Here is a 71,775-nt window from a genome sequence, read left to right on the forward strand (position 1 = left end):
GCCTACTTTCTAGAGGTTTATCATAAATGGCTGTTTAATATTGTTGAAAGCATTTTCTGCATGTATTGAGATGATCATATGGTTTTTATCCTTCAGGTTTTTTAATATGGTGTATCACATTGATTTGCATGTATTGAAGAATCCTTGCATCACTGGGATAAACCCAGCTTGATTATGGTGTATGATCCTTTTAATGTGCTGTTGGATTCTTTTTGCTAGTATTTTGCTGAGAATTTTTGCATGTATGTTCATCAGTAATATTGGCCTGTAGTTTTCATTATTTGTGACATCTTTGTCTGGCTTTGGTATCAGGGAGATGGTGGTCTCATAGAATAAGTTTGGGAGTGTTCCTCCCTCTGCTATATTTTGGAAGAGTTTGAGAAGGTTAGGTGTTAACTCTTCTCTAAATATTTGATAGAATTTGCCTTTGAAGCCATCTGGTCCTGGGCTTTTGTTTGTTGGAAGATTTTAATGACAGTCTCAATTTCAGTGCTTCGGATTGGTTTGTTTATAGTTTCTATTTCTTCCTGGTTCAGTCTTGGAAGTTTGTGCTTTTCTAAGAATTTGTCCATTTCTTCCAGGTTGTCCATTTTACTGGCATATAGTTGCTTGCAGTAACCTCTCATAATCCTTTGTATTTCTGCTGTGTCAGTTGTTACTTCTCCTTTTTCATTTGTAATTTTATTGATTTGAGTCTTCTCCCTTTTTTTCTTGATGACTCTGGCTAATGGTTTTATCACTTTTGTTTATCTTCTCAAAGAATCAGCTTTTAGTTTTTTTGATCTTTGCTGTTTCCTTCATTTCTTTTTCATTTATTTCTGATCTGACCGTTATGATTTCTTTCCTCTGCTGACTTTGGGGTTTTTTTTTTTCTTTCTTTCTCTGATTGCTTTAGGTGTAAGTTTAGCTTGTTCATTTGAGATGTTTCTTGTTTCGTCAGGCAGGATTGTATTGCTATAAACTTGCCTCTTAGAACTGCTTTTGCTGCATCCCATAGGTTTGGGGTCGTCATGTTTTCATTGCCATTTGTTTCTAGGTATTTTTTAATTTCCTCTTTGATTTCTTCAGTGATCTCTTGGTTATAAAGTAGTGTATTGTTTAGTGTCCATGTGGTTGTATTCTTTTACAGATTTTTTCCTGTAATTGATATCTATTCTGATAGCGTTGTCGGAAAAGATACATGATACAATTTCAATTTTCTTAAATTTATCAATGCTTGATTTGTGACCCAAGATATGATCTATCCTGAAGAATGTTCCTCAAACACTTGAGAAAGAGTGTATTCTGTTGTTTTTGGATGGAATGTCCTATAAATATCAATTAAGTCCATCTTGTTTAATGTATCATTTAAAGCTTGTGTTTCCTTATTTATTTTCATTTTGGATGATCTGTTCATTGGTGAAAGAGGGGTGTTAAAGTCCCCTACTATGATTGTGTTACCTTCGATTTCCCCTTTTATGGCTGTTAGCCTTTTCCTTATGTATGGAGGTGCTCCTATATTGGGTGCATAAATATGTACAATTGTTATGTCTTCTTCTTAGGTTGATCCCTTGATGATTATGTAGTGTCCTTCTTTGTCTCCTGTAATAGTCTTTATTTTAAAGTCTCTTTTTTCTGATATGAAAATTGCTACTCTAGCTTTCTTCTGATTTCCATTTGCATGGAATATTTTATTCCATCCCCTCACTTTCAGTCTGTATGTGTCCCTAGGTCTGAAGTGGGTCTCTTGTAGACCGCATATATACCGGTCGTGTTTTCAGATCCATTCAGCCAGTCTATGTCTTTTGGTTGGAGCATTTAATCCATTTACATTTAAGGTAATTATTGATATGTATGTTCTTATTACCATTTTCTTAATTGTTTTGGGTTTGTTATTGTACGTCTTTTCCTTCTCTTGTGTTTCCTGCCTAGAGAAGTTCCTTTAGCATTTGTTGTAAAGCTGGTTTGGTGGTGCTGCATTCTCTTAGATTTTGCTTGTCTGTAAAGGTTTTAATTTCTCTGTTGCATCTGAATGAGATCCTTGCTGGGTAGAGTAATCTTGGTTGTAGCTTTTCCCCTTTCTTCACTTTAAATATGTCCTGCCTGTCCCTTCTGGCTTGCAGAGTTTCTGCTGAAAGATCAGCTGTTAACCTTATGGGGATTCCCTTGTATGTTATTTGTTGTTTTTCCCTTGCTGCTTTTAATATTATTTCTTTGCATTTAATTTTTGATAGTTTGATTAATATATGTTTTGGCATGTTTCTCCTTGGGTGTATCTTGTATGGGACTCTCTGCACTTCCTGGACTTGATTAACGATTTCCTTTCACATATTAGCGAAGTTTTCAACTATAATCTCTTCAAATATTTTCTCTGTCTCTTTCTTTTTCTCTTCTACTTCTGTGACCCCTATATTCGAATGTTGGTGTGTTTAACATTGTCCCAGAAGTGTCTCAGATTGTCCTCAATTCTTTTCATTCTTTTTTCTTTATTCTGCTCTGTGGTAGTTATCTCCACTATTTTATCTTCCAGGTCATTTATCCATTCTTCTGCCTCAGTTATTCTGCTATTGTTTCCTTCTAGAAAATTTTTAATTCCATTTACTGTGTTGTTCATCATTGTTTGTTTGCTCTTTAGTTCTTCTAGGTCCTTGTTAAACATGTCTTGTATATTCTCCATTCCAGTTCCAAGATTTGGGATCATATTTAGTATCATTACTCTGAATTCTTTTTCAGGTAGACTGCCTATTTCCTCTACATTTGTTTGGTCTGGTGGGTTTTTACCTTGTTCCTTCATCTGCTCTGTGTTTCTCTGTCTTCTCATTTGGCTTTGTGGACGGTGTTTGGGGTCTCCTTTGCGCAGGCTGAAGATTCGTAGTTCCTGTTGTTTTTGGTGTCTGCCCCCAGTGGCTAAGGTTGGTTCAGTGGGTTGTGTATGCTTTCTGGTGGAGAGGACTGGTGCCTGTGTTCTGGTGGGTTTGTCTGGATCTTGTCTTTCTGTTGGGCAGGTCCGCATCCGGTGTTGTGTTTTGGGGTGTCTGTGACCTATTATGATTTTAGGCAGCCTCTCTGATAATTGGTGGGCCTGCATTCCTGTCTTGCTAGTTGTTTGGCATTGGATGTCCAGCACGGGATCTTACTGGTCTTTGAGTGGAGCTGGGTCTTAGCATTGAGACGGATATCTCTTGGAGGCTTTCGCCGTTTTGATATTACAAGGTGCCCAAGGGCTCTGGTAGACCAATATTCTGAACCCTGCTCTCCCAACTCAGAGGCACAGGCCTGACACCTGGCTGGAGCACCAAGACCCTCTCAGCCACACAGCTGGGGGTGAGAGCAAGAGCTAGCTTTGGTACATCTCAAAGAACACCAATGAGATTCACTCACCATTTTCTCTCCATCAGTGAAGAAAACAAATTTCAGTGTTCGGTGAGTCAGCCACCTTGGTAGCCAGCCTCCAAGAAGGCCCTAATCATACCCTAATTATCTCCCAGTCATCATGCACCTGTGTGCCTCCTCACAGTTGAAAAGGGCTGATGTTTTAACTAATAAGACATTGCAGAAATGACAAAGTGCAACTTCCAAAGGTATAAAAGATATTGGAGCTTCTGCTTTGGTTTCTGCTAGATCACTCATCCTAGGGTAAGCCAGCTGCCATGTCATGAGGACACTCAAACAGCCCTAAGGAGAGATTCATGTGGCAAGGAGCTGAGGCCTCTTACTTACAGCCACATGAGTGAGTCATCTCACCAGTCACAATACTTAATTTTATTTATTTATGGTTGTGTTGGGTCTTCGATGCTGCACAGGGTTTCTCTAGTTGTGTTGAGCAGGGGCTACTCATCATTGTGGTGCATGGGTTTCTCCTTGCTGTGGTTTCTCTTCTTGTGGAGTATGGGCTCTAGGTGCATGGACTTCAGTAGTTGTGTCACGCAGGCTCAGTAGTTGTTGCTTGCAGGCTCTAGAATGCAGGCCAAGTAGTCGTGGCACACGGGCTTAGTTGCTCTACAGCCTGTGGGATCTTCCCAGACCAGGGATTGAACCCCTGTCCCCTGCATTGGCAGGCAAATTCTTACCCACTGAGCTACCAGGGAAGTCCAGTGTGCTCTTTTTTAAACCTAGTCTGTTTTCATTATTTTCTATCTTAACTGTTCTGTATTAAATAAAAAAAAATAATACTCCTTTCTACCCCTCCTCTTTGAGGATGATATATAAAGAAGTATGTCTTATTTATTAATCTGAAATTTTCACCTTACTTTTAAGAAGTAATCACAATGTCAAGTATTTAATACCTTTCACTTCCACCTTGAAAAGCATGGATATTAAAGTGCTAATATAATTACCTTCCCTAGTCTATCATTTTTACTTTTTGTTATGTATAAAAAACAACTAAAAATATGCATGGTTTGTAAGGAAATGACAAATTTCAGAAAATTCAGAATCTGCATACACTCTATACATAGCTTCTAGATACAGACACAGAAAATTGCCAGATACTCAGAGCCCCCCTTGTCCAATTCTAGTGACTCCCCTTAAGGTTTAATATTGTTCTGGTATCTAACAAAAAGATCACTTTACCTGTATTTTGTATTTTATATAAATGTAATGGCACAGTAAAATCACTTTCGGATTGGGCTTTTTTATTTTATGTTGTTTATGAATACGCCTATATGGTTGCCTGTTGTTGTTGTCATGCACTGACACTGTTGCATAGGATTCCATAGTGTAAATATTTAACTATTAATTAATTTTTTCCAAAATGTATTACAATATGAGTGATTTTCAGTTTGGGTCTATTGAGAATTGCACTGGTATATACATACTAGAACTTGAGCTTTGGTGGTATGTGTATAAATTATTGTTCAATATACATGTAGTAGTAAAATTTTTGACTCATAGCTTTCATCTGTTTATCTTTTTAGATATTTCTAAATATTTTCAAAACATTTGTATGATTTTTCATCCTCAGCAGCAGTGAATGAGATTCAAGGATTACACACATTCTTGTCAAACTTGATAATACCTGTCATTTTCATTTGAACTTTCTGGTTGGTGAGTGATAATTCCAGGTATGACTTTTTTGCATTTAATTGACTACTAAGAAGCCAAGCATCTTTTGATATGTTTACTTAACGTTCTGTGCTCTCTTTCTTGAAATATCTTTTGGTATATTTTTCCCATCTTTGCTATTACATTATCTTCTTATTGAAGACTTTTTTTTTAACATCTGAAGACTTCTTATTTAGGAGTTTTAAATATATACTTGATATAAGTTCTTCTCTCTTTCTGTCTCTCCTCTTTCTTTAGATGAGTGTCAGTTTTTAATGTTAATAACATCTAATTTGTTATTTTCCTCTATTTAGTCTTATTTCTATTTATGTAATCTTATCTGTTGCAGAACACATATATTCTAATCCACAAATATGTTTTCGTTTCTTCAATAAATCTAATTGATAAGCTTTAAATTTAAGTTAACTTTCTGAACTAAATATGTTGTATCATAGTGAGCATTAATTTGTCTATGACAGCTGAAAGGTTACATTTATTCAGAAAATGTTGTAGTCAGCTTTCTTTTCATTTGCTCCTACTTCTCATTGATTCACAGAGGTAAATATCACTTCATCCATGGATCTGACTTTTCTTGATTTCTCATGGTCATTCTCATTAATTCTTCTTGCCTCATGAAATCTTTAGGCATTGCATTATTCCACAAAAGCAAAAAGCTTCCTTGGGCCTTTTTCCTCAGAAGATTGATTATTCCCACATTTTAAATGGGAGATTGCAATAAGTTAGGAGAAAATGCCACAGGGGTCTCTCTCTTTTTTTTTTTTTCTTTCACATCTTGTATCAGCCTCTGCTTGCACTCTGTGTTCAAAGATTTTTGTACAACACATTGATAGAAGTGCCAGGTGTTTCTCTCCTTGGGGCAAAAGACAGATTAATTACCTGACAAATAAAATAAAGACAGTGTCTTTCTCTGTTCACATGTTGGAAAGGATTGCTTGCATCCTAATTTAAAAGTTTCAGGTGGGTGAAGCTTAAGATTCCAAAGCTTTAATCCATATTTGCACCACGCACAGCATCCAACAGGACTGCTTTACATAACCCCATGAGACTTTTGTGTGCAAGTGAAATAGATAAAAATATAAAACTATTGCTGTCTTTCTGGGTCATAAAAAAGATTTTTTGTCTCATTTAAAATATATTTTTTTCTAAAATCCAAAAACGTGTCAGGCTAAAATATTGGAATTTCAAACATGGTAAAACCCCTTTTGAACGATGCGAAGTGAGACTTCTTTGTAGTGCTGATTTGCATTGCCCACTTGCTTGGTTGGCCAAAAAGGGCCTACGCGTTTTTTCCTGAATATATTCAGGAAAAAAAAAACGTACGCCCTTTTTGGCCAACTGCATCATTGTCGAAGTTCTGCCGCTTTTCATGTGCTTTAAAGGCGACTCCGATCTACCTCTTGAAAACGGTTTCCTGCAATTCTGCCTTGTTTTCAAATCCTCTTCGTTGCCTTACCTCAATAAGGTACGAAAGTTATCATTTATTATCCTGCAGGTTTGTGAATTTTAGTGCCTCTGAGATCCATTTTTCAACTCGCCTTTTTGGGAGCTGGCCTCCAAACCGCAGGATTGCTTCAGGCCCTATTCTGGTTCCAGGGGGCAGGCAGAGCCTTTGGTTAATTCTTCTTCCTGATTGGAAATTAGAGTGACATGTGTCTGTCCAAACACCTAGAGCTGATCTCTCATTGGTTCCCCCTCTACCCGTTCAACCTCTGGACAAATTGCAAACTGTACGAAACAGGAGTTTAAGGTGCTGATTCTCCAAGTGGGGAGATTGTTGGTAAAGCAGCTGGAATGGCGAACCCGAGCACCACGAGATGAAAAATGAGGTGCGTTTTAGGGGCTTCCCTGGTGGCGCAGTGGTTGAGAGTCCGCCTGCCGATGCGGGGGACACGGGTTCGTGCCCCGATCCCGGAAGATCCCACATGCCGCGGAGCGGCTGGGCCCGCGAGCCATGGCCGCGGAGCCTGTGTGTCCGGAGCCTGTGCTCCGCAACGGGAGAGGCCACAGCAGTGAGAGGCCCGCGTACAGCAAAAAAAAAAAAAAAAAAAAAAAAAAAAAAAAATGAGGTGCGTTTTAGAAACGTTTCCCGATCATATGGTGTACCATCCTCTGGGTTTCCCATGCATGTTTTAGCTATAGGAAGATTCCCTTGAACCTGGAGATTTCTGACCCATGGAATGGGTAGCACGCAATATTACTTTAAAGGGTCTGCATTTGCTCACGCAACCTCACCAATCCGGTCGCCCCCAAGAGTGTCCAGCCTTATGTCTCTTCCAGCTGTGGGTCTAGATGTGGTCAATCCAGGTTGCATCACAGCCACTGAACGAATTTTGTAAGAATTTCTCTCTCTTTCACTATCTTTGCTTTTTTTTGTAATTTGTATTTATAATGGGATTTAGCTGATTTTCAATGCTGTGTTTGTGCCCCTTTACACCCACTATATTCACTTACCGAGAAATATCAATAAATACTTTTTAAGATTCTTACTATGCGGATATATTCTTCTGTGGTGAATAAGGTGTGTTGAGTCCAGTTCACTGAACAATGAATAGGTCTTCTCTATTACATATTTGGTTGATGGAACGGTATCTGTGCTAATTTCAAACTATTGTTTTATGCATCACCCCACCTCACCTTTCCCCTTAAGCAGCCATAAGTGAGTTTTCTAAATGTGTGACTCTGTTCTGTTTTGTAATTTAGTTCATGTAGTAATTTTTACATTCCGTCTATAACTGATATCTATGATAAGTTTCTTTATCTGTGTGACGTATTTCTTAGAATCATCGTACCTAAATCCACTCATTATGCTGCTACTAGCCTTAGGACATTGATTTCATGGCTGAGTGATATTCCATTGTACATAAGTACTACAACTTGTTTATCCATTTTACTCTTTCATGAGATACTTAAGGTGTACCCAAGTCGAGGATTTTGTGAACACAGCAGCCCTAAAATTTGGGGTGCCTGTGTCCTGTCGATTTTTGGTTTTCTCAAGATATAAGCCCATGAGTGGAAGTGCCCTGTGCTCTGTAGCTCTGTTTTTTAGATGTTTTAGGAAACACCATACACTTCTCCAGAGTGGCCATTGGCAATTTACATCCCGCCCATCAGCGTAAAAAAGCTCCCTTTTCTCCTTGACTTGTCCTGCGTTTCTGGTTTTTACACTTTTTCAGCATGGCCCTTTTGACCAATGCCTAGTGAGACTTCTTTGCAGTGTTGATTTGCATTGCCCGCTTGTTTGGTTGGCCAAAAAGGGCGCATGCGTTTTTTCCTGAATATATTCAGGTGCTCACCAGGGCATGTAGCAGGTGTGGGTGAGTGTCACGTAGCGCACACCCAGCGCATAGAAGGTACGCAGGATGGAGAGGCTACTGTCCAGTGAGTGGCTGCCCTCCACACCAGTGAGGCAAGCCAACATCCGGGTATTGTTGAGAGCTGGGGGCAGGTAGGTCAGATGATCATTTTCAGAGGCAGGGGTAGCTTACTGAAGTCCCTAACACCCACCACCACCAGTCTGTTTACCTCTTCTTTTGGCCATGCCGCGCAGCATGAGGGCTCTTAGTTTCCCCACCGGGGATCAAACCCGAGCCCCCTGCAGTGGAAGCGTGTTGTCTTAACCTCTAGAGTACCAGGGAAGTCCCCCGTCTACCTTTAACTGAGGTCACAAGCTCCAGCTCAGAATAGGAGGCACACATGAGGCGGATGAGGTCAATTTGTTCCATGGTGAGGTGCCCAGCATCCCGTTCATGGGTCTGGCATGGGACGTAGGCTGACCAGAACTGAGGGAAGCCAGGGCTTAGTTTGGGCTTTGGAACTCCTTGGGCTTCTCATAGCCTCCTCAGCTGGCACAGCACTCACTGTGCCCAGAAGTCACATGTAATGCGTTGCTTTTTCTGTGGTACTTGGCAGCCCGTCAGGTGGGCTCACTGTGACCCCTGTAGGCCCCAGCATCCATGGCATGGCACTTTCTAGGTCACTATGGTAACTTCGTTCCAATGTGAGTAACCTGTGGTCTCTGAGGCCCCCAAAGTGCCCCACATTCCCCAGCAGCCATGGTGGCACCTTGTGTGTCCCTTTGGTACCTGGCCACCCACGAGACTGTCTTTCAGCCTGTCCAAGCTGGTCTAGCCATGGCTGAAATTGCACAGATTAACATGCTGTAGCCCATTGTGGTAAAACTGCCTCAGGACCAGGGGCATGTTGGTGTGGCTGGAGGGAGGTCAAGGCAAATGGATGGGCTCCTTAGGTCTTGGGATCAGGCAGGACACATTGCCTGGCCTGGGCCAGCCTGGGGGTCCCCCACCTCACACTGTCACACAGACTATACTAGGAGCAGCTGAGGCCTGGGCTGAGGGGTTCTCGCCAGGGAGGGGATGATAGAGAAGGGGAAGGGCATCCATAGATGATGGAGAGGACATCCAGGGCTGGTGTGAGGGAGCCTCCCCACTAGCGCTGCATGCTCCAGACCTCCTCCCCTGCCCAGGGCCAGGCTAGGCCCCCACCGGCCCCCAGCAGCCCGCTCACACTGCAGCCACCCTTCCACAAGCGGGAAGTCCCGCATCAGGGCCCGCGTGCGCTCCCGCGGACTTGGGGTGCTGGAGGTGCCCAGCGTGGTCTGCACGAGGGTTACCGATCACAGCAGCAGACCCAGCAGGAGCAGCAGGCACAGCAGAGGCCGCTGGCTGCGTGCACGGGGACCTTCGAGGCCCCCGGGCCGCAAGCTGTGCAGGGCAAGGCAGGCGGGCAGAGGCGGGTCTGAGAGGGGCGGGCGATGGGGTTCTGCCCGTCGACACAGGCCACCCAGCGGCGCGGCCTCGCGAGGGGGCGGGGTGAGGGAGGGGATACAGAGTCACAGGACCCTGACCCGTGTGCGGAGACCCGCGATCCAGATCCAGGAAGCCCGGCAGCCACAGGGCGGCACTGCCCTCCCGCCCCCTGCTCAGAGGCAGCTCCCGCGGGCTAAGCTGGCCTCTGCTGAGAGCCCACTCTCCTCCCATCGCGGGTTCCCTCCACCCCCGCCCCTCTTCCCACTCCCACTGCTCCGAGGGGGCGCCCTAGGTTGCTCTCCCCCACCTCTAACCTTCCTGTCCAAGCTGGGGTGCTTCTCTCAGAAGGCCACCTGCAGCCCGCGGCCTCCCGGGAGCACACCTCGTCCCCATCTGCCTGCAGCCGGCCCCGCCCACCCCGAGGGCTGCGTGCAAGGGTCTCTGTGGCCACAAGTGCTCTGGGCTCCCGGTTTCCCGGGACTGGGCCATGGGGGCTGGTGTGGGGGAAGAGATAGTTTCTGGAAATGGGGGGGGGGTAACCTTGTGAGCTCTGGATTCAGGAGGGGGCCCTCTGCCCCCAACCTTCTCTCTCCTCCTACTTGACTCCCCAACCTGCATGACCATTCTCTGGGGACTTGAACCAGCACCTGGGAACTATCAGGAACCTCCCCCACTTCTGTCAGCCAGCCTCAGGAGAGCGCCCTCAGGAGTTGCTACACCTCCCCAGGGCCTGAATAGAGGGACTTTTGGGATGTGAACTGAACAACCTTCTGGGGAGAGTCAACGACCCTTTTACTCAACAGAGCAGGAACTCAGTCAGTAGGCTATTTGTGTGGAAGGAAATGAAGTCGCTTCCATGGCAGAAGAGCCCCCGCTGCAGCAACCTTCGTCCCAGAGCTGCTGGCTGACCTTCTGGCCAGGATCCCTCCTACCTCAGCGTGGAAGGCCCGGCCTCGTGGAGAAGTGTAGGTTCTGAAGAAAGACCTGGCACCTGGGTTCTGCTGCTACACTTGCCTTATCTCGTGGCCCTTGTGGCTCTAGCTTTCCCAGAAACCTCAAGGGCTAAGTGCCTGTGCTTGCTCAGAGGCCACACGCCATTCCCCATTTCCAGCCTCAGGCCCTCCCGCTAGCTGCCTCCTCTAGGGACCCCCTCCCCCCCAACACACACACACACACACACACTGGGGATGTGCCTTCTCACAGAAGCTCAACCACTGAGATGATTTAGGGACTGTGCCCAAACTCCTGCATCCCCAGCCTCTCAAGTTTTTGCTCTGATCCCTGGCACCCCCTGGCGCTGTTCCACCTTTGGAACCTTTCCCAGGTGGCAGGAGTGCCTAGCACAGGGCTAGTGACCTAAGTCTGAGCACTGGCGACCCTAGAAATCTGTTACAGAAAAACATTTTATTGAGCAGTAAGGGACCCCACTGGGGACAGAAAGGGCTGGCAATAAAGGAGCATGTGAACCTCGGGGCAAGGTGCTTGCTGCTTGACTCTCCATCCTGTTCTTGCTTCAGGGAGCAGGGCTTCCTGGGCCTCTCTATCCTGCCTCCTGAGGCCCCAGGCAGGAGGCTCTTTGGGAAGCCACAGATTGCTGCTTTCAGTTTCAAAAAGCCCAGCTCCCCCCTGGTTTGTGGTGGTGGCCGCTGACAATGGCTCAGGGCAGGAGCCCATGTGGTAGACTGCTAAGGCTTCTCTGCACCCTGTATCTGCTCCTGCATCCTCCTCGGCTCGCAGAGTGCAGACTTCACTTTCTTCAGCTCACAAAGGGGCCCGTGATGACTGAGCAGAGGAATGCCAGGTTTTCTTCCAGGCCAGCTTCCGCCCTGGGATGTTCAGGGCAGACTCTCATTTCAAACCTCACTTTCTGAGGCTCCTGGCTTATGGCCATTGAGTGTGCAAGGAGGCTCCTGGCTTATGGCCATTGAGTGTGCAAGGAGGCTCCTGGCTGAGGAAGGCTCAGACAGAACGACGCAGGTTCTAATCTGTGGTAGTGGGCAGTGGGGGGGGGGCGGGAGGGGTCACTGCAGGAAGAGGCATTCGCTGCCTTAGGCAGTTAAACCATTGCCCTGTCTTCAGAATGGTTCAGCCAGCAAGATTCTGTGGAGTCCACCTCCTGGCATCATGCTACAATCGCCGGATTTTGGGTCTGGAGCAACCGAGATCTTCGTCTGACTCTTCCGGAGTGTGCTTTCTCTCGGGAGCACATCTGGGGACTGGCTTCTTGGCTTCCACCTTTGCTGGCGTGGCCAAAGGAGCATCCCCGTAGGCCCGGTAGCCACCAACCAGGCAGTATGTCTCCCCATGCCAGCCCAACTGCGTTTCTCCACACCCTCAGTTGAGGATATGGTAGTGACCAGGTGTAGGAGGAGAAACGGGAGCCATAGCTGCTGCAAAGAAAAGCAGAGCTGATCAGTCACTTCTGCTGTACACAGTCTCCTGCCAGAATTTCCCTCTCTCATGTCTCTCCCAGTTTCTGGCTGAAGACCTTTAATCTACTTGACATCCAAAACACAGACTTGGCTCATAACCTCTATGAGTCCCTAGAGAAGGGACACTGGCTACAAAAGCAATTCCTAGAGCCTACAGTTGCATCAGGTGAGGTAGTCTCTTCACCGTTGCCAGGGAAAACAGTAGAACCCGAAAGAAATTGCAATCATGATCCTCTCCACCTCTCCCTTCCACAACAGAGAAAACATTTCTTGCAGTGTGTCACTTCTGAGGCTTTAATGGAAACGTCTTTCAAGTTTTGGAAAAAGATAATCTAATATAAATTGGTTAAGGACCCCTCCCACTTTGGCAACCCGTCTTGGGCCCCATTTATACTGCCCGTTACAACCACACTGAACTCTAGCCCTCTGATACTTTTATCTAGATTAGAACAAGGCCAAATACTGAGGCAGAGTGATCAGGAGACTCAGAACCGGGTTCTGGGTACCAAGTGTAGGCTCACATCCACCCAGCCTCCTGGGACACCATCTGCTCAGCCCTCCAGTCTCACTAGCACTTCATCACCCCCCTTGGTTCTTCCGGTCTTCCCATGAATATGGCACCACCCTCTCCCCTAGTACTCAGCAGCTCAGTATGGGATGTATCTGAGGGGACCGATATAGATGTGTACATGACAGCACAGAGGTGCCTGGGTTTGAAGGTGCGGTTCAAGAGTGGCCCTCTTCCTCAAACTGCTCCATTTACCATCTGCCAACAAAAATGCGCTTGTCTTTTGCTAAGAGGCCAATCAGGAAAAGGTCTGAATGGAAGCATCCTGTAGCCCAAAGCGGAAGGCTACATTTATAAAGTTCAGAAGCTTCCTGCACAGTACTTCAGGGATGACCTTTCACTTGTCCTCAGCAGTGAGCACTGTGGGACCCTGAAGGTGTCCCAGGTCACTGGTATTACTTACAGCTGGGAAAGTGCTGAGGTTTACGTAGTGGGCAAGCCCCACAGGAACATGTGGCAGCCAGGTGAGGTTGTGTGTACACCATGCCTCTTCTACAGATGCCCGGTCTCGGTGTACCTGCTGCACTGCCCAGCCAGGGAACAGAGCACAGGTTTGAGTAAATATAGACGATCCGGTCAGACATTCTCTCTCAGACAACCAAAGAGATTGGTATCTGGTGGAGAACTGGTAGGGAAGTTTCTCTGAGGGCAGCACATTTCCATAGTTATGCTGCCATGGAAACTGTGAGAAGGCCTGTGAGGTCATCACTACCCAGTGAGGTCATAATAAGGAACCTGTGACTTGCGGGTCAGGCTTCAGGAGGAGGGGCAGTTTTGTGGAGGAGAGCAGGGTGGAGGCAGAGGTACTCTGCCTGGTCCCTCACACCTGGGCTTCCCCACCCATGCCCTAGTCTAGTAGACACCCCACGTGGGGCGTGCAGGTGGGCTGGTACAGCCCCAGGGGCCCCAGGAGGGCAAGAGAGACCCACATTCTGAAATTGGCTTGAGAGGCAAGATTAACGTTAAGAGACAGCTAGGTTGTATGGCACTGACCCTAAGAAGCAGAGAATTGTGTGGACTGGGGAATCAGGGAAGGCTCCTTGGCAGTGGGCCTGAAGGACAAGTGAGATTTGGACCCATGGGGAAGAGAGAGAAGACATTCCAGTTTGGAAGAATAAAAGGAAAGACACACTCTTCTCGACCTTGTCCTGCCCCAAATATAAATTCATAGAACCCTCACATTTTTACACCTGAGGGCTTAGAAAAACCAAGATGTTAAGGAGCCTACCCAGTGTTACACAGGTAATGGAGAGGGGTTCTGCTCAATGGTTACGTTCATGTCGGGGCTCCGGATTTACAGCTGATAGGAATGTGAGGACAAGCTCATGTCGTTTCAAACATTTCCAAGTGATACTGAGAGAGATGTTAAAGGTGCAAAATGAGGGTGCTGAATGACCTCACAAAGTGGGAATGGTGGGCCCATTTTAATATGAAATTCAAAACAAATTCATGACAAAAGGACATAATACAAAATGACAACATAATCATTACACTCCCCTCTCCCCTAGAAGTAAAAATCATTATAATCCTCTCTCTCTCCACCATGAAAGGATAAGATAAAGGCTCAGCAGCAGCCCCCGTGAAAAACATGGTCAACACTGTGAAGAGGTGTTAGTAAGACGACTTGGTCCGACTCAGAGAAGGAAAGAGACAACTCTGCCCTTAGCCTGATCAGGCCCACAGGAAGGAACCACACTTGGGGCAGCCTTTGATAGTGTGGTAATGAGAGAGAACCTTCTTTAGGAGGGGACTCCCTGTTGCCGACCTTGAAAAAGCAAAGATGGGACCTTCGTTTACTAGGGCTGTTGCAGAGGGGATGTGCCCAGGAGGTAGAGACTGCTTGGACTACCCTTTTAGAGGTTGGGCCACCCTGGTCGAGAACCACAGCACCTTCTATCCCTAAACTGCTTGAATCTGGGTGCCCGTTAGGACAGACGAAGTCAGGCCTCATTGGAGCAGACTGCCTTTGGGAGTGGTAGAAGGTAAATGTGAAGGGGAATGCTTGCTCTGGCGGAGGTTTGTCACGGCAGGTGGGCCAGCATGAGACCATTTAGAATCTCCAAGGCTCCAGAGATTACATGGCTGGGAGCATCCCTCTGATGTGGTGTGGGGACTCCTACCTTAACAGGACCTGGCTGGGCATCTGGGGGAGGCAGAATAAACGGTTTATTAACTTAAGAGAACAAGAGAATCACCTGGGGGGTTCCACAAAACCACTTAAAAAGCCTTGTACCTGGATTCTTGAGCCAACCCTCAGAAAACTTATCTAGATCTGGAGTAGGGCTCAGGAAGCTGCACTTTTAATAAGCTTCCTGGGCAGTCCCACCACAGTGGTCCATGGATAGAGCGACCAAATTATTGTGTATTCTCGGTTGCTTTTGGGAGTCAAAGTGGGCAATATTAAAAACTGCAGCAGGCATATGTATAAACAGGGAATATTCAAGGCAAGCAGAGGTGTATAGTTATTCTATGCATGAATCAGATTTGAGAAAAGCTAGCCTGGTGGTTAAAGAACACAACCCTTAGGACAGACAGACCAGATTCTTTCCTACTTACTTGGGTGATTTTGACCAAGTTCTTTTATCCTTCTGACTGTTTCTTCATATGGAATAGAGCTATGACTGTACATTTAGCACAATATTCTCTCTCGGCAAAGGTTGCTCTGGGTCCATTTGTGTTCTCTGCAACTTAACCCTTTCCAGTGCGCAAGCATTTTTAAGTTGTTTGGTGAAGTATTACATTTGACTTTCAACAGTTCATTACTTTGGGCAAAGCTCATATAATGCTGCAGAGACTAGAACCTATGCAGAGATAGTGAGAGGATGTTATAAGCTTATTCTGCCGGTTTATAAAAAAGTTTAACCTTTTCTCCTCTTCCTCCACCTGCCACCAAGAGATGAGAAAGAAGGCAGAGCCTGGAAATGCACACCAAGCAATACTTCGGTGTCAGTTTGCCTTTTATTCCTCTGCCAGTACTTCCCAGAGAGATTTCACCAAAAGTGCCTAAGCTTGCCATCGCCATTGTTGTGAAGAAAGTTTCTCTCTATTGCTAGTCACATCCCCTTTTCCTTCTCCTGGGGGCTTAATGGATGTTTGGGGGCAGGAAACAAAATTTAAACTAAAACATCAATTGAAAGAGCCTTCGTCCTAAGTGTGGTAGTTTGGAGTGTGCATCTTCTCAGAGTCTACTGAATTCTGCCCCAGTGGAAACTGTTATTAAGGGGCACCCATAGAAACATCGCTTATTGTTAGAAACCACGACATAATACAGAGCCAAGATCGACATTATTCTTCACGTGAAAGACTATAGAGAGCCAAGCTCAGTAGTTCACCCTCAAGTGCTGGCCAGCAACTAACCTTTTGAAGCCAGACTGCAGCCCGGGTCTTCAGAAGGTGACTAGGCAGCCCAGAGCACCCTACTGACAAGTGTGCTCACCCGTCCAGCACAGAGGGAAAGGTCCCTGTTACGGCAAGCCTGCTGCAATAAGGTTTGCTGGTGCAAAGGCTCTCTCACTGAGGACCCCAGTCCTGGAAGGCTTCTCCGGCGAGCTGCCAGTTCAATCTTCTGAGCCAGGCTCACGTCCCAGGGATGGGTCACAAAGCTGACGACGGTGCCTGGCACCTCGCCCCCCACCCGGCCCACCCTCCCTGCTCTGTGGATGTAGTCTTGCAGGGTGAGAGGGAAATCATAATCGATGACTAGCTCCACCTGGGTGCTGTCCAGGCCCCGAGAGGCGATGTCTGTGCAGAGAAGAATGTCTCGGGAGCCCTTCTGGAAGGACTGGAAGATGCCTGCTCTCATTGAGGCTGGCATCTGTCCCTGCAGTCTTAAGTGTTGGATTTTGTGGTCATCCAGAATATATACCCCAGCCAGTTCACAGTGCTGGAGCAATTACAGAACACCAGAACAGTTCCTGTGGGGCCAATCCTATATGCTCTGTCATGCTGCCTGAGGATCTGCACCAACCCAGTCACCTTCTCTGTTCCCTTCGGCCTCATGAATATCTGTCTGACATGAGGCATGATGCAGTGGAGCTTGTCACTGGTAACGGTGGTTAGAGAGTCTAAGCTGGCAACTTTACTCAGCAGCTGGCCTCCACCTTCGGGAAATGTGGCCCCCACCAGCACTAACTGAGCTTTGGGATTGAAGGGGTCTTTTAAGTCAGCTGGGCCTTCTGCTATATGGCTCCCCTCCAAGATGTAATCCACCAGTTCCAGGAAGCTTTCATCCAACAGCGTGTCTGCATCATCCAACACCAAGAAGGAGAGCGGCTCCAGGCTGATCAGTTGAGTTTTCAGGGCCTTCCACAGAGCCCCCGGAGTGGCCACCAGAATATCTGCTGGAGGTTGTTTGGACAGTTGCAGCCTGATCCTCCTCATGCCATGTACTCTCCCTAACTCCCGCACCTGGAGGTCCAAGGAGCTGCCCAAGGGCTGGGCCACGGCCCGCAACAGTTCGGCTAATTTTCGAGAAGGCACAAGAACCAGGCCTCGAGGAGCAGGGATACGACAGGGGTCCAGGCTTGGCAGGCCCAAGAGCCGTTGAAGGAGAGGTAGCATGTAGCTGACAGTTTTGCCACTGCCGGTTTCTGCGGCGCAGAGGATGTGGCGGCCGCGAAGAAGTGGGGGAATGGTACTCGACCGCACGGTTGTGGGCCGAACAACTTCGGGAGCAGCCTCCTGTAGCGCGCTCAGAACGCGGAGCTCCAGACCCAGTTCGGTTCAGCTGCCGTTGGGCGAGAGGTTCCGCAGCGCTGGAGTCTCATATTGCACGCGCTCGATGGAGAAATGGTCCGCGTGGGCGCACCGATTCCTCCAGCCGCACGAAGCGAGTGGCGCGGGCTCCCAAGGGCCCAGCGTGAGGTGTGCCGCTGGTTCAACTCCGGTCGCCGCGCTGACATCAGCAGCGGCCCCGGTCGCTCCAGCACCGGCCGCGAAGGGCTCCGCTGCCCGCTCTGCCGCTCTTCCTGCCGCCGCTGTAGAGCCCGCGGGATGCATACCACGGGCAGGGGCTCGCTGGGACCGCGGACCGTCAGGTCCCGGCGAGGCGCCAGAAGCAACTGAACCGCGAGCGACCACAGCCCCACCCGCCGTGCCAGAGCCATACTCCCCTTGCTGCGGGAGAGGCGCACGACAGTGACGTCACGGGCGCGCCAAGGCCTCGCGGACGGTGGCCGGCGCGGCTCAGTAAGGCCCGCGGAATCGGCTAACTGTGTGGAAGGAGCGGGATCTGTAGAGCTCAGCAGCGGCGAGGTCTGTAGGTCCGAACAGGGGATGGTGACTCCAGACCCCGGCCAACCTTGGGGAAGGGTGCGCGACGGAGGCAGGACCGGGGTCCGGCGATACGCGGCGATGGGGCCCTGGCATTACGAACCAGGAGGGCGGAGGGCTTCTGGCGATCCGATGTCCGATCCCTGCCGTGCTCTTTCGTCGCCCTCACAGCTCCTGTCATGGCTCGGTCAGTTGGGGTCTCCCCCTGTGACTTATGAGGGTGCGGCGATGTTCTCCCAGATGTGGTCCCCGTGTAAGGTCTTTGAATACAAGTATTTATTGAGAGTCTGAGTGAATGGTCAGGCCTGGGAGCCGAGACCAGGAGTCCGGAGTCGTAGGTCCAGGCTCACCCTTCCCTTAGAGCTCCCCAGAGAGCTGAGGGCCCCGAGGGCAAGCTGATGGCTTTCAGCGTATCTTCTCTAAAGTCAAGAGAACTCATCTCTTGGTGCTTTTCCCCTTTCTTTTCAGCTGAGGTTCATTCTCCCCTCCCTTGTCACCCTTAACAACTTCTCATCCTGAACCCACTGCTTTCTTGGGTAGTTCACCTCCACCGGCTTTCCAGTCAGATACCTCAATTCCGTAAATAGCAGCGAGGAGGGTCCTGCTACAGGTTTGTGGCCTGTCTCACAAAGCCACGGTCAGGCAGAATATTTTACTTGAATTCAGTTGTTCAGGTTGCCGAAAAGCCTTACACTACTGGTACTTCCTGAACGGATCCCGAAAACGGGTGTCCGATCACTTCTGTAATTTCCAGGGCCTGGGGTAGGAGATAAGGTAAACGTGGATTAACCACCTGGGAGGTTCTTAACATCTGGAGAAAGAGTTTTACTTTCATCAGATACCGTTACAGAGATAAATACTACTAAATTTCAAATAGCATTTTGATACACGATAGACTTTCTGGAGAGTTACCTGTTAAGCCAGCAGAGAAGAGAGGTTTGAGTACTTATGGGTGAACAGAGTCACCCATGTATAGTCAGTCACCCATTGGATAGAGCAATGGCTCTTGAGTGAGGGTGAGTTTGCCCTCACCCTTCCTCCAGGATGTTTGACAATGGCTGGAGACATTTTTCTTTGTCACATCCGGGGTGTGGGAGGGTGGTGGTGCTGCAGGCATCTAGTGGGTAGAGGCCAGGATGCTACTGCATATCGTACAAGGCATAGGACAGCCCTCCCCACCACCCCAAAAGAATTATCTGGCCCAAAATGTCAATAGCATGCTATGGAGAAACCTTGGATAGAGGCTGAGGACCGAAGAGAGGCTGAGGTTCTCACATGTACTCTCACATGAGGTTGTCAGTCACATTTGCCAGACCCTTGTGTGGCCCTGCCCCTTTCCCAGAATGTGTAGCAGGCACACTGATGCCATTGCTTGTCATGTCCTTGGGATGAGAAAACCGTGGGGGCTCCTCAGAGTCATAAACACAGGAAGGAGTGATTTAGGAGGGTGACGTGGGAGAAGAGAGCTTTAGGAAGAACAAAATTGTCCTCATGTGTTTGAGAAATGTGCCAGATGGAAAAGCGATGAGGTGTGCCATGGGGTGTACCATTGCAGAAGGCAGACTGGGACTGATGCGTGACAGGGAGTCAGATTCTGAATTTGATATAGACTGCTGTAGCAACTAGAAATGCCTAGATCTGTCTAGAGAGTGCTGGGTTTTCTGTCACTGCAAAGTTCATGTATAGGCTGATGACCACAGATTGGTGATATGATAGAGGGGAGTTGATATAAAGGATGCTCTAAGATATTGTGATTCTACACTACTTTTACGATTCTTTCCCAGAACTCGGAGCTCTTCGTTCGTTAGCTGAAGAGCTCCTTGGATGTCTGCTCTGACATGTTTCATCCATTTACATGTGCCACTCATCTTTCAGGTACAAAACAAAGAATCGCTTTGCACAAAGCCAGAAGGGATACACTGAAAGAATGATCAGAAAAGAATAATACATAGGTAAGCATTTACATTGACTTTCTCCAAGTATTTGAGACAGGGTAGCTGGTTAGTGGCTGCTTTCTTGTGCTCGAGTCCTTACAACGTGATCACCTCAGAATGTCATAGGGATTGGAGCCTGTCTGAGCCTGTCTGTCTCTGCCCTTGGCCCCTAGTTTCTTCTTGTCATTGCTTTAGGTACTGTGTAAGGCCCTTCTCTTTTCCTCCCGCTCACAGCAGACATTGAGTAACCTCTGGTTGTGACTGAGATGCATATTTCACAGTATAGTACTTTAGAAATGAGAAAGGTTTACTTATTGTGGAAACAAATGTAGGCCCCTGGGAGTGTTAGTGTCACTTGGTAATGATTTTCCCAGGGCTGCCATGGTAACTGACGTTGCCTGGTTAACACCTAAGTTTTGAAAAGAATTCTTCCTTGGATCTCAGGTGATAGTGGTACATTCCTTCCTTCATTTATTCATTCAGTATATATTTTCTGCGCACCATGTATGTGCCAGGTACTTTTCATATGGACAGTGAATGAAACAGACAAAATTCCTGCCCTAGTGAACTGTATATTCTGATTTAATTGGCTTGGGGTGAGGCCTGGCCATTGGTAGTTTTAAAAATCTCTCCACATGATTCTAATGTACAACTAGGTTTGAGAATCACAGTTATAAGTGAAGCACTTTGGGAATTGCAAAGGCATTGCAGAAATAAAAAGTGGCTGGCTATTCGTACTCCTTCGCTATTCCTGCATTCTCCTGCCTGCATCAGGACTGTTGTACAAGTGCCGATCATTTTCTTTTCAGCCCTTTTCGCTGTTTGCCTAGACCCTTTATCCCTCTTTCTAACCTAACACCTTACCTCCTTCTGGTCTTTCAACCTCCAGTCCCTCATCTGTTTGGGATTTATCCTACACTTGCTGGGAAGCCATTGCAGGGTATAAACAGAGAAGTGGTGTTAGCAGAGATGCCTTTTTCAGACACCATACTGGCTATTGTAAGAGAATGGATAGGAGCGGGCAGGAGAAGATTTGGGGAGACTCATTATGAGACTGGCTTTGTGCACAGTGGTGGCCTTGGAGATGGAGTAAAGCAGGCAGGTTAGTGATGGTTAGTGGAAGGTTAGTGATGGCTTGGAGGCGAATAGGAGTAAGTGATGAATTGGATGTGGGGAATGTGGGTTAAGGATGTGTAATTGGGTAAAGGGAGGCACTACTTACTGAAATGGGAAAAATTTTCTCCCCATATATTGGCCTGATAAACACCTTCTCACCCTTCAGACCTTGAAGCAGAGATTCTTTCTTTTTTTATTTTAATATATTTTATTTTATTTCATTTTTATTTGGGCTGCGATGCCAGCTTGCAGGATCTTAGTTCCCCAACCAGGGATTGAACCCAGGCCCCCTGAACTGGAGGCACAGGGTCCTAACCACTGGACCACCGGGGAATTCCCAGCAGAGATTTTTTCTTTGTTTTTTTTAAATATAAGTTTTAATTAATTAATTAATTAATTTTTGGTCGCGTTGGGTCTTTGTTGCCGCGCCTGGGCTTTCTGTCGTTGCGGCGAGCAGGGGCTACTCTTCGCTGCGGTGCACGGGCTTCTCACTGCAGTGGCTTCTCTTGTTGCGGAACACGGGCTCTATGTGCACGGGTTTCAGAAGTTGTGGCGCATGGGCTCAGTAGTGGTGGCTCGCGGACTTAGTTGCTCCGAGGCATGTGGGATCTTCCCGGAGCAGGGAGCAAACCCGTGTCCCCTGCATTGGCAGGCGGATTCTTGTGGGGGGGGGTTAATATATTGGTTGGAGTATAATTGCTTTACAATGGTGTGTTAGTTTCTGCTGTATAACAAAGTGAATCAGCTCTATGCATACGTATATCCCCATATCCCCTCCCTCTTGCATCTCCCTCCCACCCTCCTGATCCCACCCCTCTAGGTGGTCGCAAGGCACTGAACTGGTCTCCCTTTGCGACGCCGCTGCTTCCCACTAGCTATCTATTTTACATTTGGTAGTGTATATATGTCCATGCCACTCTCTCACTTCGTCCCAGCTTACCCTTCCCCCTCCCTGTGGCCTCACGTCCATTCTCTACATCTGCGTCGTTACTCCTGTCCTGCCCCTAGGTTCATCAGAACCATCTTATTTTTTTTAGATTCCATATATATGTGTTAGCATATGGTATTTGTTTTTCTCTTTCTGACTTACTTCACTCTGTATGACAGAGTCTAGGTCTATCCACCTCACTACAAGTAACTCAATTCCGTTTCTTTTTATGGCTGAGTAATATTCCATTGTATATATGTGCCACATCTTCTTCATCTATTCGTCTGTCGATGGACACTTAGGTTGCTTTCATGTCCTGGCTATTGTAAATAGTGCTGGCAGGCGGATTCTGAACCGCTGTGCCACCAGGGAAGTCCACAGAGATTATTTTTTAAGGGAGACCCTCCTCAACCCCCATCAGTCTCTTCCCTGCTGAGCTAGACTCCCACAGCCTTATGTAAGTGCTCCGTCATAGCACCATGCACACTTTTATTTTCACACATATTTGTAAGTTCCCTTTCTATAACCCTCTGTTCTATTGAACCTTACCCTCCTGCCTCATCTTTTTGTCTCTAGTGCCTAGCAGTGCTTGGCATATCTTAGGGATTCAGTAAGTGTCTGTTGAATAAATAATTGGAGACAGAGGACAAGGCTTAGGAGGGGAGATCAAGGCTTTGTTTTCTACATGTGGAGTAGGAGATGCCCTTAACACATCCGAGTGGGGATGTGTTTTGAGCAGTTGGTGTGAGGTTGGGATGCCTTTGGAAATGATCATGGCCAATATTTTAAACCATGGGAGTGAATAAATTTGTGAGGGAGGATGTGTGAAATTAGCAGGGAAGAGGGCCCACGACTGAGGAGCAGCCTCAACATGTGAGGGCAGGAGGTGAAACCAGCAAAAGAGACCGAAAAGCAGGGGTAGAGAGAAAAACTGGGAGAGTGTGCGGTCGACGAACCCAGGGAGGAGAGAGATCAAGCAAGAGGGGAGGCTCCACCATGCCATGTGCTGCTAGGAGAACAAGATTGAGGACGGGTCAGTGTCTCATAGACTGAGCCACTTCGAGGTAATTGGTGACTTTAATCAGAGCAGTTTTGGGAGAGTGGCAGAGGGGGAGGGCATGCCGGAGTGGGCTGAGCAGTACAAAGGTAGTACCTCTGAGAAGAGCATCCTTGGCAAGCTTTGTGATTTTTAGAGGGGACCGTGTTTGCTTAGAATAAATAAATTAACAGTTATCTCTGGGCCGTGGGATTTTGATTTTCTTCGTTTTACTCCTGTTGCTCTACCTTCAAAATATTTTCAGAATGTGACCACTTCTCACCACCTCCCCTACTATCTCTCCATCCGGAGCCACCATCATCTCTGACATCGGTGGCAGAAGAGCCTTCTGATGATCTGCCAGTGTCTACCGTGGCCCCCACAGTCTGTTTTTCATACAGCAGTCACCGTGATCATGGGGAATGTGATCAGTCATGCCACCCCTCTCCTTAAAACCCTTCACTGGCTCCTACCGTGAAGCGCTAACACAGCCCGCAGAGCGTCCGACAAGGCCATTCGGGGTCCGACCACTGTGTCCTACCTGCTCACTGCTCTCCATCCATTGTGTATCTGACTTCCGTTACCCTCTTCTCCTTTCCGTGCTGCAACCACAGTGGCCTCCGTCCTGTTCTTCTAACACACCAGACAAGCTCCTGCCCCAGGGTCTTTGCACTGGCCCTTTCCTCTCCTGTGTACTCTTCCACTAGATACCAACTTGGCTAACTCAAATCTCTGCTCAGATGTCACCTGCTCATTGAAGTTTATCTGGGCTCCTCTATTTAAAATTTTAACCTATGGGGATGAGGTGGGGTGGAAATGGGTGAGGGTGGTCAGAGGATACCAACTTCCAGTTACAAGACAAATACGTTCTGGGATGTAATGTGCAGCATGGCAACTATGGTTAACAATACTGTATTGTATCTTTTTTCTTTTTTCATTTCATTTATTTATTTGTTTCTTTATTTTTGGCTGTGTTGGGTCTTCGTTGCTGCACGTGGGCTTTCTCTAGTTGCGGTGAGCGGGGGCTCCTCCTCGTTACGGTGCGCAGGCTTCTCATTGTGGTGGCTTCTCTTGTTGCGGAGCACCGGCTCTAGGTGCGTGGGCTTCAGTAGTTGCGGCACGTGAGCTCAGTCGTTGCGGCACGTGGCCTCAGTAGTTGTGGCGCATGGGCTGTAGAGCGCAGGCTCAGTAGTTGTGGCGCACGGGCATAGTTGCTCCTCGGCATGTTGGATCTTCCCGGAGCAGGGCTCGAACCCGTGTCCCCGGCATCGGCAGGTGGATTCTTAACCACTGCGCCCCCAGGGAAGCCCTACCTCTCATTATTAACTCAATGTATTAACTCAGTTTTGGCTATAATTAGTGCAGTTTCTATTATCATTAATGTACTGGCGGAAGATCTGGTGGTTGTCTAAGTAGCCTGAACTGACTAGAGAGAAAGTCCCTGAGGCACAGGGGAGGAGGTGTGCCCACATCCAGAGCAGTCTAGCCATTGGAGGTCCATGGCTCATTAAGTAGCCTGAGATTCTGGTCTGTGTCCAAATAGGTACAAAGATCATTTGTGATCTAGGCATGTTCTCTTCTTGGGCACCTGAACCAGAATTCCCTGAAAGATCCCCAGGTGGTACTCAGTGGCTCAGGATGTGGAAGGAGGTGAGCTACACAGAGGGAACCGAGTAAGGTCCACCCTCCTGCAGCCAGAGCCACCCACTGTCTTCTTCCAGTGCTGAGGCAAGCCACCTGGGTTTCCTCAGGCCACTGCCAACAGGTCTTCCTTTAGTATCCGGTGTCTAAACTGCAGGGTCCCCCACCAAACCCCAGTATTGGGAGCCTGCACCACAGACCCCACCACGGAGATGGACACTCATGTTGATTCCATTTCTAAAACATTTATTTTCAGGAAATGTTTGTGCTCGTATGCAAGGAAACTTTGTGGGGTATCTGTGGCTGCCAAAGTGACATCTGGCAGGATTAACTGGATCACCAGAACCAAACAGTGAGGACTGGGAAAGCGGCAATAACTGTGAGGCCTGGGCCCATGTGGGGGCAAGATTTTGAGAATGACCACTTAGGTGACAACATGGGATTCCCACGAACCGCAGCTCTGGTTAGTTTCTGGTCTGGAGCCAGATCCTCTCTCTGATGCAGACGTGGGAGGACGGAGCGGCAAGAGCTGCCCAGCTGCTCGTCTGGGAACTCCTCCTCCAAGCGACTCTGTCCCTCGTCCTCCTCCCGTACCTGGAGGCGGCAGTCAGCGGGCAGCACCTCTCACAGCACCCCCGCGGACACCTGCTCAGACCACCTGCTCAGAGCTACTCTTCTGCCCAGCCCAGCACACCTGTTCCACCTGTTCCACCTGCCTGAAGACCCGCCGCCCCTTTCCTCGAAGCACACCCCAGAGCTCTTCCTCACTCCAGCCACGCCCCAGCAACTCCTCTATCAGTACCGGGTATATGGACACGTCCTCCAGCCCCTGTGGGAACCTGTGTGGCTGCCAGCCAGCCAGCTCTTGGGCCCCAGACCTGTTCCCTGGTCCTGAGTCAGAACCAAAGCCCTATGTGTCCAGGGTCCACTGAACCCCAGCCTTGGTCAGATATGGAAAATGGAGACTTGGAGAGAGTAAATGATTCACTCCTGCTCTTCATCCTTCAGAGGAAGACCCCAAAAGCGCCTCGACTATTCATCAAAAGTCATTGAGTTGTACTGTTAAGATCTATGCCTTTCACTGAATGCACTTTTTGCCTCCATTTATAAAGAGAAGAAAAGCTTTTTAAGAACTGGGTTGAGCCCCCTGCATGCACAGACCCAACCGCAGGCAGAGAAGATGGTCAGCCCAGACCTTGCTAAGAGTCTTCTCAGAGGCCATGGGTCTGGTCTGCTGGCACTGGATGGGCGCAGATGCTGGGCAGTTGATCTCTGTGTGGTGTTTTAGACAAATATGATGACCTAGAGTAGGGTCAAACAGACAGGAGAGCCCAGGAAGCAGACCCTGGGAGAGGGGAGATACCATTTGGGCCAGCACACCTGAGGCTATGGTCAAGGCCATGAGGACCACAGTGTGGTGGGCACAGTGGCTGTGAAAGCCCCACTGCTGCCTAGCCAGCCCGAGACAAGCCATGGGGAAGCACCCACCGGCCAGCCCCGTCATAATCTCCGCCGATCCCGATGAACTTGCATCCAATGACTGCCCTGATGTGGTCGAAGTGATCTGAAGAATGGAGAGTCAGCAGTGTGGGGCTTCCAGGGCAGGGGTGGGGTGATGACTGACCTCTGTTAATTCCCCTTTTTGCAGCCTGTAGGCCAAACAGGCCAGTTCCTTCATGGCCTGGCACCGAGAGTACCAACTAGAGGGCCCTGAGGTTTGATCTGAAGTGATCCCAGCTGGCTCTAGAACTGGACTTCAGATTTGGAGTGGACCCCAGAGCCCCCTGTTTGGGTCATTTCCCACCCAAGATTCACCCTGCCTCCCAGTCTCCTTGAGAACCTGTGGGGGCTCCTTTCCCCGGGTGTGGAGGATGAGAGAGCAACAAGAGTACAACTGGTGAAGACCCCAGAGACCTAAGGAGCTGTCCAGTCCCTTGGCCAGAGGTAGGGGCAGTGTGCTTTAGGAGTCCCTGCAGAGGCACAGATGGGCAACACCCGGGCTCTGTGTCTGACAGCCTCCCTGATACCCATCATTATCACAGTTTTGATTCCATGGCTCCAGTTCCACATGGCACCAAGGTGCTGTGTACCATCCATTATTGGGTTTTGGGGAGCTGTACCTAATTGCCAACAGGTGGGTCAAACCACTGGGGCTCTTCTGAAGTCCTCCCCAAATTTGGACCCAGCTTCAGCTCCAAATCAGAGTTTTCAGAGAGCCCAGGGCGAGGCTCACCTGCCCCAGTAGACACGTTGGCTAACGGGTTGCACTGCAGCACCCGCACGGACAAGGACAGCATCACGATGCCACCGTTCATCTTCTGCAGGGGCGGACCGGTGGACAGTCAGCTTGGCCCCCAGCACAGCCACCTGCCTGTTCACTCTCTCGGCCCCTGTGAGAAAGGTGTTCAGCCCTGGCCTTGAGGTCAGAGTCGTCTCCTCTCTGGGTTTGTGTGAATGGAGGAGCCGCAGCCCGGGTCTGGGTGGTGTCTTGGCCCTGGGTTTCTGGGTTTGGAGTAGTATCTTACCACCTAGACCCCCACCTAGGGCTCAAGAGTTCAGGGACTGTGGACCGTGGGTTTTGGGGGCAGAAGATATTTAACCTGGGGTTTGAGGAAATTGAGGGAGAAGAGGCTCAGGTTCAAGGGCTCCTGGTTTGAACCTCTTGCTTTAGGGATTAGGGCCAGGGCAGTCTCTCACGAGAAGCTGCAGGATATCATCAGGAACATTCCAAGTGTTCTTGCACACACCCCGGGCCGCTGAGTGGGAGAAGATGACAGGTGCCTGTGACACTTCTAGGGCTTGCCATGCCACAGCATCCGAGACATGGGACAAGTCCACCATCATGCCCAGGCGGTTCATTTCTGCCACCGCCTTCTACAGGAACAGGATGGGGAGAGGGCATCAGGGCTGCATTTATCTTGTGTGCATTTATCTGTAGGGAACAGGCGGGGCTGTACATTCATGTGGGGCAGGGTATGGAACCCGGGTACTTACCTTGCCAAGCCAGTGAGCCAACTGACATTGCTGTAGAAGGGGTGGATACCCTTTGCTGTGCTCTGTGCTCTGCAGGATGGCCAGGAGGCAGTCTGACTGGTGGCCATGACTTTGCTACAAGAGCCTAGAAAGAGGTTCTTTCGAACTGTCTACACCTGCAACTCCCTGGTGCAAGAGGAGGGACCCAAACTGGGCTGTGCCTGGCAGTAGGAGGGCCCTTCTGGGGACTCAGTCTTGACTATATTCAAGAAAAAAATGCATACGCCCTTTTTGGTCAACTGCATCATTGCCGAAGTTCTGTCTCTTTTCACTTGCTTTAAAGGCCACTCCAATCTACCTCTTAAAAACTGTTTCCTACAATTCTGCCTTGCTTTCAAATCCTCTTCGTTGCCTTCCCTCAATATATTTTTGGACGATAGTTGTCCTTTATAACTGTACAGGTTTTTGAATTGCAGTGCCCCTGAGCTCCATCTTTCAACTCGCTTTTTTGTGAGCTGGCTGCAAAACTGCAGGATTGCTTCAGACCCTATTCTGATTCCGGGGGGCAGGCTGAGCCTTTGGTTAATTCTTATTCTTGATTGGAAATTAGAGTGACATGTGCCTGTCCAAACACCTAGAGCTGGTCTCTCATTGGTTCCCCCTCTCCCCGTTCATCCTCTGGACAATTTGCAAACTGTACGAAACAGGAGGTTAAAGGTGCTGATTCTCCAAGTGGGGAGATTGATAGTAAAGCGGCTGGAATGGCAAACCCGAGCACCAGGAGATGAAAAATAACGTGCATTTTAGAAACCTTTCCCGATCACTGGGTGTACCATCCTCTGGGTTTCCCATGCATGTTTTAGCTGTCGGAAGATTCCCTTGAACCTGGAGATTTGGGACCCATGGAATGGGTAGCACACAGTATTACTTTAAAGGGTCTGCATTTGCTCACCCAACCTCACCAATCCTGTCGGACCCAAGAGTGTCCAGCCTTATGTCTCTTCCAGCTGTGGGTCTAGATGTGGTCAATCCAGGTTGCATCACAGCTCCTGAACGAATTTTGTAAGAATTTCTCTTTCACTATCTTTTTTTTCTTTTTTCTTTTTGTAATTTATATTTATAATGGGGTTTAGCTGATTTTCAATGCTGTGTTTATGCCACTTTACACCCACTTGATTCACTTACAGAGAGATATCAATAAATACTTTTTAAGATTCTTACTACGCGGATATATTCTTCTGTGGTGAATAGGGTGTGTTGAGTCCTGTTCACTGAGCAGTGAGTAGGTCTTGTCTATTACATATTTGGTTGATGGAACGGTATCTGTGCTAATTTCAAACTCTTGTTTTATGCATCACCCCACCTCATCTTTCCCCGTAAGCAGCCATAGTGTGTTTTCTAAATGTGTGACTCTGTTCTGTTTTGTACAGTTCATGTGTAGAGATTTTTACATTCCATCTATAAGTGATATAAGTTTCGTTACCTGTGTGACTTATTTCTCTTAGTATCATCGTACCTAAATCACTCATTATGCTGCTACAGGCCTTAGGACATTGATTTCGAGTGATATTCCATTGTACATAAGTACCACAACTTGTTTACCCATTTTTTTGTTTCCTGGGATATTTAAGGTGTACCCGAGTCGAGGTCCTTGTAAACCGAGCAGCCCTAAACTTTGGGGTGCCTGTGTCCTGTCGATTTATGGTTTTCCGAATATACACGCCCATGAGTGGAAGTGCCCTATGCACTGTAGCTCTGATTTTTAGATGTTTTAGGAAACACCATACACTTCTCCAGAGTGGCTGTTGGCATTTTACATCCCGCCCATCAGTGTAACAAGGCTCCCTTTTCTCCATGGCTTGTCCTGCATTTCTGGTTTTTACACTTTTCCAGGATGGCCCTTTTGACAGATGCGAGTGAGACTTCTTTGTAGTGCTGATTTGCATTGCCCACTTGCTTGGTTGGCCAAAAAGGGCGTATGCGTTTTTTACTAAATATATTCAGGAAAAACTCATAGGCCCTTTTTGACTAATTGCACCATTGTCTAAGTTCTGCCGCTTTTCATGTGCTTTAAAGGCGACTCCAAACTATCTCTTGAAAACTGTTTCCTGCAATTCTGCCTTGCTCTCAAATCCTTTTCGTTGCCTTACCTCAATATATTTTTGGAAGATTGTTATCATTTATAACCCTGCAGGTTTGTCAATTGCAGGGCCCCTGAGCTCCATTTTTTAAGTCCCTTTTTTGGGCACTGGCCACAAAACCCCAGGATTGCTTCAGGCCCTACTCTTGTTCCGGGGTGTAGGCTGAGACTTTAGTTAGTTCTTCTTCCTGCTTGGAAATTAGAGTGACATGTGTCTGTCCAAACACCTAGGGCTGGTCTCTCATTGGTTCCCCCTCTTCCCGTTCATCCTCCGGACAAATTTCTAACTGTTCGAAACAGGAGGTTAAAGCTGCTGATTCTGCAAGTGGGGAGCTTGTTAGAAAAGAGGCTGGAGGGGTGAACCCGACTACCAGGAGAGGAGATGAGGTGCCTTTTCCAAACTCTTCCGGGTCAAAACGGTGTACCATCCTCTGGGTGTCAGGCATGTTTTAGCTGTAGGTAGAGTCCCTTTCATGTAAGGAGGACACCAGGGATTTTTCCAAATCAGTGTCTCCCCGAACCCCAAACTGGGAAATTTTTAAGCTATGGGTACACGTATGTCCATTAAGGGCCTTAGGCAGTAGTCAGAGTCCGAGCTTAGTTGATTGAAATCTTCAGGGTGAGAAGCGCTCACCATCGGCCTCCCTTAGGTTACATTTTATCTGTCATTGATACGTGATGTAGATATAGATATGTATTCTTTTTCAGATGATTTCCCCTTATAGGTTATTACAGAATATTGAATGTTGTTCCCTGTGTTATACAGAAGTTCCTTGTTGATGATCTGTTTTATACATAGCAGTGTGTATGTGTTAATCCCAAACTGTTAATTTATCCCTCCTCCCGCGTTTTCCGTTTGGTAATACGGTATAAGGTTTTATACTTCTCGGAAATGGGGGAGCTGAAAGAGAGGTCTCATTTTCAGTGGAAAAGCATTCAAAACAAGATTGAAGCTTCAGCCAAGATTATTAGATGTCCATCCTTGGAAAGATATCACGTCATTTCTCTAATATTGACCTGACAAATAAGACAAACCCCTCTACTGAACTTGCTTATAATAAAGTGATGGAAATATCAAATGGAAGTCTTAGAAACATCTTATTTTACCCGAGCCTTATACACTGCTCTATGTTAATTACAGTTTGGCTCACACATCTGTTCATTGAAGTTACAATGTTCTCAATTTCTGTTACTGATCCTCCAGAGCGGACCCCAACAAGGGTCCCCCTGCCCAGTGTCGTTGGAGCCAAAAGAACGAGACTGAGTTTGGTTCAGAAGCAAAGGAACACTTTATATTTTGATCAGAGAATGGAGAGGTGAGAGCATGCGCTCCCCCACGGGCTGTGGGCTGGGCTGCTTTGTAGGGATCCCGGCAGCGGGAGGGAGGGGGCGGAGCTCTCGAGGGCCCGGTTGGCTGGAGCTCAGGCTCTATGTCGCGGAGTCTGCAGGGGCCCTGCGAGCTGAGGTGTTGGCCCAGCCATTCTGCACTAGGAAATCGGGTCTGAAGTGCCGGGTGTGGGACCTCTGCATGCGGAACCCTAGGAGCAAGTGAAATTGGACAAAGCACAAAGGAAAAAAAGGTTAGACTTTATTTTATTGCCCAGATTCTAATTTTATCTCCCAGGAATTTTGAATGGGCTTTGCCGGAGACAAACACCTCCTCTGCTTTTTGTCCCGTTCCTCATTCTTGGGGTGCTGAGGGTGCAGACCCCTCTTCTGTAAGTGCTTCGTGCTGAGTTGGGAGTCCTCATACCCGGGGGGAGGGGCAGGACTTCTCCCCAGCAGCCTCCAGGTGAGGTCGATTGTCCGCAGGCCTCCCGCCTCACTGCTCGTCCGCCTGAGCACCAGCAGTGGGAGTGTTATAGATTGTAATGACCTCTAAGGGTCCAGGAAAGAGATGCACAGAGACGCTGGGGGGGGGGGCAGGTTTCACCCCGCCCCACAGTTGTTCGGCCACCTTAGGCTGACGGTTTCTGCCAGCCTAGATGCTCTGGCCAGTAGTCTGCGCTTTCTTCAATTAGGTCCCTCAATTAACGTACAAACAGCACCAGGTGTCGGAGCCCTGCCTGCTCAACTCCCAGACAGTCCAGGGCCGGTGGTGATCCAGGACCATGACGGCCACTGAGTCAACGGCCTTTTGAAGTAGCCAGGAGTCCAGCCGGACTCATTGGCCGCCGTCACCGCGGTGTCTGTAGGCTTTTCTATGGTGACAGCGTGATATACGGTTCCCCCGCCAAGCTTATTAGCTCCCCTCTGGGTGCAGTAAGTCCTGCAAGCAGTAGTCTGCTCTTCCGGGGCACACTCTTGTTTTCTGAGAGAAACTCCAGGTCAAGTGATGGTCACATGAGTCGTCACTGGGGCCCGTTGCCCCCGGTTGTCTCTCTGGAGGTTGAAGTTGGAGGGCCTCCTCTCTCGAGGTCTGTGTGTCCACCGAGCGACCCCTGCAACTTCAGGGCATGGTGGGTGGTTAGGATCACCACGTGGGGTCCTTTTCCCTTGGGAGGGAGCTGGCCTTGCAGGCTGCTGATTTCCAGGTTTTTAGATACCCCCAGTATCCTGGCCGGATGGGGCGGCGGGCCAAGCCCTTGGTGCCGTAGTTTCTCCTACCTGGAGGGCATTCTTTCGTTGTTCCATTTCAAGTGATCCCAGTTTTTGCACTAATACTAAAAGGGCGATTCACCTTCGACCGGGAATGTAAAGGTCAAAGGGTTCAGCTAAATTAGGGAGTTCCAGGGCAAGGGTCTGAATTGACTGCTCTTTCCATTCTTGAAAGGCTGCTTCTGGATTCTATTCAAAAGGATCATCATCTTTTCCTGTCAGTGTTTCATATAGAGGCCCAGCTATTAGACTGTAGTTAGGGATCCAGATGCAGCAAACCCCGGCCTCCCCAGGAACCCCTAAGCTGTCTTCTAGTTTTAGAAGGGGTAAGGCTGCAAATGGCTTCTTCCCTTTCCTGGGATGGGCTTCTCCGACCTTCTGTGAGAATGAAGCCCAGGCAGGTCACCTTAGCCTGTGATATTTGAGCCTTTTTCTTGGACACCTTCTATCCTTTATTGGCTAGGTAGTTCAGAGGCCTCCTTAGTAGGGCTGGTGATCAGAATGTCGTCTGCATATTGAAGGAGGGTTCCCTTCTCCAGAGGTAGAACTTTTAGGTCTTTAGCTAACGTTTCCCCAAAGATGGTGTGGGAATTTTTGAACCCTTGGGGCAGGACGGCCCAGCAGTATTGATTTTGTTGTATGTTGTGTCCTGCCACTCACAAGCCAAAATTTCTTGTGACTCTGGGACTAATGGAATACAGAAGAAGGCATCATTGAAGTCTAATACAGAATACCATGTCCTGGTGGATGGTAGAATGACCAGCAGGGTGTAGGAATTAGGAGCTACTGGATGTATATCCTCGGTGGATTCATTGACTGTCCTGAAGTCCTTTACCAGGTCACCAGCAGCCCACGGGGCTCTCGTGGTCAGGCCCCTCCCAGAACACGGAGCTCCCCTGGGCAGGTACCCAGCAGCCCACGGGGCCCTCGTGGTCAAGCCACTCCCAGGATAGGGAGCTCACCTGGGCAGGTACCCAGCAGCCCACGGGGCTCTCGTGGTCAGGCCCCTCCCTTGATACGGAGCCCCCCTGGGCAGTTACCCCGGCAGGGCTGGGCACACAGGAACCATTCACATAGACGTCACTGCAGAGCACCCCCAGCTCACCTGTTGGTCAGAGCTGACCCAGAGCACCTCAGAGCAGGACTTTACCTAACAAGCAGTACCTCCTACAGGTCTGTGACCCTGGGCTTCACTCTGTGCGGCCTCCCTCCGCCTGGTCTTCCAGAGGCTTCCACTGCAGCCGGGGCACCAGGCCTCTGTCTGCACCCACCACTCCTCCTCTCCCTGACTCTTGGGTTCCTCTCATTAGGAGAGGGTCTTTTCGAAGTTGTCTCCCACTCATGGGCCAGATAAAATGATTAGAAAACAAGCTAGGGCTGCAGCCCCTTGTCTATCCTGACTCTCAGGAGCCCACACCTGTTCTTTGGACCTGGCCGGTGCAGCAAGGCCCATTTCCTGCAACCGTGAGCCCCTGAGGGGCGAGGATTGGCTGACCTGGGCAGGCTGACCCTGCCGGCTAGCCCTCCCCAGGTGTGCCTGGGTTGAGGTCAATATAAACATCCCTCCAGGCAGCAAGAGCCCCTGCAGCTGTGCCTGACGCCATATTCTCTGCCCCGTCAGCAGTGTCGGGGCTGGGCTGGTGGGAGGGAGGGAGGGCCCACGGCTTTGTGGGTGGCCCAGTGTGAGTGGGGTTCTTCTGGACTTTCCGCAGGAGTTTCCAGGCTGCCACCTGCTAAAGAAGAGGATGTGTTACCCGTACCTGTCGCTGGAATTTCTCCCCGGGCAGAGGTAGGAAGGGAAAAAGCAGTGGGGGCCGGGACAGGAGGGGTACCTCAGGCAGGGAAGTGGAAAGCTTCCAGAAGAGCGCCCAGGGCCAGGACCGTCCTGGCTGGCCTGCAGGCACCAAGTCGGCCTGCCCGCTGTCGCTGGTGTGGCTCCACGGCCCTTCCTCTAGGCTTTCAAGTCCTTGCCCACATTCAGGTGTTTTACCTGGGAAGGGTGGGAACAGTTCAGCAGCACCTGTCCTGGGGCTCAGCTCAAGTTTACTCACAGACGCCTCGGCGCGGTCCCCCAGCTTTGCAATGAGGACGCTCCTTGCGGGGGAGCTGCTGGCTGCATGGGAGACTATTCCCCACCTCTGACCAACTTCAGAATTGTTTACCACTGGAGCAAGTGCCCTGATAGGGTTATCCTCTGTATGACTGGTAGGTTCTGTTTTTTTTTTTTTTTTTCCTTTTTTGGTTCAAGGTAGGTTTTATTCCTCTTTTTGTATTTATAGATACAAGCATGGAAATAATCCATTCATATAAATACGTCTATGTGAACGAAAGAACATTTTTTCTGTTTTATTTTTTTAATATTATTTATTTTTTTAACTTTGAATTTTATTTTATTTTTTTATACAGCAGGTTCTTATTGGTTATCTGTTTTATACATATAAGTGTGTATATGTCAATCCCAGTCTCCCAATTCATCCCACCACCACCACCCTGCCAGTTTCCCCCCTTGGTGTCCATACATTTGTTCTCTACATTTGTGTCTCTATTTCTGCCTTGCAAACCAGTTCATCTGTACCACTTTTCTAGGTTACAGATGTATGCATTAATATACGATATTTGTTTTTCTCCTTCTGACTTACTTCACTCTGTATGACAGTCTCTAGATCTATCCACGTCTCTACAAATGACCCAATTTCATTCCTTTTTATGGCTGAGTAATATTCCATTTATATATGTACCACATCTTTATCCATTCGTCTTTCTGTGGGCATTTTGGTTGCTTTCATGACCTGGCTATTGTAAATCGTGCTGCAATGAACATTGTGGTGAATGTGTCTTTTTGAATTATGGTTTTCTCTGGGTATATGCCCATTAGTGGGATTGCTGGATCATACGGTAATTCTATTTTTAGTTTTCTAAGGAACCTCCATACTGTTCTCCAAGGTGACTGTATCAGTTTACATTCTCACAAATAGTGCAAGAGGGTTCCCTTTTCTCCACACTGTCTCCAGCATTTGTTGTTTGTAGATTTTCTGATGATGCCCATTCTAACTGGTGTGAGGTGATACCTCACTGTAGTTTTGGTTTATATTTCTCTAATAATTAGTGATGTGGATGGGGCAGCTTTTCATGTGCTTCTTGGCTATCTGTATGTCTTCTTGGGACAAATGTCTATTTAGGTCATCTGCACATTTTTGGACTGGATTGTTTGTTTTTTTACTGTTGAGCTGCATGAGCTGTTTATATATATTGGAGATTAATCCTTTGTCTGTTGATTCGTTTGCAAATATTTTCTCCCATTCTGAGGGTTGTCTTCTCGTCTTGTTTGTAGTTTCTTTTGCTTTGCAAAAGCTTTCCGGTTTCATCTGGTCCCATTTGTTTATTTTTGTTTTTTATTCCATTACTCTAGGAGGTGGATCAAAAAAGATCTTGCTGTGGTTTATGTCAAAGAGTATTCTTCCTATGTTTTCCTCTAAGAGTTTTATAGTGTCTGGTCTTACATTTCGGTCTCTAATGCATTTTCAGTTTATTTTTGTGTATGGTGTTAGGGAGTGTTCTAATTTCATTCTTTTACATGTAGCTGTCCATTTTTCCCAGCACCACTTATTGAAGAGACTGTCTTTTCTCCATTGTATATCCTTGCCTCCTTTGTCATAGATTAGTGGACCATAGGTGTGTAGGTTTATTTCTGGGCTTTCTTTATTTTTTTTCTTTTACACTTTTATTGGAGTATAATTGCTTTACAATTGTGTGTTAGTTTCTGCTGTATAAAAAAGTGAATCAGCTATACGTATACATATAACACCATATTTCCTCCTTCTTGCACCTCCCTCTCATCCCCTTATCCCACCCCTCTAGGTGGTCACAAAGCACCGAGCTGATCTCCCTGTGCTATGTGGCTGCTTCCCAGTAGCTATCAATTTTACATTTGGTAGTGTATATATATTCATGCCACTCTTTCACTTTGTCCCAGCTTTCCCTTCCCCCTCCCTGTGTCATCAAGTGCTTTCTCTACGTCTGTGTCCTTCATCCTTTCCTGCCCCTAGTTTCTTCATAAAGTTTTTTTTTTTAGATTGCATATATGTGTGTTAGCATACGGTATTTGCTTTTCTCTTTCTGACTTACTTCACTCTGTAGGACAGACTCTAGATCCATCCACCTCACTACAAATAACTCAATTTCCTTTCTTTTTATGGCTGAGTAATATTCCATTGTATATGTGTGCCACATCTTCTTTATCCATTCATCTGTCGATGGACACTTAGGTTGCTTCCATGTCCTGGGTATTGTAAATAGAGCTACAGTGCACATTGTGGTACATGACTCTTTTTGAATTATGGTTTTCTCAGGATAAATGCCCAGTAGTGGGATTGCTGGGTCCTATGGTAGTTCTACTTTTAGTTTCTAAGGAACCTCCATACCATTCTCCCTAGTGGCTATATCAATTTACATTCCCACCAGCAGTGCAAGAGGGTTCCCTTTTCTCCAATAAATGCCTCTCCAGCATTTATGGTTTGTAGATTTTTTGATGATGGCCATTCTGACTGGTGTGAGGTGATACCTCACTGTAGTTTTTATTTGCATTTCTCTAATGATTAGTGATGTTCAGCATCCTTTCATGTGTTTGTTGGCAACCTGTATACCTTCTTTGGAGAAATGTCTATATAGGTCTCCTGCCCATTTTTGGATTGGGTTTTTTGTTTTTGTGCTATTGAGCTACAGGAGTTGCTTGTAAATTTTGGACATTAATACTTAGTCATTTGCTTCATTTGAAAAAATTTTCTACCATTCTGAGGGTTGCCTTTTCGTCTTTTTTATGCTTTCCCTTGCTGTGCAAAAGATTTTAAGTTTCATTAGGTCCCATTTTTTAATTTTTGTTTTTATTTCCGTTTCTCTAGGAGGTGGGTCAAAAAGGATCTTGCTGTGATTGATGTCATAGATTGTTCTGCTTATGTTTTCCTATAAGGTTTTACAGTGTCTGGTCTTACATTTAGGTCTCTAATCCATTTGGAGTTTATTTTTGTGTATGGTGCTAGGGAGTGTTCTAATTTCATTCTTTTACATGTAGCTGTCCAGTTTTCCCAGCACCACTTATTGAAGACACTGTCTTTTCTCCATTGTATATCCTTGCCTCCTTTGTCATAGATTAGTTAACCATAGGTACGTGGGTTTACCTCTGGGCTTTCTGTCCTGTTCTATTGATCTGTATTTCTGTTTTTGTGCCAGTACCATATTTTCTTGATTACTTTAGCTTTGTAGTGTAGTCTGAAGTCAGGAAGTCTGATTCCTCCAGCTCTTTTTTTTCCCCTCAAGACTGCTTTGGCTATCTGGGGTCTTTTGTGTCTCCCTACAAATTTTAAGATTTTTTGTTATAGTTCTGTAGAAAATGCCACCGGTAATTTGATAGGGATTGCATTGAATCTGTAATTTGCTTTGGGTAGTGTAGTCATTTTCACAATATTGATTCTTCTAATCCAGGAACATTGTATATGTCTCCATCTGTTTATATCATATTTGATTTCTTTCACCAGTGTCTTATAGTTTTCTGAGTACAGGTCTTTTACTTCCTTGGATAGGTTTATTCCTATGTATTTTATTTTTTTGTTGCAATGGTAATGGGATTTTTTCCTTAATTTCTCTTTCTGATCTTTCATTGTTAGTGTAAAGGAATGAAAGAGATTTCTGTGCATTAATTGTGTATCCTGCAACTTTACCAAATTCATTGATTAGCTCTAGTAGTTTTCTGGTGGCATCTTTAGGCTTCTCTATCTATGGTATCATGTCATCTGCAAACAGTGACAATTTTACTTCTTCTTTTCCAATTTGTATTCCTTTTATTTCTTTTTCTTCTCTGATTGCTGCAGCTAGGACTTCCAAAACTATGTTGAATAATAGTGGCGAGAGTGGACATCCTCATCTTGTTCCTGATCTTAGAGGAAATGCTTTCAGTTTTTCACCATTGAGAATGATGTTTGCTGTCAGTTTGCCATATATGGGCTTTATTATGTTGAGGTAGGTTCCCTCTATGCCCACTTTCTGGAGAGTTTTTATATAAATGGGTGTTGAATTTTCTCAAAAGCTTTTCCTGCATCTATTGAATGATTATATGGTTTTTATTCTACAATTTGTTAATATGGTGTATCACATTGATTGATTTGTGTATATTGAAGAATCCTTGCATCCCTGGGATAAACCCCACTTAATCATGGTGTATGATCCTTTTAATGTGTTGTTCGATTCTGTTTGCTAGTATTTTGTTGAGGATTTTTACATTTATATTCATCGGTGATATTCGTCTATAATTTTCTTTTCTTGTAGTATCTTTGTCTGGTTTTCGTATTAGGGTGATGGTGGCATTATAGAATGAGTTTTGGAGTGTTCCTTCCCCTGAAATTTTTTTGAAGAGTTTGAGAAGGTTGGGTGTTAGCTCTTCCCTAAATGTTTGATAGAATTCACCTGTGATGCCATCTGGTTCTGGGCTTTTGTTGGAAGATTTTTAATCACAGTTTCAATGTCATTACTTGTGATTGGTCTGTTCATATTTTATATTTCTTCCTGGTTCAGTCTTGGAACTGACTAAGAATTCTTAGAATTTTTCCATTTCTTCCAGGTTGTCCATTTTATTGGCATAGAGTTGCTTGTAATAGTCTCTTATGATGGTTTGTATTTCTGCAGTGTCTGTTGTAACTTCTCCTTTTTCATTTCTAATTTTAATGATTTGAGTCCTCTCCCTGTTTTTCTTGAGTCTGGCTAAAGGTTTATCATTTTTGTATATCTTCTCAAAGAACCAGCTTTTAGCTTTATTGATCTTTGCTCTTGTATTCTTTGTTTCTATTTCATTTATTTCTGCTCTGATCTTTATGATTTCTTTCCTTCTACTAACTTTGGGTTTTGTTCTTCTTTAGTTTCTCTAGGTGTAAGGTTAGATTGTTTATTTGAGATTTTTCTTGTTTTTTTATGTAGGCTTGTATTGCTATAAACTTCCCTCTTAGAATTGCTTTTGCTGCATCGCATAGGTTTTGGATCATCGTGTTTTTGTTGTCATTTGTCTCTAAGTAGTTTTTGATTTCCTCTTTTATTTCTTCAGTGATCTCTTGTATTTAGTAACGTATTGTTCAGCCTCCATGTGTTTGTGTTTTTTACGCTTTTTTCCCTGTAACTGATTTCTAATCTCATAGCATTGTGGTCGGCACAGCTGCTTGATGTGATTTCAGTTTTCTTAAATTTACTGAGGCTTTATTTGTGACCCAAGATGTGATCTATCCTGGAGAATGTTCTGTGTGCAGTTGAGAAGAACGTGTAATCTGCTGTTTGGGGATGGAATGTCCTATAAATATCAATTAAATTTATCTGGTCTCTTCTGTCATTTAAAGCTTATGTTTCCTTATTAATTTTCTGTCTGGATGATCACCATTGGTGTAAGTGAGGTGTTAAAGTCCTCTGCTATTATTTTGTTACTGTCGATTTCCTCTTTTATAGCTGTTAGCAGTTGCCTTATGTATTGAGGTGCTCCTATGTTGGGAATATATACATATGTATATATATATATATATATATATATATATACACATATGTATATATATACACATACATACATACATATATTTTTTTTTCTGGTACGCGGGCCTCTCACCGCTGCAGCCCCTCCCACTGTGGAGCACAGGCTCCGGACGCGCAGGTTAAGGGGGCATAGCTCACGGGCCCAGCCTCTCCACGGCACGTGGGATCCTCCTGGGCCAGGGCACAAACCCACGTTCCCTACATTGGCAGGCGGACCCTCAACCACTGCGCCACCAGGGAAGCCCATATATATTTATAATTGTTATATCTTCTTCTTGGATTGATCCCTTGATCATGATGTAGTGTTTTTCCTTGTGTCTTGTAACATTCTTTATTTTAAAGTCTATTTTATCTGATATGAGTATTGCTACTCCAGCTTTCTTTTGATTTTCATTTGCATGGAATATATTTTTCCATCCCTTCACTTTCACTCTGTATGTGTCCCTAGGTCTGAAATGGGTCTCTTGTAGGCAGTATATATATGGGTCTTGTTTTTGCATCCATTCAGCAAACCTGTGTCTTTTGGTTGGAGCATTTAATCCATTCACGTTTAAGGTAATTATCGATATGTATGTTTCTATTACTATTTTCTTAATTGTTATGGGTTTGTCTTGGTGAGTCCTTTTCTTCTCTTCTGTTTCCCACTTAGAGAGGTTCCTTTAACTTTTGTTATAGAGCTGGTTTCGTGGTGCTGAATTCTCTTAGCTTTTGCTTGTCTGTAAAGCTTTTGATTTCTCCATCAAATCTGAATGAGATCCTTGCTGGATAGAGTAATCTTGACTGTAGGTTCTTCCCTTTCATCACTTTAAGTATATCATGCCACTCCCTTCTGGCTTCTAGAGTTTCTGCTGAGAAATCAGCTGTTAACCTTATGGGAGTTCCCTTGTATGTTATTTGTCATTTTTCCCTTGTTGCTTTCAATCATTTTTCATTGTCTTTAATTTTTGTCATTTTGATTCCTATGTGTATTGGCATTTTTCTCCTTTGCTTTATCCTGCCCGGCACTCTCTGTGCTTCCTGGACTTGGGTGGCTATTTCCTTTCCCATGCTAGGGAAGTTTTCGACTGTAATCTCTTCAAGTATTTTCTCTGGTCCTTTCTCTCTCTCTTCTCGTTCTGGGACCCCTAAAATGTGAATGTTGTTGCGTTTAACCTTGTCCCAGAGGTTTCTTAAGGTGTCTTCATTTATTTACATTCTTTTTCTTTATTCTGTTCCATGGCAGTGATTTCCACCTTTCTGTCTTCCAGGTCACTGATCCGTTCTTCTGCCACAGTTATTCTGCCACTGATTCCTTCTAGTGTATTTTTCATTTGAGTTATTGTGTTGTTCATCTCTGTTTGTTCTTTAATTCTTCTAGGTGTTTGTTCGTTAATTCTTCTAGGTCTTTGTTAAGCATTTCTTGCATCTTCTTGATCTTTGCCTCCATTCTTTTCCAAGGTCTTGGATCATCTTCACTATCATTATTCCGAATTCTTTTTCTGGAAGGTTGCCTATCTCCACCTCATTTCGTCTTTTGTCTGGGGTTTTATCTTGTTCCTTGATCTGGTGTAAAGTCCTCTGCCTTTTCATTTTGTCTGTCTTTCTGTGAATGTGGTTTTCCTTCCACAGGCTGCAGAATTGTAGTCCTTCTTGCTTCTGCTGTCTGCCCTCCAGTGGATGAGTCTATCTTAGAGGCTTGTGCAAGCTTCCTGATGGGAGGGACTGGTGGTGGGTAGAGCTGGGTGTTGCTCTGGTGGGCAGAGCTCAATAAAACTTTAATCCACTTGTCTGCTGATGAATGGGACTGGGTTCCCTCCCTGTTGGTTGTTTGGCCTGAGGCAACCTAGCACTGGAGCCTACCTTGCTCTGGGTGGGGCTAAAGGCTACACTGGGAGGGCTTGTGCCAAGGAGTATTTCCCAGAACTTCTACTGCCAGTGTTGTTGTCCCCACGATGAGCCACAGCCACACCCCGCCTCTGCAGGAGACCCTCTAAAACTAGCAGGTAGGTCTGGTCAGTCTCCTATGGGGTCACTGCTCCTTCCCCTGGGTCTTGATATGCACGCTACTTTGTGTGTGCCCTCCAAGAGTGAAGTCTCTGTTGAGAATCTGAGTCTCTGAGTGGAGTTGAGACTCTGAGACTCTGAGTGGAGTCACACAGACTCTGGGTCCTGTGAAGCTTCGATGCTTTGTGGTTCTAGAAATCCTATAGGAGATGGTCCAAAGCAGGTGAAGCTAATGCTGTCAGTAGCGATGGTGAAGCCAAAGATCCGCAGTTCTGACTAGAGGTGCCGATGTACATACAGAACAAAATCATCTCGTGTTAATGTAGTTCAGGCACGTTTAAGATGAATGCAGTCATGTTAATACCTAACATATTCTATCCCGTGCCTCCCCTCAGGGACCCCCTCCTCAGTTCCTGAGGCTCCTGTAAGTCATGTACAGGGGAATGGAGAGTGGGCTCTGTCCAGTCTGAGCTCTGAGTTTCCCTGTGTGTATCTTAGGATACCTTGTATTTCTGTGGTGTCTGTTGTAACATCATCTCTTTCATTTCTGATTTATTTTGGCCCTCCATTTTTAAAACAACATACTACTGTTGTCTTTTATCCTTTACAGAAGCTTAATAAGTGTTAGATCTACTACCCTTACTCTATGTGTACTTTTTGCAGTGAGATTTTTACTTTTGTTTGTTTTCTTGTTACTATCAATAGTTAGTCAGACTTCTTTTAAGCTACCTTCAACATTGCTTATAAAGCTGCTTTATTAGTGATGACAGAGCCTTAATGGAGGTCGTGTTCTGGTTGTAAATTAGAATGCACTGTGCCAGCAAAAAGCCCCTTAAGTTTAGGTCTCATTACTTCTTGTTCGTTTTTTTTTTTTTAATTATTTATTTATTTTTGGCTGTGTTGAGTCTTCGTTTCTGTGCGAGGGCCTTCTCCAGTTGCGGCAAGCGGGGGCCACTCTTCATCGTGGTGCGGTGGCCTCTCACTGTCGCGGCCTCTCCCATTGCAGAGCACAGGCTCCAGACGCACAGGCTCAGTAGTTGTGGCACACGGGCTTAGTTGCTCTGCGGCATGTGGGATCTTCCCAGACCAGGGCTCGAACCCGTGTCCCCTGCATTCGCAGGCAGACTCCCAACCACTGCGCCACCAGGGAAGCCCCTCTTGTTCTTTTTTTAATTTTTATTTTTTATCAAAGCAAATTTGATTAAAACGTTTTGTTTGTTCTAGGTGTGCAACATGTGGTTCTTTTACAAATATACATATATCTATACTTCTTTGGATCATTTTCCCATGTAGGTTATGACACAATGTCGAGTAGTCTTCTCTCGGTTTTCCGTGGGTCTTTGGTGATGATATATTTCACATGTGTTTCTATATCTGTGTTAACCCCAATATCCTAATGTATCCAATCCTCACACGTTTCCATTTGGTGAACCATAAGTTTGTTTAATGAATCTGTGATTGCCTTTCTTTGTGGAAATATCTTCATTGGTATCAATTTTTAGCTAACACCTGTAAGTGATATTATAGAATATGTGTCTTTTGCTTTCTGACTTAGTACACTTTGCCAGATTACCTCTAGAATCATCTATGGTGCTCCAAATGGCATTGTGTCATTTTTTTCCTTGTCTAATATTCCATCTGTACATGTACCAGTTCTTCTTTGTCCACTCACCTCTTGATGGACTTTTTGGTTGCCTCCATGTCTTGGCTATTGTAATACTACTGCAATGCAGATTTGCCTGCCTGTGTCTTTCCAATTCTGTCTTCTTATGTTATAGGCCCAGGATCGGGCCTGCTGTACCATATGGTAGCTCAGTGTTTACCTTTTAAAGGCTCCTCCATTCTGTTCTCATTAGTGGCTCTTTCCAGGTTACGTCCCACTTAAAGTGGAGGGTATGCATTTCTCCACAACACCTTCAGCATTTATTGTTTGTAGTTTCCTTGCTGATGGTTATTCTGACTGGTGTGAGCTAATATCTCTTTGTGGTTGGATTTGCATGTGCCTAATAATCCATTGAAATTTAGCTTTAAGGCATGTCCTTTCTTTTTCAAACTGTGAATAGAGCTTACCTCTTCAAATTCTTTTCTTGAGTATGTGCCACATTTTGAAATTTCTTGGCCATTACTTCCCTCAAGACATTTTGAGGGCAGGTTTCATATTCAGCCCTGCAGTACTTGTGCATATGAAGCGATCCTTAGCACAGGTTTTAAAGCTTCTGTTGCAGGTAACGGCAAGAGGGCAGAAGCATTTCTGTGTTCCCCACCCTGGTAACTAGGGAAACAGACCTTCCTGCCAGCGGTGTTCATCAGTTATAAGTTAGAGTAGAATGTGCCCGGATAAACCCCCAAATGGTTATGTCTCCATACTTATGTTGTGTTTTAAATTTAATTTATATTTTTCATTGTAGTAATACTCCATCGTGTACATGGACCACTTCTTCGTTGTGCATTCCTCTGTTGATGGACATTTTCATTGCTTCCAAGTGTTGGCTATGGTAAATATTGCTGGAGGACAGGATTGCCAGCCTGTGTCTTTTTGATTCTCATCTTCTCAGGTGATAAGCCCAGCAGTGTGTATGCTGGATGGAATGGTAGCTCAATGTTTACCTTTTCAAGGCACCCGAATTCCGTTTTCATTAGTGGCTCTTACCACGTCCAACATACAACCGAGTGTACGCCTTTCTCCACAACCCCTTCAGCATTCATTGTTTCCAGAAATTTTGCTGATAGCCATTCTGACTGGTGTGAGATGATAAATTTTTGTAATTTGCATTTGCTGCTCTTTAATAATTACTAATGTTCAGCATTTTTCCAGGACTTCTCCTTTTCTTTAAAAAAAAAGAGAAGAAAAAATGTGTGAGTCCAATATACCTCTTGAAATTGTCTTCTTGAAATGTTGCCTTCTTTTGAATTTTTTGGTCGATTTTAGATCCCAGGATTTTTTTTGAGGTTAGGTGTCATTTACAGGTCTGCAATGATTGTGAATATTTAGTGACCATTAGCACTGGGTGTAAAGCTGCGGTTTGGGGAAACGGCCACAAGGCGGCAGCATTTCTCCATTACCAAATCTGGTTACTAGGGTAGCAGAGCCTTTCTGGAAGTCGTGTTCCTAGTTTGTAAATTAGATTGGAATGTGCCAGGAAAAAACCCTATGAGTTTATGTCTTATTACTTCTTGTTCGTTTGTTTTAGTTTTTTAAATCGGGGTAATGATTATTCTTTGTCCTAGGCGTACACAATCTGGTTAATTTGGACACTATCTATGTCTATTCATGTACAGAACCTCTTCCCATGTAAATTATTACAGTGTTCCATAGACCTCCCTTGCTATATGGTCAGCCTTTTTGTTATATGTATTTAATTCGTATTTGTATACGTATGATAACCCTAATCTTAATTTATCCATTCCCACCACCTTTCCTTTTAGATAAGCATAGTTTGTTTTCTAAGTCTGTAATTGTCTTTCTCTGTGGAAATATGTACATTTGTGTCAGTTGTTAGATAACACCTATAAGTGATATCATAGGATATATGGCTTTTGCCTTCCGAGTTACCTCATGTTCCGTGATTATCTCTAGGCTCATCTATGGTGCCTGAAAGAGCAGTGTTTCGTTGTTTTCCATGGCTAATATTCCATTGTGTACATGGACCACTTCTTCTTTATCCATTCATCTGTTGGTGGACATTTTGGTTGCTTCCATGTCTTCTCTATTGTGAATATGGCTGCAGTGCAGCTGTTTCAGCCTGTCTTCTCGATTCTGGTCTTCTCAGGTGAGAGGCCCAGCGGTGGGCCTAATGCATCGAATGGTAGCTCAATTTTTACTTTTAAACACAGCTCCTTTCTGTTCTTATTACTAGCTGTTACCACTTTACATCTCACCAGCAGCTAAAGGGTACACAGTTCTCTAAAACCCCTTCATCATTTATTGTTTGTAGACTTTTTGCTCGAGGTCAGTTGACTGGTGTGAGCTGAATCCATTTTGTAGATTAAATTTGCATGAGTCTAATAATTCCTGATGTTGAACTCTTATCGATTTTCCTGTTTTTAAAAAAAGAGTGAGTAAAACTTACCTCGTCATACTATCTTCTTGAAAAATTTGCCTGTTCTGAATTTTTTTTTAATGTTGAGCCTTCTTTTAATTAATTAATTAATTTTTTTATTTTTGGCTGTGTTGGGTCTTCGTTTCTGTGCAAGGTCTTTCTCTAGTTGTGGCAAGCAGGGGCCACTCTTCATCGCGGTGCACAGGCCTCTCACTGTCGCGGCCTCTCTTGTTGCGGAGCACAGGCTCCAGACGCACAGGCTCAGTAGTTGTGGCTCACGGGCCCAGCTGCTCCACAGCACGTGGGATCTTCCCAGACCAGGGCTCGAACCCGTGTCCCCTGCATTAGCAGGCAGATTCTCAACCACTGCGCCACCAGGGAAGCCTGCCTGTTTTGAATTTTTTTGGCCATTCCCTAGCTCAGGATATTTTTTTAGGGCAAGTGCCTTTACAGCCCTGAGTCCTTGTGAATGTTAAGTGACCATTAGCTGTGGGGTTAAAGCTCGTCTTGCTGGTAACGGCCACAAGTTGGCAGCATTTCTACATTTCGAACCCTGGGTTTTTGGGCAACAGAGTCTTCCTGGAAATCGTGTTAGTAGGCTGAAAATTAGAGTAGAATGTGCCAGGGCAAATCCCCAAGAGCTTATATCTCCTTCTTGTTTGTTTTTTAAATTTAATTTTTTTATTTATTATCAGAGCAAATTAGATAAAAATGTTGTGCTTGTTCGATGTGTACAGTATCCAGTTTTTTATGTCTATGTATCTATCTATTCATCTTTGGTGCTTTCCCATGTAGGTTATTACAGAATGTTGAGTAGACCTCTCTTGGTATTCCATAGGTATTTTGTGATTATATATTTCATATGTATTAGTACATGTCTGTTAACTCCCACATCCTAATTCATCCATTCCGTACACCTTTCCATTTGGTTAAACATAATTTTGTTTCCTGAATCCATGCCTGTCCTTCTCTTGGAAATAAGTTCTTGGGTATCAATTTTTAGGTAACACCTAGAAGTGATGTCATAGGATTATCAGTCTTGGTTTCTTTCTTACTTCAAGTTGGGTGATGATCTTAATTTCTGTCTATGGTGGTGCAAACGCACTGTTTCATTCGTTTCCTTTCTTTTTTTTTTAAAGAAGATGTTGGGGGTAGGAGTTTATTAATTTATTTTTGCTGTGTTGGGTCTTCGTTTCTGTGTGAGGACTTTCTCTAGTTGTGGCAAGCGGGGGCCACTCTTCATTGCAGTGTGTGGGCCTCTCACTATTGCGGCCTCTCTTGTTGAGGAGCACAGGCTCCAGACGTGCAGGCTCAGTAGTTGTGGCTCACGGGCCTAGTTGCTCCATGGCATGTGGGATCCTCCAAGACCAGGGCTCGAACCCATGTGCCCTGCATTAGCAGGCAGATTCTCAACCACTGCGCCACCAGGTAAGCCCTGTTTCATTCTTTTCCATGGCTAATACTCCATTATGTACATGGACCTCTTCTTCTTTGTGCGTTGTTCTGTTGATGGACATTTTGTTTTTTGCCAATTCCTGGCTATTGGAAATGTTTGTGCAGTGCAGTACTGCCACCCAGTGTCTTTTTGTTTCTGCTCTCTCAGGTGATAGGCCCATCAAAGGGCCTACCAGATCACATTCTACGTCAATTTTTACGTTTAAACGGACATCCATTTTCTTCTCACTACTGGCTATTACCAGTTCACATCCCCCAGCAGCCAGAGGGTACACAGTTCTCTGAAACCCCTTCAGCATTTATTCTTTGTAAACTTTTTGCTGATGATCATTCTGATGGCTGTGAGGTGAACCTTTCTGTAGATTCGATTTGCATGGCTTTATTAATTCCTGATGTTGAGCATTTTTCCATGCCTCTTTTTTATTTTATACAAACAGAAAAAGAAAAGAGACAAAGTGTGCGTAAAATATGCCTGTTGAAATTGTCTTCTTGAAATGTTGACGTCTTTTGAATTTTCTGATTGATTTATGACGCCAGGATTTTTTTTTTGATGGCAGGTGTCATTTACAGGCCTGCAATTATTTTGAATATTACGTGACCATTAGCGCTGGGTTTAAAGCTGCTGCTGTGGGAAACGGCCAAAAGGCGGCAGCATTTCTCCATTCCCAAATCTGGTTGCTAGGGCAGCAGAGCGTTTATGGAAGTCGTTTTCCTAGGCTGTAAATTAGAATGGAATGTGTCACGAAAAAGCCCCTTAAGTTTATGTCTCTTTACTTCTTGTTCGTTTTTTTAATTCAATTTTTATTTTTTATCACAACGAATTTGATTACAATGTTTTATTTGTTCTAGCTATGCGTGATGTGGTTCTTTTACACATATACATATATCTATTCTTCTTCGGATACTTTTTCCATGTAGGTTATGACACAATATTGAGTAGTCTTCTCTTGGTATTCCGTAAGTCTTTGGTGATTATATATTCCACATGTGTTTGTATATCTCTGTTAACTCCAATATCCTAATGTATCCAATCCTCACACCTCTCCATTTGTTGAACCATAAGTTTGTTTAATGAATCTGTGTTTGCCTTTTGCTGTAGAAATATCTTTATTGGTATCAGTTTTTAGCTAACACCTATAGGTGATATCATATGATATGTGTCTTTCATTTTCTGTCTTACCACAAGTTGCGTGATTACCTCTAGACTCACCTTGGGTGCTGCAAATGGCATTGTTTCATTTTTTTCCTTGGCTAATATTCCATTTGAACAGGTACCAGTTCTTCTTTGTCCACTCAATTGTTGATGGACTTTTTGGTTGCTTCTATGTCTTGGCTATTGTAATACTGTGCAACACAGATTTGCCTGCCGGTGTTTTCCCAATTCTGTCTTCTTAGGTTATAGGCCCAGGAGTTGGCCTGCTGAATCTTATGGTAGCTCAATGTTAACCTTTTAAAGGCACCTCCATTCTGTTCCCATTAGTGGCTCTTACCAGGTTACGTCCCACTTCAAATTGAGGGTATGCATTTCTCCACAACCCCTTCAGCATTTATTGTTTGTAGGTTTTTTTGCTGATGGTTATTCTGAGGGGTGCGAGCTGATACCTCTTTGTGGTTGGATTTGAATGTGTCTCATAATACTTTGAAATGAGCTTTCAGGAATGTCTTTATTTTTCAAACTCTGAGTACAGCTTATCTGTTCAACTTCTTTTCTTAAAGTATGTGCCACATTTTGAAATTTTTGCCCTTTACGTGCGTCAAGACATTTTGAGGGCAGGTTTCATTTACAGCCCTGAAATACGTGTGCATATGAAGTGACCATTAGCACAGGTTTTAAAGCTGCTGTGGCAGTTCACGGCCAGAGGGCGGCAGCATTTCTACGTTCCCCACTCTGGTAACTAGGGAAACAGACCTTCCTGCCAGTGGTGTTCTGGGTTATACATTAGAGTGGAATGTTTCCGGATAAACACTCAAAAGCTTATGTATCCTTACTTATGTTTGTTTTTGAAATTTAATTTTTATGTTTTATTGGAGTAATATTCCATTGTGTACATGACCACATCTTCTTTGTGCATTCCTATGTTAATGCACATTTTCGTTGCTTGCAAGTGTTGGCTATGGTAAATATTGCTGGAGTACAGGATTGCCAACCTGTGTCTTTTTGATTCTCATCTTCTCAGGTGATAGCCCCAGTACTGGGTATGCTTGATTGAATGGTAGCTCAGTGTTTACCTTTTCAAGGCACCTCCATTGTGTTTCCATTAGTGGCTCTTACCATGTCCCACTTAGCAACAAGAGTACGCATTTCTCGAAAACCCCTTCAGCATTCATTGTTTGAACAATTTTGGCCAATGGCCGTTCTGACTGGTGTAAGCTGATAGGTTTTTGTAATTTGGATTTGCATGTCTTTAATAATTCCTAATGTTCAACATTTTTCCACACCCTTTTCTTTTCTATAAAAAAAAAGAAAAAAGTTTGAGTACAATATACCTCTTGAAATTTTCTTCTTGGTAGATGGCCCTCTTTTGAATTTTTTGGTCGATTTTCGACCCCAGGATTTTTTTTTGATGCCAGGTGTCATTTACAGGCCTGCAATGATTGTGAATATTTAGGTTGTAAATTAGAATGGAATGTGCCAGGAAAAAGCCCCTTAAGTTTATGTCTCAATACTTCTTATTAGTTTTTTTGATTTAATTTTTATTTTTTACCACAACAAATTTGATTACAATGTTTTGTTTTTTCTAGGTGTGCATGATGTGGTTCTTTTACACATATACATACATGTATTCTTCTTTGGATCCTTTCCCCATGTAGGTTATGACACAATCTTGAGTAGTCTTCTCTTGGTATTCCGTGGATCTTTGGTGATTACGTATTTCACATGTGTCTCTATACCTCTATTAACCCCAATATCATAATGTATCCAATCCTCACACCTTTCCATTTGGTGAACCATAAGTTTGTTTAATGAATCTGTGGTTGCCTTCCTCTATGGAGATATCTTCACTGGTATCATTTTTAGAAAACAACTATATGTGATATCATAGGATATGTGTCTCTTTCTGACTTACTACAAGTAATGTGATTACTTCTACACTCATCTACGGTGCTGCAAATTGCATTGTTTCATATTTTTCCTTGGCTAATATTCCGTCTGTACATGTACCAGTTCTTCTTTGTCCACCCATCTGTTGATGCACTTTTTCGTTGCTTCCATATATTGGCTATTGTAATACTGCTGCAATGCCGATATGCCAGCCTGTGTCTTTCCGATTCTGTCTTCTTAGGTTATAGTTCCAGGAATGGGCCTGCTGGATCATATTGTAGCTCAATATTTACCTTTTAAAGGCACCTCCATTTTGTTCTCATTAGTGGCTCTTTCCAGGTTACGGCCCACTTAAAGTTGAGTGTATGCATTTCTCCCCAACACCTTCAGCATTCCGTGTTTGTAGTTTTCATGCTGATGGTTATTCTGACTGGTGTGAGCTGATACCTCTTTGTGGTTGGATTTACATGCGTCTAATAATCCGTTGAAATTGAGCGTTAAGGCATATCCTTTTTTTTTCAAACTGTGATTACAACTTACTTCTTCAAATTTTTTCTTAAAGTATGTGCTACATTTTGAAATTTTTTGGCCATTACCTCCCACAAGACATTTTGAGGGCTGGTTTCACTTATAGCCGTGCAGTACTTTTTCATATGAAGTGACGATTAGCACAGGTTTTAACGCTGCTGTTTCAGGTAACGGCCAGAGGGTGGCAGCATTTCTACATTCCACATGCTGGTACTAGGGAAACAGACCTTCCTGACAGTGGTGTTGCTCTGTTATAAATTAGAGCGGAATGTGCCCGGATAAACCCACAAAAGCTGATGTCGCCTTACTTATGCTTGTTTTTTAAAAAATTTAATTTATACCTTTTAGTGGAGTAATATTCCATTGTGTACATGGGCCACTTCTTCTTTGTGCATTCCTCTGTAGATGGACATTTTTGTTGCTTCCAAGTGTTGGCTATGGTAAATATTGCTGGAGTACAGGTTTGCCAGCCTGTGACTTTTTCATTCTCATTTTCTCAGGTGATAGGCAAAGCAGTGGGTATGCTTGATTGACTGGGCGCTCAATGTTTACCTTTTCAAAGCACCTCCATTGTGTTTTCATTAGTGGCTCTTACCACGTCCCACTTAGCACCGAGGGTACGCATTTCTCCACAACCCCTTCAGCATTCATTGCACAATTTTTGCCGATGGCCATTCTGACTTGTGTTAGCTGATAGGTTTTTGTAATTTGGATTTGCATGTCCTTAGTAATTCCTAATGTTTAGCATTTTCCCACACCTTTTTATTTTCTATGTAAAAAAAAATAGTGTGAGTAGTATATATCTCTTGAAATTTTCTTCTTGGAAGGTTGCCGTTTTTAAATTATTTAGTCGATTTTCGACCCCAGGATCTTTTTTGAGGGCACGTGTTATTTACAGGCCTGCAATTATTGAGAATATTTAGTGACCTTTAGCACTGGGTTTAAAGCTGCTCTTGTGGGAAACGGCCACAAGGAGGCAGCGTTTCTCCATTACGAAATCTGGTTACTAGGGCAGCAGAGCTTTTCTGGAAGTCGTGTTCCTAGCTTGTAAATTAGAACGGAATGTGTCAGAAAAAAGCCCCTTAAGTTTATGTCTCATCACTTATTCTTCGTGTTTTTACTTTAATTTTCATTTGTTATCAGAGCACGTTTGATTACACTGTTCTGTTTGTTCTAGGTGTGCAAGATGAGGTTCTTTTACACACACACACACATATATATATGTATTCTTCTTCAGATCCCTTTCCCATGTAGGTTATGACACAATGTTGAGAGTCTCTTGGTATGCCGTAGTTCTTTGGTGATTACGTATTTCACATGTTTTTGTATATCACTGTTTTACCCCAATATCATAATGTATCCAATCCTCACACCTTCCATTTGGTGTACCATAAGTTTGTTTAATGAATCTGTGATAGCCTTTCTCTGTGGAAGTATCTTCATTGGTATCAATTTTTAGGTAACACCTATAAGTGATATCATAGGAAAGGTGTCTTTCACTTTCTGACTAACTACAAGTAGCGTGATTACTTCGAGACTCATCTATGGGCTACAAATGACATTGTTTCATTTTTTCCCCAGGTAATATTCCATCTCTACATGTAGCAGTTCTTCTTTGCCCACCCATCTGTTGGTGGACTTTTTGGTTGCTTCCATATCTTGGCTATTGTATTACTGTGCAGTGCATATTTGCCTGCCTGTGTCTTTCCAATTCTGTCTTCTTAGGTTATAGGTCCAGGAATGGGCCTGCTGGATCATTTGGTAGCTCAATGTTTACCTTTTAAAGGCACCTCCATTCTCTTCTCATTAGTAGATCTTTCCAGGTTACATCCCTGTTAAAGTTGAGGGTATGCATTTCTCCACAACACCTTCAGCATTCAGTGTTTGTAGTTTTCTTGCTGATGGTTATTCTGACTGGTGTGAGCTGATACCTCTTAGTGGTTGTATTTGCATACGTCTAATAATCCGTTCAAATTGAGCTTTAAGACGTTCTTTTTTTTTTCAAACTGTGATTACAGCTTACTTTTTCAACTTGTTTTCTTAAAATATGTGCCACATATTGTAAATTTTGGCCATTACCTCCCTCAAGACATTTTGAGGGCAGGTTTTATTTCCTGCCCTGCAGTACTTGTTCATATGAAGTGACCGTCAGCACAGATTTTAAAGCTGCTGTTGCAGATAACGGCCAGAGAGCAGCAGCATTTCTGTTTTTCCCACTCTGCTACCTAGGGAAACAGACCTTCCTGCCAGTGGTGTTCCTCAGTTATAAAGTAGAGTGGAATGTGCCCTGATAATCCCCAAAAGCTTATGTCTCCTTACTTGTGTTTGTTTTTAAAATTGAATTTATATTTTTTAGTGGAGTAATATTCCACTGTGTACACGGACCACTTGTTCTTTGTACAGTCCTCTGTTGATGGATATTTTCATTGCTTCCAAGTGTTGACTATGGTAAATATTGCTGGAGTGCAAGTTTCCCAGCCTGTGACTTTTTGATTCTCATTTTCTCACGTGATAGGCCCAGCAGTGGGTATGCTTGATTCACTGGTAGCTCAATGTTTCCCTTTTCAAAGCACCTCCATTGTGTTTTCATTAGTGGCTCTTACCATGTCCCTCTTATAACTGAGGGTACGCATTTCTCCACAATCCCTTCACATTTATTGTTTGCAGCATTTTTGCTGTGGCCATTCTGACTGGTGTGAGCTGATAGGTTTTTGTAATTTGGGTTTGCCTGTCTTTAAAAATTCCTGAAATTTATCATCTTTCCAGGCCTTTTTCTTTTCTGTTAAAAAAAAAGAGAGAAAAAAGTGTGAGTACAATATACCTCTTGAAGTCTCTTGTTGAAAGGTTCCCCTCCTTCAGAAAGTTCTGGTGGATTTTGGTCCCCAGGATATTTTTTTCAGGGCAGGTTTCATTTACAGGCCTGGAATGATTGCAAATATTTAATGACCATTAGCACTGGGTTTAAGCTGCTGTGGTGGGAAACGGCCACAAGGCAGCAGCATTTCTCCTTTACCAAAACTGGTTACTAGGGTAGCAGAGCCGTTCTGGAAGTCGTTTTCCTAACTTGTAAATTTGAATGGAATGTGCCAGGAAAAACCCCCATAAGTTTATGTCTCATTACTTCTTGTTTGTTTTTTTAATTGGGGTAATGATTAGAATGTTGTTTCTCCAAGGCCTACACACTCTGGTTCATTTGCACATTATATATATATATATATCTATTCATGTATGGTACCTCTTCCCATGTAAATTATTACATAGTGTTCCGTAGATCTCCCTTGCTATATGGTCAGTCTTTCTGTTATATGTATTTAATATGTATTTGTATACATATGGTAAACCTAATCTTTATTTATCCATTCCCACCACCTTTCCTTTTAGCTAAGCATAGTTTGTTTGCTACGTCTGTGAGTGTCTTTCTCTGTGGGAATATGTTCATTTGTGTCAGTTGTTATATAACACCTATAAGTGATATCCTAGGATATGTGTCTTTTGCTTTCCGAGTTACCTCATGTTCCGTCATTATCTCTAGGCTCATCTATGAGCACTGTTTCATTCTTTTCCATGGCTAATATTCCATTGTGTACGTTGACTTCTTATTCTTTGTGCGTTGTTCTGTTGATGGACCTTTCGGTTTCTTCCAAGTCTTATCTATGGTAAATGTTCCGCAGTGCATGATTGCCAGCCTGTGTCTTTCTGATTCTGCTCTGCTCAGGTGATAGTCCCATGAAAGGGCCTACCAGATCACATACTACCTCAATTTTTACGTTTAAACGCACATGCATTCTGTTCTCACTACTGGCTATTACCAGTTTACATCCCCCAGCATCCAGAGGGTACACAGTCCTCTGAAACCCCTTCAGCAATTATTGTAAACTTTTTGCTGATCATCATTCTGTTGGCTGTGAGGTGAACGTTTCTGTTGCATGGCTTTATTAATTCCTGATGTTGAGCAGTTTTCCATGGCTGTTTTTTTTAACAAGAAAAAAAAAAGAAAAGTGTGCATGAAATATGCCTTTTGAAATTGTCTTCTTGAAATGTTGACGTCTTTTGAATTTTCTGGTCGATTTATGACGCCAGGATTTTTTTTGACGGCAGGTGTCATTCACAGGCCTGCATTTATTTTGAATATTACGTGACCATTAGCGCTGGGTTTAAAGCTGCTGTTTTGGGAAACGGCCACAAGGCGGCAGCATTTCTCCATTCCAAATCTGGTTGCTAGAGCAAAAGAGCGTTTCTGGAAGTCGTGTTCTAGGTTGTAAATTAGAATGGAATGTGCCAGGAAAACGCCCCTTAAATTTATCTCTCATTAATTCTTGTTCGTTTTCTTAATTTAATTTTTATTTTTTAACAGAGCAAATTTGATTTCACTGTTCTGTTTGTTCTAGGTGTGCAAGATGAGGTAAAAGTACACACACACACACACACACACACACACACACACACATATATTCTTCTTCAGATCCTTTTCCCATGTAGGTTATGACACAATGTTGAGTAGTCTTCTCTTGGTATGCCATAGGTCTTTGGAGATTATGTATTTCACATGTGTTTGTATATCTCTGTTGAGCCCAATATCGTGATGTATCCAGTCCTCACACTTTTCCATTTGGTGAACCATAAGTTTGTTTAATGAAGCTGTGATTGACTTTCTCTGGAAATATCTTCATTGGTATCAATTTGTAGGTAACACCTATAAGTGATATCACAGGATATGTGTCTTTCACTTTCTGACTTACTACAAGTGTGTGATTACTTCGAGACTCATCTATGGTGCTGCAAATGACATTGTTTCATTTTTTCACTAGCTAATATTCCATCTCTACATGTAGCAGTTCTTCTTTGTCCACCCATCTGTTGGTGGACTTTTTGGTTGCTTCCATGTCTTGGCTATTGTAATACTGCTGCAGTGCAGATTTGCCTGCCTGTGTCTTTCCAATTCTGTCTTCTTAGGTTATAGGTCCAGGAATGGGCCTGCCGGATCATATGGTAGCTCAATGTTTACCTTTTTTATTTTTATTTTTTTGCAGTACACGGGCCTCTCACTTTTGTGCCCTCTCCCGTTGCGGAGCTCAGTGGCCATGGCTCACGGGCCTCGCCGCTCCACGGCATGTGGGATCTTCCCGGACCGGGGCACGAACCCGCATTCCCTGCATCGACAGGTGGACTCTGAACCACTGCGCCACCAGGGAAGCCCAATGTTTACCTTTTAAAAGCAGCTCCATTCTGTACTCATTCGTGCCTCTTTCCAGGTTACATCCCTCTTAAACTTGAGGGTATGCTTTTCTCCACAACACCTTCAGCATTCAGTGTTTCTTGTTTTCTTGCTGATGGTTATTCTGACTGGTGTGAGCTGATACCTCTTTGTGGTTGGATTTGCATGTCTAATAATCCGTTCAAATTGAGCTTTAAGGCATTTCCTTTTTTTTTTTCAAACTGTGATTACAGCTTACTTTTTCAACTTGTTTTCTTAAAGTATGTGCCACATATTGCAAATTTTGGCCATTACCTCCCTCAAGACATTTTGAGGGCTGGTTTTATTTCCTGCCCTGCAGTACCCACAGTGCTCCTCCCAGCTGAACACAAACCCCTCAGCCCTGCACCAGGACACATGGTCATGGACTCCGCAGCCACAGGAGCCAAACCTGAAAGAACCTGAAGGCCATCAGAAGCAGATGCAGAAATGAACCATGCACGCTCCTAGGAAGGAATATTCCACAGTAATGGAGTACATTTTGTTTAAAGGTAGTAAAACTATAAAAATTATTTTTTAAAAAACTATATTCACAAGATGAAAGAATCTCATGGACACAATGCTGAGCCATCAAGAGCGAGCAATAAAGCAGCAAGCACGGTACACCCCCTTACAGACTTTGGAACTAGGCAAAGTTGGGCTGCATTGTTTAGGGATGCGTGCTTATGTGTAAACTATGAGGACAAGTCACTGACGCAAAATCAGGAGAACAGCTACCACACAGTGGGGAGGAGGCTGGGACGAGGGAAGGGCACTCCTGGGTGTCCACTCATCATGTTCTGTTTCTTTTTTTTGTTTTTTGCAGTACGCGGACCTCTCACTGTTGTGGCCTCTCCCGTTGCGGAGCACAGGCTCCAGACGCGCAGGCTCCGCGGCCATGGCTCACGGGCCCAGCCGCTCCATGGCATGTGGGATCTTCCCGGACCGGGGCACGAACCCGTGTCCCCTGCATCGGCAGGCGGACTCTCAACCACTGCGCCACCAGGGAAGCCCCATGTTCTGTTTCTTGATGTTTATGATTATTCTTTACATGTATATAACCTAATCCTTAATATGTACTTACAGCTTATCATTATTCTTTATTAAGAAGGGCGTCCAAAGTAGAAGGAGACCTACTTCTCCCAAGGAAGAAAAGGAATAGTTTCTACCAGTGAAATCGCGATACCATGGCTGCTTCAACCATCAAGCCTGACAACAACTCCCGTGAGAGGGGCACCGGGGCCACGACACTCAGAAGGAGGCTCTGGGGCCTCAGTCCTGGGTCACTGCCTCTGAGGAGCCCACAGCACCTGGTCAAAGTTCTCAGTCATTCTGTGCACGACCCTTTTGCCTTGGCTGCTCTGGCACAGCTCGGCCGGCACCATCGCTGGGAGAAAAAGAAGAAACGTGCAGAAGAGGGAACCGGGCTTCAAGCTGACCCACTTCCTTCTACAGAGACGATGCCACACTCCCTAAGAGAGGACAGCAAGGCCACAGAATCCAGCCTCTCTGCCTGAGGCCTGGCCACACTAGCGCCCCACGCTTCTGATGCCACAGGGAGAATTTCGCTAGGTGACCTCAGACCACCTGGTTGGACACATGGGGCTTTCAGACACGCAGGTCCTGTCCGACCCCGCACCTCTGGGGTCACAATCTGGAGGTGGGCCTGGAAGCCTCCAGGTTTTTGCTTTTGATAACATCTTTGTTGACGTTGAATTTCTTTACCACACAGTTAGTTAACCCATTTTAAGTATTCAGCTCAGTTGTGTTTTGCATACTCACAGGGTTGTGCAGCCACCAGCACAAGGCACTTGACAACATTTCCATCATCCCCCCAGAACCCCACTCTTTAGAGGTCACCCCTCATTTCCCACAGCCCAGGCATCCCCAGTCCACTTTCTGTCTCTGTGGGCTTGCCTGTTCTGGATGTCTCATGTAAGCGGAATCCACTAAGTGTCTTTTTCTGTCTGGCCTCTCTCACTGAGCATCATGTTTTCGAGGTTCATCCACATCAGAGCCTGTGTCAGTGCTTCACTCCTTTCCCATGGCTGAGTCGCCCTGACCCTCTCTGCTTTTAACTCTATAATTAACTGTGTCTCCCTGCCTGCACCGCACGCGGCTGAGGAGGATTTCACCTTCTGTCATTCTTGGGGTGTAAGCTGAACTTTGAACCAACACCAAGGGGTCCTGTGCAGAGGCTGAGAGCCCAGCCCCACACGATGCACAGTTGCCCTGTGTGACCAGAGCCCAGGAGGAAGGGTGAGATTGGCCTGCCCATTCACAGGACCAGCGTCCTACGGTCTCATGGGAAACCAACTCGCTCATCAGCGTCTCGTGAGAGCTGCTCCCCACCATGCCACGTGGGCAAGACAGGCTGGTCAGGGGCCACGGTGCTGCCTTCAGCTCAGGCCCACTCACACTAACTGTCTAGTTGGCAAGTGCCGAGGCTCCAGGGGAGGGTCCTTCCTGCTTCTTCCAGCTTCTTGGGGCTCCAGGCATCCCTGGGCTTCTAGCTGCATCCCTCCCACCTCTGCCTTCATCTTCACGTGGCTTCCCCCATGTCCGTGCCTCCACTCATCATATAAGCACGCAGTTACACAGGACTGGGACCACCCTAGGGCCCCTGTCTCACCTAGTTACATGACCAGGCCCTGCTTCCAAATGAGGTCATGTCCTGAGCCCCTGGGGTCAGGACATGGATGTCCCTTTCCCTGGGGGGTACACAATCCCGCTTCAGTCTGAGGTAACAGTAATGTTGCCCAGGAAACAAGCCAGCCCCTTACCTAAGCCAGCCCCTCGAAGAGGTCTGAGCCTGCCTGGTCTCCTGGAAACTGACTGGGCAGGAGAGTGTGGCTCAGGACCCGAGTGTGAAGGACACCGGGAAGCTCCCGTGTGAGGCTCCTCTTCGCAGCAGCAGCACTGGACCAGCTGATGAGGTCCGGCAGGGCAACCCCGAGCTCTTTAGGGGACTCGACCCCCGTGGACTGGGGGCGACAGGCAGCAGTGAGTGGGCGTGTGATGAAGTGTATGTGACGGGCCTGCAGTGAGCAGGTGAGCACGTGTGTGTGTGTGACATCAGGCACACGTGACGGGTCAGCAGTGAGTACACATGTCTGAGATCAGGGGCGGTACACACTCACATGACCAGGTTCACATGGCATCTTAGCGGGCAGGGCACCACAGGGCTGCAGTGCTGCCACGGGCTCGAGCCACCCACCCTGCCTGGTGTGGAGCATCCCTCCCCCACCACGTGCCCCAGCAGCTCCCACGTCCGCAGCCGCGCAGTGGCTGCACCTGCGCAGAGTACTTCGCCTGGGCAAGTACTTCTTGAAGAGGGTCACCTCCGTGGTGACGGCGACCTTCCTCTTCTGCTGCTTCAGCGGGGGTGCCCCTGCCAGTGCCTGCTTGTACCAAGGCATCCGGGCCGCAGAGGGCTGGTCTCTGCACCTGAGACCAAAGAGAAGGACTTGAGGGGCTGCGCTTTCTCCCACCAGGAGCCGCATTTCCAGGGGGACCAGCGGGGGCATTTCAGACACACAGGGCCGGACATTCTGGTTCATCTTCCCCCAACACGGTGGGCGAAAGGACAGCCACGTGGGACCTCAGACCACGTAGGACAAGGCGCGTGTCGAGGACCAGTGAGTGTCCGTTGTTGCAGCACGTCCATCCTCCATCGGCCGGCCCCCCTCCCCTGAAGGCTGGGTCTATTAACACAGGGGACCCTGGAAGGGGGTTTTCTGTGTGGCTGGCTCACTGAAGCTGGGTGTTTGGGGGACATGGGGCAGTCTGCAGTCTTGGTGAAGACGTTGTTCTCTCCGGGGAAATGAGGCGGACACTCGGTCCCCGGTCTGTGGATGGTCTAGTCCTCTGGGTGTCATGTCTCTTCTTGGGGGTCACTGGGGCTTTCTCCTCACCCCGTGGGGTACAGGAGGGGAGGGATGGACACGTCCTGGGCTCAATGCACCTGGGCTCCTGGGGAGGACCTCCCCGGCCAACATGTTCACAGACCTCAGTCACCCCTGCTCGACACCCCCTTCAGGGACTCGGCAAGTGGACCTGCCCTGTGAAACGGGGCGCCTGGGTCGGGGGGCTGGTGGGTCCCTTCTCAGATAGCCATACTCAGGTCTCGGGGTGGGTGCGGTGGCCTGTGGCCACTCGCCAAGGTCACCACGCCGTTGCGGCTCCTTTCTGGGGTCTGAGATGCCCCAGAGGTGGCTGGGGGAGGGCCGGAGGTCGCTGGGACTTGTGGGACAGAGGTCCTGGACCCTGGGTCCCTCCCCGAGGAGGAGTGGGGGTCATGCCCAGAGAAGGGAGGCCGGTGACGGTCCTGGGTGTCAGCAAGCACAGCGCCGCGCCCCGCCCCGCAGGCCGGGTGTGTGATTCCTGCGGTCCCGGCACAGAACACCAGACGGGGTGTGGGGTTGGGACAGGGGACGCTTCCTCTCAGGCCTGGAGCCCGAGGTCAAGGTGCTGGGGGCCCGCTCCTCCGCGGGATCTGGGGTCAGTCGGTCCCAGGCCACTCCCAGCCCCATCTCCGTCTCTGCCATGACATCGCCTTCTCCCCCGTGTGTCTGGGCCCAAATGCCCCCCATGAGGACGCCTGCACACAGGTCAGTGACCTCGGCTCACCCCGGGCAGCTCTGCGGTGGCCCATCTGCACACAAAGCCCCATTCTGAGGTCCCGAGGAGTCCGTCTTCCGGGGCCTCTTGAGGTGAGACTCCTCGTGGTCGACACAGCTTGTGGGGGCGTGTGGGCCCCCCAGGCCGGAATCCAGGAGCCTCACGGAGGAAGTGGTGTCCTGACTCAGGGAGGCCAAGGGGCAGTCAGCCCTGCCCTCTGGGGAGTGGGGAGTCTCTAGAGGTCCGGGCCGGAGCTGGCAGGGAGACACGGCGGTCAGAGGCGGGCGGCCTGGGCTGCGACGGGCGGGGTCGCTTAGGGGCAGGGGCACGGGGGCCTCAAGGATGCCCTGTCTGCTCCTACGAAGGCGGCCGGCCGCGGGCTCCCAGCCAGCTTGGGCCAAACGTGGAGCGGTTTGAAGACACCCCCCAGGGCCACCTTCGAGAAGTGCCTTGTGCCTGGGGACATGGAGCCTCCAGCCTGCTGGGGAGTGTGTGGGCTGGTGGCACGTGGGGCTGCATCAGGGCCCTGAGGAGCTCGAGGTGCATGCTCCAGGCCTCACCTGGTCCGGGATGGAGGGTGGCTGCCCAGGGCCTCCTGCTTCGAGCACCGCCCCTGGGCTGGGCGGGGCCAGCGGGTCCCCTGACCCGTCACTGCAGCCAAGCTGAGGCTGCTGAGCAGCCAGGGCCAGAGCACGGCCTGTGGGTGGGATGTGCATGGGGAGGTCGCATCAACAGAGACGGGTCATCCACTGGACATAGGACAGGAGCGAGCGGGACAGCAAGGCAGCCGGACGCCCAGCTCGGGTGGGGAGGCGGCTGCGTGTCCTCCATCTTCAGCAACCAGACGTGTGTGTAGAGATGCTCGTCCAGATACCAAGGGGCTCTTTCCTCTGATGCCTCGTGTCTCATCATCTGGCAGGTGTGAGGGTCCTGGGGCGACCGTGACAACTTGCTGGAAGCCGGGGGGGGTCACAACAGCAGAGATTTCTCTCTCGCAGCTCTGGACGCTGGAAATACACAATGAAGGTGCGGTTGGTTCCTTCTGGAACTTCAGGGAATCTGCCCTGGCCTCTCCCAGATTCTCTGGTCTCCAGAAATCCTTGGCGCCTCTGTACTTGGGGCTGCATCACCCCCATCTCTGCCTCCATCATCACGTGGCTTCTCCTCTGTGTCTGTGTCCAGATTTCCCTCTTCTTATAAGGACACCAGCTGCTGGATTTAGGGCTCTCCCTAATCCAGCATGACCTCATCTTAACCACGTCTGCAGAGACCCTGTTTCAGAAATAAGGCCTGATTCTGGGGACAGAATGGATATAAATTGGGGGCGGGGGGGACACTACTGAACCCACAGTAGTAAGTGAGGTGTTAGCGGATGGAGGGAACAAGAAGTGCCCACCGAACTGACAGGGCATCATGAGACCGAAAAGCGAGGCAGGCAGCTCCAGGTAATTAATGGATCCGTTTATTATTGGGTAGTTTACTCACAGGGTGGGACTGGGATGAGGCGGACAGCGATCGGAAGCGTGTGCCACCGTGCTCTGCATGGCCAAGGGGTCACCGGGACAACTTATGGTTAACTTGTGGGCGGGGTGTGCTTGGAAACAGGACATACATTCCTAAGTCAAGGTTCATGAATGGGTAACTGGCCTCGTGGGTGCTGGGAACACGTCAGTGAAGGTCTTCCTTGTTTGGGGACTAACAAAGTATAGAGGCCACCTGGTCCTGATAATTACTAAACAGCCTCTATTAACTAGAAAAGCCTTGAGGACAGAGACATGATCGACCATACAGTACAGTCCTGGGTAAGGTCAGCGGAAGGACAAGCCCAGGATGGCATCAGTTATGCTAACAGCCTTACATGGCAGGGAGGCAGGCCTGGGGAAGGTGTGGGCTTGAGTCCCACAGGTGCCCCAGAGAAATGGACGCAGGCCAGGCAGTGGGGTGGGCCTTGCACCTCGAATGGGACAGGGACGTGGCCCTAAGAAGTGACCTGACACTTGTTCGTAGGGACCCCTCTGTTCAGGGTGGACACGCCTGTGTCCAGGGTCACGTCCTGCTGCATGGGACCCGACCTCTGCGTGACCTCTGCGGGCCGTCCTGAGTGGGAGTATATTGTGTCAGGAGCCTCAGGCAGGACACATCCTCCGGGTTTGGGGAGGACCCCAGGAGGCCTTGGAGGTCAATTCTGGTGGGGGAGGGGCGAGGGTTCAACTCTGCCACCGTAAGGGCGGCGTCCACACATGGAGGGGGCAGTGTTATCAGTTTATCTGAGAAAACACACTTTCAGGTCCCCCGTGCATTACGGGAAAATCCTGTTTCTAACATGCGGGTGTTCAGGTAGCTGGAAGTGCTCCGGCCTTACTCTGTGGCTGGGCCCGTGCTCCTGCAGCTCCCGAGGACTGACTGCAGCGCCGTTGGCTTCATCTGGCAGGTCCCACCCTTGGGGCGAGGGAGATCGGGCCACGGTCCCGGTGTCCAGGGCTGCAGTCAGGCAGTGCCCGGCCACCGGCCCCATGGGACTGTTCACAGTGCAATGACAAATCCAAACGGATTCTGTCCTGTGCTGCTGGGGATGAGCCCTGGGTCTGCCTCTGGACCGTCCCTGTGTGGGGTTGTTCATACTCGCATTTACACTCCACGGCCCCCACGAGGTCACCCGGGGTCCCAGGAATCACCTGGGCAAGCAGACAGGGTCTCCTGGCAGAAATGGAAATTCCCTGAGGTGTCAAGTTGTTGATGTGATGAATTTTGTTTTTTTTAATTGTGATTAAAATTATGCAAAATAGGGGCTTCCCTGGTGGCGCAGTGGTTGGGAATCTGCCTGCTAATGCAGGGGACACGGGTTCGAGCCCTGGTCTGGGAGATTCCCACATGCCGCGGAGCAACTAGGCCCGTGAGCCACAACTACTGAGCCTGCGCGTCTGGAGCTTGTGCTCTGCAACAAGAGAGGCCGCGATAGTGAGAGGCCCGCGCACCGCGATGAAGAGTGACCCCCGCTTGCCACAACTAGAGAAAGCCCTCGCACAGAAACGAAGACCCACCAGAGCAAAGATAAAGAAATTAATTAATAAACTCCTACCCCCAACATCTAAAAAAAAAAAATTATGCAAAATAAAATTCACCATTTACCATTAACTTGAACAACTCAGTGGTATTGATCACATTCACAGTGTGGAGCCAGCACCACCTCCCTCTGGTTGTAAAACATTCTCATCCCCCAAAAAGGAGACCCCTCCCCCCCAGCCCTTGGCAACACTAACCCACTTCCTGTCTCTGTGGCTTTGCCTCTAATGGACATTTCATATAAATGGAATCATACAGTTTGTGGCTGTTCTTGGCTGAATGTTGTGTCCCTCCAAAATTCACATGTTGAAATCCTTACCCCCAAGGTGATGGTATTAGGAGGTGGTGCCTTTGGGAAGTGATTAGGTCATGAGGGTGGAGCCCCTATCATGGGATTAGCGTCCTTATAAAAGAGACATCACAGAGCTCCCTCACATCTTCTCCGTGTGAGGACACAGGGAGAAGATGCCACGTACAACGAAGAAGAGAGCCTCACCAGAACCTGACCGTAGTGGCACCCTGATCTCTGACTTCTGTCCTCCAGAACTGTAGGAAACACATTTCTGTTGTTGAAGCCCCCAGCCTGGTAGTTTCTTATGGCAGCCCAAGCAGACTAAGACAGTGTCCTTCTGTGTCTGGCTTCTCTCGCTGAGCATTGTGTTCTCGAGGTTTGTCAACATTGTAACGAGTGTCAGTGCTTCACTCTTTTTCATGGCTGAGTAATAGTCTATTGTGTGGATGGACCACATTGTGTATATCTGTTCTCTATTTACCAGTTGATGGTCATTTGGGTGGTTTCCACATGTTGGCTGTTGTGAGTCATGCTGCTATGAACATGCATGTACAAGTGTTTGTGTGGACATGTGTTTTCCTTTCTCTTGGGTTTATACATAGGAGTGGGATTGCTGGGTCTTGTAGTGACTCCATGTTTGACATTTTGAGGAACTGCCAGACTGTCTTCCAAAATGGTGGCACCATTTCACATTCCCACTAATGGTGTTTGAATGTTCCAATTTCTTCCCTTTTGATCGTCTGTCTTTTGGAGTCTAGCACCTTAGTGGGAATGAAATGCCATGTCCTGGGTGTTCTGTCAGCCCATCAGACCCTCACCCCTTTTATATCAAGTACTTTGTAACGCTCCCCTCACTTTCTGAAATCAGATGCAGAGATTAGATAATCTCTCTACCCATATAACTTAAGTATAATTAGGTATATGTGTGTATGCATCTCTAGTTACAATAGAAATAAAGATAAACACATTTTATTGAAATAATACAAAACTTAATAGGTGAATGCTTGGCTTCAGCTACACTAAGTTTATTCTGACTGGTGTTTATTCTGACTAGTTTATTCTGATGTTTATTCTGACTGGTTTGAGCTGATACCTCTTTGTGGTTGGATTTGCATGCGTCTCATAATCCCTTGAAATTGAGCTTTCAGGCATGTCCTTTTCTTCCTCAAACTGTGAGTACAGCTTACCTCTTCAAATTGTTTTCCTGAAGTATGTGCCACATTTTGAAACATTTTGGCCATTACCTCCCTCAAGACATTTTGAGGGCAGATTTCATTTACAGCCCTCCAGTACTTATACATATGAAGTGACCATTAGCACAAGTTTTAAAGCTGCTGTTGCAGGCAACGGCCAGAGGGCGGCAGCATTTCTGCGTTCCCCACTCTGGTAACTAGGGAAACACACCTTCCTGCCAGTGGTGCTCCTCGGTTATAAATTAGAGTGGAATGTGCCCGGATAAACCCCCAAAAGCTGATGTCTCCTTACTTATGTTTGTTTTTTAAATTGAATTTATATTTTTTATTGGAGTAATATTCCATTGTGAACATGGACCACTTCTTTGTGCATTCCTCTGTTGATGGACATTTTGGTTGCTTCCATGTCTTAGCTAGTGTAATACTGCTGCAGTGAACATATTTCCAAACAGAAGGACACTCACAGACTTAGAAAACATACTATGGTTATCTAAAAGGAAAGGTGGGGCTTCCCTGGTGGCGCAGTGCTTGAGAGTCCGCCTGCCGATGCAGGGGACACGGGTTCGTGCCCCGGTCTGGGAGGATCCCACATGCCGCGGAGCGGCTGGGCCCGTGAGCCATGGCCGCTGAGCCTGCGCGTCCGGAGCCTGTGCTCCGCAACGGGAGAGGCCACAACAGTGAGAGGCCCGCGTACCGCAAAAAAAAAAATAAAAAAAATAAAAAAATAAAAGGAAAGGTGGAGGGGATGGGTAAATAAAGATTACGTTTACCATATTATACAAATACATATTAAATACATATATCACAAAGACCGACCATTTAGCAAGGGTGGTCTACTAAACACTCTGTAATAATTTACATGGGAAGAGGATCTGTACATGAATAGATAGATATATAATGTGCAAATGAACCAGATTGTGTACACCTAGAACAAACAATATTGTAATCATTACCCCATTTAAAAAAATTACAACAGCGCACAAGAACTCACGAGTCATAAACTTATGGAGGTTTTTCCTGGCACATTCCATTCTAATATACAACCTACGAACACGACTTCCAGAAAGGCTCTATTGCCCTAGTAATCAGATTCGGGAATGGAGAAATACTGCCGCCTTGTGGCCATTTCCCACAACAGCAGCTTTAAAACACGGTGGTAATGGTCACTAAATATTCACAATCATTGCAGGCCTGTGAAAGACACCCACCCTCTAAAAAAGTCCTGGGGTCGAAAATTGACCCAAAAATTCAAAAGAGGGCAACGTTTCAAGAAGACAATTTCAAGAGGTATATTTTACTCACAATTATTTTTAACAAAAAAGAAAAAGGCGTGGGAAAATGCTGAACATTAGGAATTATTAAAGACATGCAAACCTAAATTACAAAAACCTATCGGCTCACACCAGTCAGAATGGCCATCAGCAAAAATTCTGCAAAAAATAAATGCTGGGGCTTCCCTGGTGGCGCAGTGGTTGAGAGTCCGCCTGCCGATGCAGGGGACACGGGTTCGTGCCCCAGTCCGGGAAGATCCCACATGCCGCGGAGTGGCTGGGCCCGTGAGCCATGGCCGCTGAGCCTGTGCATCCGGAGCCTGTTCTCCGAAACGGGAGAGGCCACAACAGTGAGAGGCTCACATACCGCAAAAATAAAAAATAAAAAATAAAAAATAAATGCTGAAGGGGCTGTGCAGAAATGCGTAACTTACACTGGCAGGAAGGTGTGTTTCCCTAGTTACCAGAGTGGGGAATGCAGAAATTTTGCCGCCCTCTGGCCGTTACCTGCAACAGCAGCTTTAAAACCTGTGCTAAGGGTCACTTCATATGCACAAGTACAGGAGGGCTGTAAATGAAACCTGCCCTCAAAATGTCTTGAGGGATGTAATGGCCAAAATATTTCAAAATGTGGCACATACTTCAAGAAAACTATTTTAAGATGTAAGATATACTCAGTTTTTTTAAAAAAGGACATGCCTGAAAGCTCAATTTCAAGGAATTATGAGACACATGCAAATCCAGCCACAAAGAGGTATCAACTCACACCAGTCAGAATAAACTTCAGCAAAAAAACTACAAACAATAAATGCTGAAGCGCTTGTGGAGAAATGCATACCCTCAACTTTAAGTGAGACGTAATCTGGTAAGAGACACTAATGAGAACAGAATGGAGGTGCCTTTAAAATGTAAACATTGAGCTACCATATGATCCAGCAGGCCCACTCCTGGGCCTATAACCTAAGAAGACAGAGTTGGCAAGACACAGGCAGGCAAATCAGCATTGCAGCAGTATTACAATAGCCAAGACATGGAAGCAACCAAAAAGTCCATCAACAGATGAGTGGACAAAGACGAACTGGTACATGTACAGATGGAATATTAGCCAAGGAAAGAAATGAAACAATGCCATTTGTAGCACCATAGATGAGTCTAGAAGTAATCACGCAACTGGTAGTAAGTCAGAGAGCAAAAGACACATATCCTATGATATCACTTATATGTGTTACCTAAAAATTGATACCAATGAAGATATTTCCACAGAGAAAGGCAATCACAGATTCATTAAACAAACTTACTGTTCACCAAATGGAAAGGTGTGAGGATTGGATACATTAGGATATTGGGGTTAACAGAGATATACAAACACATGTGAAACATATAATCACCAAAGACCTATGGAATACCAAGAGAAGACTACTCAACATAGTGTCATAACCTACATGGGAAAATGATCCGAAGAAGAATAGATATATGTATATGTGTAAAAGAACCACATCTTGCACACCTAGAACAAACAAAACACTGTAATCAAATTTGCTGTCATAAAAAGTCAAAATTAAGGGTCTTTTTCCTGGCACATTCAATTCTAATTTACAACCTAGAACACGAGTTCCACTAAGGCTCTGTTGCCCTAGTAACCAGTTTTGGTAAAGGAGAAATGCTGCCACCTTGTGGCCTTTTCACACAACAGCAGCTTTAAACACAGCGCTAATGGTCACTTAATATTCAAAATAACTGCCAGCCTGTAAATGACACCTGCCCTCACAAAAATTTCTGGGGTCATAAGTCGACCAAAAAATTCAAGAGACGTCAACATTTCAAAAGACATTTTCACGAGGCATATTTTAAGCACATTTTGTCTCTTCTTTTTTTGTTGTTGTTTAAAAAAAGGGCATGGAAAAATGCTCAACATCAGGAATTAATAAAGACATGCAAATCCAACGTACAAAAACGTTCACCTCACAGCCGTCAGAATGATCATCAGAAAATAGTCTACAAAGAATAAATGCTGAAGGGGTTTTAGAGGACTGTGTACCCACTAGTTGCTGGTGGAATGTAACCTGGTAACAGCCAGTAGTGAGAACAGAATGGAGGTGCGTTTAAAGGTAAAAATTGAGCTACCATGTGATCTGGTAGGCCCACTGATGCGAATATCACCTGAGTAGACCAGAATCAAAAAGACACAGGCTGGCAATCCTGCACTTCAGCCACATGTACCATAGCTAAGACTTGGAAAAAACCAAAATGTCCATCAACAGAAAAATGCACCAAGAAGAAGTGGTCCATGTACACAATGGAATATTAGCCGTGGAAAAGAATGAAACAGTGCCATTGGCAACATCATAGAAGGATCTAGAGATAATCACCCAACTTGAATGAAGAAAGAAACCAAAAGACAGATATCCTATGATATCACTTATAGGTGTTACCTAAAAATTGATACCCATGAAATTATTTCCAAGAGAAGGACACGCACGGATTCAGAAAACCAAATTATGTTTAACCAAATGGAAAGGTGTAAGGAATGTATGAATTAGGATATGGGGGTTAACAGACATGTACTGATACATATGAAATATATAATCACAAAATACCTATGGAATACCAAGAGAGGTCTACTGAACACTCTGTAATAACCTACATGGTAAAGGATCCAAAGATGAATTGATCGATACATAGATATAATGAACCAGATTCTGTACACCTAGAACACACACAACATTTTTATCAAATTTGCTCTGATAATAAGTAAAAATTAAATTTAAATAACAAACAAGAAGTAAAGAGATACAAGCTCTTGGGGGTTTGCCCTGGCACATTCCTCTCTAATTTGCAGCCTACTAACACGATTTCCAGGAAGGCTCTGTTGCCCAAAAGCCCAGAGTTGGAAATGTAGAAATGCTGCCGCCTTGTGGCCGTTTCCCGCAAGAGCGGCTTTAAACCCACAGCTAACGGTCACTTAACATTCACAAGGACTCAGGGCTGTAAAGGACACCTGCCCTCAAAAATTGTGCTGAGGTAGGGAATGGCAAAAAAACTCAACATACAGCAAATTTTTCAAGAAGATCCTATGAAGGGGAAAGTTTTACTCTTTAAAAAAAAGGAAAATGAATAAAAGCTCAACATCAGGAATTATTAGACTCATGTAAATCTAATCTACAAAAGGTTTCAACTCACACCACTGGGAAGACCATTAGCAAAATGTCTACAAACATTAAATGCTGAATTGGTTTTTGAGAACTGTGTCCTATCTAGCTGCTGGTGAGATGTAAAGTGGTAAGAGCCAATAATGAGAACAGAAAGGAGTTGCATTTAAATGTAAATATTGAGCTACCATTCGATCCAGCAGGCCCACCTCTGGGCCTCTCACCTGAGAAGACCAGGATCAAGAAGACACAGGCTGCAACAGCTGCACTGCGTCCATATTGTCAATAGCCAAGACACGGAAGCAACTAAAATGTCCATCAACAGGTGAATGGATAAAGAAGAAGTGGTCCATGTACACAGTGGAATATTAGCCATGGAAAACAATGAAACACTGCTCTTTGAGGCACCATAGATGAGTCTAGAGATAATCACAGAACATGAAGTATGTCAGAAAGGAAAAGATACATATCCTATGATATCACTTATAGGTGTTATCCAACAACTGACACAAATGAACACATTTCCACAGAGAAAGACACTCACAGACTTAGAAAACAAACTATGGTTATCTAAAAGGAAAGGTGGGAGGAATGGATCAATTAAGATTAGGTTTACCATACGTATACAAATACATATTAAATACATTTATGAAAAAGACCGACCATATACCAAGGGAGGTCTACGGAACACTCTAATAATGTACATGGGAAGAGGATCTGTACATGAATAGATATATATAATGTGCAAATAAACCAGATTGTGTACACCTAGAACAAACAATATTGTAATCATTACCCCGATTAAAAAAATTAAATTAGGGCTTCCCTGGTGGCGCAGTGGTTGAGAGTCCACCTGCCAATGCAGGGGACATGGGTTTGTGCCCCTGTCCAGGAAGATGCCACATGCTGCAGAGCGGCTGGGCCCATGAGCCATCTTGTCTGGAGCCTGTGCTCCGCAACGGGAGAGGTCACAACAGTGAGAGGACCACGTACCGCAAAAAAAAAAAAAAAAAATTAGAACAACGGACAACAAGTAATGAGACATAAACTTATGGACGTTTTTCCTGGCACGTTCATTTCTAATTTACCACCTAGGAACACAACTTCTAGGAAGGCTCTTCTGCCCTAGTAACCAGATTTGGGAATGGAGAAATGCTGCTGCCTTGTGGCCTTTTCCCACCACAGCAGCTTTAAACCCAGTGCTAATGGTCACTTAATATTCATAATTATTGCATGGCTTGTAAATGACACCTGCCCTCAAAAAGTGTCCTGGCATATGTAATGGCCAGAAAAAAATTCAAAACAGCTAAAATTTTTCAAGAAAATAATTTGAAGACGTAAGTTTTACTCACTCTATTTTTTTTAATAAAAGTACATGGACAAAAGCTCAATATCAGGAATTATTGGTCGCATGCAAATCCAAACTACCAAAAGGTATCACCACCCAACATTCAAAATGCCATCAGCAAATATCTACAAGCAAGAAATGCTGAAGGATTTGTGGAGAAATGCATATCCACTATATGCTGTTGGTTGGATATAAACTGGTAACAGCTAATAATGAGAACAGAATGAAGCTGCGTTTAAAAGGTAAAAATTGAGCTATCATGATCCGGCTGATCCACTAATGGGCCTATAACCTAAGAAGACCAGAATCGGAAAAACACAGCCAGGCAAACATGCACTGTAGCCATATTTACAATAGCCAAGACATGAAAGCAACCTCTATGTCATCAACAGATGAATGGATAAAGAAGAGGTGATAAATACATACAATGGGATACTGCTCAGCCATAAAACAGAGTGAAATAATGTCATTTGTATCTGCATGATGGACCTAGAGATTATCATATTAAGTGAAGTCAGATAGAGAACGACAAAGAACATATGATATCACTA

The 71,775-nt window shown here is 45.9% G+C and overlaps 1 long non-coding RNA gene and 1 pseudogene across 4 annotated transcripts; one reads left to right on the plus strand and one right to left on the minus strand.

Moving 5' to 3' along the window:
• Positions 1 to 11,301: 11,301 nt before the first annotated feature.
• LOC309792602 (putative ATP-dependent RNA helicase DDX28) lies at positions 11,302 to 17,914 on the minus strand (annotated as a pseudogene). The gene is made up of 2 exons (XR_014296222.1): positions 16,167 to 17,914; positions 11,302 to 12,199 (listed from the first exon to the last, which is right to left on the minus strand). The product of XR_014296222.1 is annotated as a putative ATP-dependent RNA helicase DDX28 (transcript).
• Positions 17,915 to 18,012: 98 nt separating this feature from the next.
• LOC309792531 lies at positions 18,013 to 58,297 on the plus strand. 3 transcript variants are annotated; one of them, XR_014291724.1, is made up of 6 exons: positions 18,013 to 18,062; positions 19,956 to 20,032; positions 31,053 to 31,164; positions 34,159 to 34,235; positions 56,611 to 56,800; positions 57,161 to 57,387. It is a non-coding gene; the product is annotated as an uncharacterized lncRNA (long non-coding RNA). The 3 variants fall into 3 exon arrangements; XR_014291723.1 differs by lacking the exons at positions 56,611 to 56,800; positions 57,161 to 57,387 and adding an exon at positions 57,397 to 58,297; XR_014291725.1 differs by lacking the exons at positions 56,611 to 56,800; positions 57,161 to 57,387 and adding an exon at positions 44,398 to 44,529.
• The last annotated feature ends 13,478 nt before the right edge of the window (positions 58,298 to 71,775 follow it).

Source organism: Mesoplodon mirus (genome assembly GCF_964341445.2).
Source record: "Mesoplodon mirus genome assembly, chromosome: 17".
NCBI classification, from domain to species: Eukaryota; Metazoa; Chordata; class Mammalia; order Artiodactyla; family Ziphiidae; genus Mesoplodon; species Mesoplodon mirus.